At 34.2% G+C, this 72,089-nt stretch overlaps 1 protein-coding gene across 1 annotated transcript; it reads right to left on the minus strand.

The window, feature by feature from the left end:
- Positions 1-9,224: 9,224 nt before the first annotated feature.
- LOC142343913 (uncharacterized) lies at positions 9,225-46,370 on the minus strand. Its single transcript, XM_075395303.1, has 5 exons — positions 46,228-46,370; positions 45,448-45,767; positions 16,583-16,741; positions 15,178-15,358; positions 9,225-10,628 (listed from the first exon to the last, which is right to left on the minus strand). The coding sequence occupies exons 1-5, from the start codon at positions 46,259-46,261 to the stop codon at positions 9,361-9,363; spliced, it is 1,962 nt and encodes a 653-aa protein (XP_075251418.1). The 5' UTR covers positions 46,262-46,370; the 3' UTR covers positions 9,225-9,360.
- Between the last annotated feature and the right edge of the window lie 25,719 nt (positions 46,371-72,089).

Consider the following 72,089-nt stretch of genomic DNA (forward strand, 5'->3'; position numbering starts at 1 on the left):
TTAGAAAGGAGCCGTAACTTAGCGACAATAACGAAGAACCAGAATAAAGAAGATAGAGAGTTGAAAAAAAGGAGAAAGAAATGAAAATAGATAAGAACAAAAAAAATTAACAAGAAATGACGTCTACAGAAGATTATCTCTCAGCAACCAAATAGTCCTAATTTCCTTTTCAAATTCTAACGAAAAACAAAGTTAAAAAAAATCAAAGGGTCTTCATCCGAAGGAACATTTATATAATTTTATACCTATAAAATATCTAGTAATATCATATTTATATACTAATATCATATTTATATACCTGTTATCTAATATAAGAAAATTTTGTCCACGCTCCTGTTAAAAAAACAAAACAAGCTTTGCACTTTTTTAGTTTTTAGGAAGCGTGTACATTGTTTTCAACTCTGGAATAGATAGTGTTCATACACATACACACACATTAAAAGAAACAGAGGAACACTCACAATTTGTTTTTATCGTAGTTAATAATCAAGTTTCCGATTTTTGATTCAAAAAGAATGTAAAGCAAGAAAAAACACAGCAATCACAGTCAAACGCTTTCTACTTCAGAGGGCACGTTACAAAAAACTTCATATTTAGGTTGTTCGTTGCAGAAAAGATTTAAACGTCAAAGAATAACGGTCAGCATCAAAGCCTATAACAAACACATTTTGATATTATTTTTTCGTAAAAAAAATTTGATGTTCTCTGACTATCTGCAAAGTTCAACAGACCAAACAAAGTTTAGGTTAAAAAAAATCAGACCACAACATACTTCACTTCATTAAAAAAACATTGCTTTTTCACTCAAATTTCAGAACAAAGGAGTTTTGTATCGAAAAGGTAAAACACTTAATTCTGTAGCTTTCGTATAAAAGCAATCAGATCGTCCTGCGCAGAACAATAACACCTTTAACTCATTAACAGGACAACAACAAAGAAAAGCGTCTAGAGCAGTTGTTTTACCGCAACAAACAAACTGAATACTCTTACACGTGTCCATTGAAGTTGCTTTTGATAATACTTGTTCCATTCAGCAGTTACAAAACTTAACAAAAACCAAAACTGACAAACTGATAGATCAAAAAAGAACAAAGTTTAAACCAAACTGTTGCATTAAGCACCTGTTTCAAAATACCAAGCGCCAACAAAAAAAAGGCAATACAACAACAGCTGCAGAGGAGAGAAGCAGAATGGACAGTCAATGTCGACTATCTTGAGGCAATGAATCAAGAGGGAAACTTAGAGAACATCAATTTGCCCTATGAGTCTTTTTCTCAACAAAAACTACAGTTAGACAAACTCTGCGATGACCTTTTTAAATACAACCTCACACAAAATGAATTGAAGAAAATAATGCAGAGATCAGCAGAACGAAGTCTAGTTATATTGAATTTGAAAAAATATGGCAAAGAGCATTCAAGAGAAGTTACTACAGACTCCGGCAGCCATATGCGAGAGCGCCAAGGAAGAGCACAACCACAGCAAAATAACAGCCAAAATGACGAACTCTACAAAACCCATAAACCTTATTGTAATCGACAACAAAAAACACAATTTGAGAGACAGATCAAAAGCAGAGAGCAGCAAAGACAAAGATCCTACTCTCTCAGATTCAGAAAAACGACAACAAAGCAGCAGAAATTCCTAACAGGGACAGATAGATGACGATGACATAGAACCAAGCAACCAATTGATAGGGAACGCTATCAATTCAGATACAACGTCAATGGGAGGAGGGGATGCAGACAACAAAGACAGTAACGACAAGTATAACCCAAATTCCTAAATTGAGTTTCCTCTGAGACATTTTGGGTACAGTCAAAAACGGAGACGCACCGATCCAAAAACCAACGTCACACAAATCCGCGAGAGAACATTACAGCTGAATGATGAGTCAAACACAGAATGCACTTCGTCAAAGATGATAGCGAGTTTTCCAAACAATAATGGTGACCATCACATTAGAGCAAAACAGCAATGGCGATGAGGACTTGACAAAATCCCAAAAAGCAATTGAAGATAACTAAAAAGAGCAAAATATTGGACCAATTACCATAAGACGCGATGTTGATACCACTACATCAGACGACAAACCCAAATCCTATAAACGCGCTAAATGGAGACAAAAAAGACACCAATCAGAAGAAAGTACTGAATCTGATTGCTGTTCAAATCAGAAATTTAACACTAACATCCCAGACCAACGGAAAACACAAAATAAGACACAGCCACATCAGGAACAACAAAGATAACAAAACTTACATTCTTTTAACAGGAAACAATCATCAAATAATATCACGCCCCTACACAGAAGGAATCAACAGAAAACAGACTACGACAGTAATGATTTACAATTAACAGACGATGAAAGCGACAATCATCAACAAATCGACAACATCAGACTAAGAAGTAACCAAATGCATTATGAACTGCAGCCAAAAAGACAACAACCCGGAAATAGAAAAAGAAAAGTAGACAAGATCCTTGATGTGAAACTCGTCTCAACAAATACCCAATTTCAGGAGACAAAGGGTCAAGGCACTTCAAATATTCAAAAACATATTCAAAATCAAGAACAGCAATGTCTTCAGAGCATCGATTTCTATCAAGATGCAAACAATTTTGTTAGAAGTAACCAATCAAATGATTTGAGCAGAAAAACCGTCAACAAGCTAATTCCAGAAACGAACAACAATATTTGCAAATTTAATCTCAACACACAAGACCAAAGACTACCAAATTATATCAACAGAACTGATCAACAACCAGACAGACCGTTTCAACATACACAGACAACAGAAAACATTTTTTGCCACGACAAGCACAACAAAAACCTGTCACATCCAGCATTAATCTTCCAAAAACTCACCTCAAATCCTTCAGCGGAGATCCTTTGAGATGGCACGACTGGTTTAGTTTTTTCAAAGCCACAACACATGACAATGTAACACTGACAGATGCCCAAAGGATGACATATCTACAAAAAGCCCTCACAGACAGAGCCAAAGATAGCATCATCGGATACTCATACAATGGAGAGTTTTATAATGAGGCAATGCAAGAAGTACAAAAACGATTCGGGAAGCCACAGCATGTTACAGCAGCTTACCTTGATAAGTTGGAACACTGGCCCAGACCGACTTTTAATAAACCCGAAAGTTTTGTATCTTTTGCAGCGTTCCTTAGACAAATGGTTCAAACGTTCATACTTCACAATTTCACCTCCGATCTTCAATCCTCAGCCGTCCTTAAGATTGTAAAAGATAAACTTGCACCAACAATGATAATCAGATGGAACGAATACGTCCTTAGGCAAGCTATAGTTCAACCTAATTTAATACATTTTAAGGACTGAATCGATAACTACACAGAAGCTTGCGAAGATTTGTCAACATCACAAAGACCAACCAATCAAGAAAACAGTTCATTTAAAAGATCAAGCAGACTCGTCCAACAGCAGAGTAACAAAAGATGCCACCTATATTGATACAGTCACAACTTAGGAAAATGCAACCAATTCCTCAATAAAGATATTAACGAAAGACAACAAACAGTAAGACAACTGAAAATTTGCCCAAATTGCCTCTCCGAACACCCAAAAGGACAGTGTAACAGTCACTACCGATGTCGCATCGAAAACTGCAACGGATTTCATCACTCAACAATTCACAGAAACAACTTCACCAGTTCACAGTCCTTTTCACCAACTCAGCAACAGCAAAGGAGCCAACAGCAACAACATAAACAACAAACAAACGACCAGGTTCAAAACCATTCTGCAAACAATTATCACAACAATCGTGGTCGACTCAATGTCGGAAACCAAACACCGATAACCGCAAACAGATCACAGTTTCAACCACATGGTTTCAACTATGGAAGAGTGGTTGGTTACAATCATAACAACAACACACGTATTTCTTTTGGTCAAAACAATAACACTAACCGTTTCAATCAGCATTACAATCCCAACAACAAAAATGGAAGCACTTTCAACAGAAATAATAACAATCCGAACAACTCCATGCTATATACAAATTCACGACCACAGAACGCTGGACATTTTCATAATCAAACAGACACAAAAAATCAAAGCCAAAGGCAACAAATCTTTAACAGCAACAACAACAACACACGACCACAAAATCACACATGCAGCAACAACCAAATCTGTTCGTGGATACGAACTCAAGTTCAACTTCAAATCATTCCGGTTATCCTTTACACAGAAGACGTGTCAATAGAAACATATGCTCTTTTGGATAGCGGGAGCGACAACACACAAATATCAAATTCAATGGCAAAAGCACTCAGGATAAAAAACACAGATCACATTGCAGTTCCAATTTCTTTACGGAGAACATATCATAACATCAACTGAGGTCTTTCTGGGAATTGGATCACTCAACAGCACCCGACCTCTTTTCAACCTACCGCTGTACGCCAAGTCATTATCTGATTTTCAAATACGAATGTACCCGTTGAGAAGTTGAACTCTATCTGCGTCGACTACAATCATCTTAATAACATCACTTTTCCCCAAATACGAGATAACAGAATAGGAGTTTTAATCGGAGCGGATGCCTTCATAGCAACAGTACCAATCCAATTCTCAACAGGACCACCAGGAACGCGAGTATTGACACAGCTTGGATGGACCGTTACCGGACCAACACCACAGAAATACAAGCCAACCTGTAATAAACAGGAAATCAATTACAACATCACGCTTTACAACAGAATTAAAAACCCAGAACAGGAAATAGAGAACGACATGCTTCAAATGTTTGGGACAATTTCGGGAAAAATTTAGTGAGCGGAAAAAAGACACTGACAACAGATGACAGGAAAGCTCTTGAAACACTAAAAAGGACGACATGCCACAACGGTTCTTGTTTTGAGATCGGAATACCTTGGAAAGATGACACTAAGCTACCAAACAGCTAATTTCTTGCCAAAGCACAATTACAGTCACTTGAAAACCGACTTCAACAGGAACCAGACTTATTTTGTCGTTACAACCAAACCATCGAAGCCGACACTGAAAAAAGTATTGTTGAAAAGACACAACGTCAACCCAACTTCATGAATACACAACTTTGGTATCTTCCACACCACCGCGTTGAACATAAAATGAAGACAAAAGTAAGACGAGTCACAAATGCAGCTTCAATATAGAAAAGACATTCACTTAACAAAGCTCTTTGACCGGACCAGATCTACTATGCAGCTTTGTTGGACTTCTTCTGAGATTTCGGCAGTACATGATTGCAATAACCGGTGATATCGAAGCGATGTTCATGCAAGTTGCCATAAGATCAAAAGATCAAGACGCACTCAGAATTTTGTGGAACAAAGATGGAGAATAAAAATTTTCAAGTACAAGGGACTAATTTTTGGTGCAACTTGTTCCCCTTCATGTGCAATATACATACTCCACAGATGTGCCAAAGATAACAAATTAAATAATCTTGAAGCCTACTCAGCCATAAAAAACAATTTCTACATGGATGATTACCTTCAAAGTTTCAAGACAACCGAAAACGCAGCAATCACAACAATAGAAGTAAAGGATACGTTAAAAAAGGTGGCTTTAAACTTACAAAATTTTTAGTAACGACCCAAACACAGTCATGAAAATAACTGGAGAAAATGCAGACACAGCGACAGCGCAACGTATTTTAGGACAAATGTGGAATGGCAAGGAAGATATTTTCATCTTCAAAAGACCAGACTTAAAACTGGATGTAAAAAGCATGCAACAACGTCAATTGCTGTCACTCGCCGCATCAGTATTCGATCCACTTGGAATCATCACGCATTTTTTCCTTTAGAGTACGATGCATTCTTCAATCAATAGTGAAACAAGGTAACAACTGGAATAAGCAGATTCCAAGAGAGTTCCAACACGACTTACAGCAATTGGTCGACGAATATGAGCAGATGCAAGAAATTTCTATTAGCAGAAGTCTGATCCCCAACCCAGATGCTAAGCATGAAATTCACATATTTTGCGACGCATCAAGTACAGCAATAGCAACGACAATATACATCAGATCAAGCATCGCAGAAAAAATAACAACTCAATATGTTGTTAGCAAAGCAAGAGTTGCACCCATTAAAACAACAACCATCCCGAAGTTAGAACTAGAAGCAGCAGCTATGGGAGCAGAACTTGCTTCCTTTGTTCGAAGCGAAATGACAGCACACTTTGACAAAATTCAATTCTGGACTGAGAGTATGACCACATAAGGTTGGATTATATCAACAAAACACCAAAGAAGTTTTTGTAGCAAATAGAATTGCAAAAATTTTAGCAAACTGTAAGTCAGAACAATGGAATTTTGTACCCGGTAAAATCAACCCTGCAGATCACGGAACAAGAGAACTTTTTTTAACAGACTAAAGAAAAATGGCTGTCAGCGCCAAAATTTCTCCTAGAAAATCCCGTTCCAAATTTCCAAAGAGACAGGCAAGTTACAGCGACAAACGTTTTACGTACAAAAACTGCAGATACAGTTATTGACGTTAGCGATTTCTCTAGTTAGAATAAACTTATGCGACGAACCGAAACCGTAATGAAAGCAGTCAATATCTTCCGAAAACGACCAGTCACAAACAGTTTTGAAGACGCACGACATCATCTATTGAGACAATCAAAGCATAAAACCTTTTCTGAAAGCATAAGAAACCTTGAACGGGAAAATGAACTAGTCAAAAAAGACAAGTTATTACAGTTCACTCCCTTCCTGGACAAAGTTGGTTTAATACGAGCGATAGGCAGATTAAAGCACGCTAAAATACCCAAAACATCCAGTTATTCTTGACGCTAAGAATAATAATACCAACATAATAATTGAGCTAGCACACAACGACTGTAGACATCTTGGAACAGAGTTTGTCCCAGCACACCTGCAGCAAGATTTCATTATCATAGGACTAAGACGATTTTTGAAACAACTAACCAAAACAAGCTTCATTTGCCGACGATGGAGAGCACAAAATGTTACCCACCTAACGACCGACCTCCCCGGTTTCCGATTCGCAGAAGCAGGAAAACAATATCCTTTTCTAAATGTTGGGTTAGACTTCTTCGGACCCTTTTTCATCGAGCACACAAAGCGCAAATTGGAAAAACAAAATGTAAGTCTTTTCACCTGTCTTGTCACTAAAGCTGTGCATCTGGAGGTTTGTCAGACATTGGACACAGATAGTTGCCTACTAGCCATAAGAAGCTACTAGCCCGAAGGACTTCTCAACTCCAGACCAATTACATATGTCCCCTCAGACACAAGCGATGAAGAAGCACTAACCCCTAATCATTTCGTATTAAGACGCCCTTACAGCCCTTTAGCACCGTTGAAATCAACCAGCCGAACATTTAGTAAAAAGGACTTCTCTTACACACAAACATTACTTGATCATTTTTGGAAACGCTTGCAAAAGTAGTACACATCAGATCTTATCAGCCGCCCAAAGTTGAGAACAGGATCAGACGAATTGAAAGAAGGCGATTTAGTCTGGTTATTGCATGAGTTCACTCCGAGAGGTATTTGGCCAATGGGTCGAATTGCAAAAAGCCACAATGGAGTGGATGGACGAGCACGATTCTTCGAAATCAAGACATCAACGGGAGTGCTGACGAGACAAGCCGTCAATTTATCTAAAGTTTTACACAATACTTGAAACCATTAAAGTTTAAATTTCAAACGACATATTGGTTTTTATATTTCGATAATCATCGTATCCAAAGTCAGCGTTTCAAATATTCAACTCTACACAAGCTCAAACAATCGACGATACATGAAGAAGTCAACAACGCTGTGAAACTGCAAAACGAAAAGAAAATTTTAGCTTCCCTCGCCGACAACAGACATCATCAAGTTTTCGTTATTTTTGCCCTTATTTGCCAGTTTGACAAAACTAACGTCTCCGGAATCCAACCCACATAATTTTGTCAACATCCTTCAGATCGACAGAGTATACACCCTCACATCAACAGAGTTTACAGTATTTAACTACTTTCACACATCCTTGTCTTTCAACAACACAATATTCCAATTACCACGCATCAAATGAAAACGTCGACGCAAACGTATGATCACCAACTTTCAACAACATATAGCCGGTGTATATGCCGCCCCCGGAAGAGTGTACAACAAGTTTACACATACACACACAAACAGTAAAACAAAATTGCCCTCAATTGTGACAACAGATCATCTTTACAGCTTCGACATTACAAAAAAATGTTGAAATTACATATCAGCAAAAAAATCATGTAAACTTGATTGTCGAAATCTTAAATTGTAAAATACAACAAGAGTATTCAGTTTTACCTTCATGCACGCGGCCCGGAGTGTTCAAGCACAAGCTTGATTTCCTTAATTTGTTTTGATTGATTGATTACTTCTGATTTGTTTTGATTTGTAAAATTTGCGGGTTTTATGTTTTACCCACGTTTGCAACCTAGCAGTTCATTGTAATCTGGAAATCTCTTCTGAATAAGTAGTAAACACCATGCCTTAGCAGCCTGTGCAACTTTATATGAAACTGTCAAAAGCAAACAAGCTGTTACAACCAAAATTCAAAAAAAAATTAAATGTGGATGTATCTCCGTAGGCGATTATTTCCTATCCAAAATTAGGTGGCTTTTGTTCCAGGGGGGGGATGGGAGGGGGTTCCTAGAACCGCCTTGAAATTAGCTTCAACCATCATTAATTTACGTTCTGAACGTTTTTTGTTCAATTCGAGCTTTATTTGTATCTCGGGAGTCTACACAAGAAAAGATCTTGGCTGGACCTATGATAATATTCTCTCTCGACTTTAATTGAGTGCTGAACCAAATGTCGAAAATCAATTATCGCCCATAAGTTTCGGTTGTTAGCGGGTTCTAAGCAGGGGCAACTACTGTGAAAATGGACCAGTAGTGGATTCAAAACAGCATCTCTTACTTGCAAGCCTAGTATGCAAGCCATTACACCAAATGGTATTTAGCGCTCGAAGTTGGGAATTTCTTATAACCCATTCTCATGTTCTTTTTTGTTCCTCAAGGCTTCACTTCTCTAGCCAGGTATACGTTGAACAAGTAGAGCTTCTTGTCAAACTATGTCAAGCTTATCTTTTGTACAAATTACATTAGGCTGTTCTCTCTCAATTTTCTAACAGTGGTCCTTTAAAGCTGGGTTTTTTTTAAAAATTTTTGGGCGCAATCTGTGTTGTAGTATAGAAACAAAAATGTATTCAAAATAATTCATAATATGTGAATTAAACAATTTCCGATGAAAATTAAAATTTTTAGAGGAAGTTAAAGGCCTGAATTCGGGTTCGGACAGCGTAAGTAGATAAATCAGTAATTACTTAATTGATTTCTGTTTCGACTCTTAATTTTCCTGCAATCGACAATGGCGTATCGGGGTCGTCCACATTTCTCTCTTCACCCTCGGGGTAGAACCCACGTCTCTGTCCCCTCCCCGCCACTGAGTCGCGGCTACTTTCCAAGCTTTGATGACTCATACCAGCCCCAATTACTAAAGTGTCGTTTTCATCTTCTTCTACAACGTAATTCCTGTTATAGTTATGAAGAGACTGTCTCTGACGTTCAAAACCATCATTAGAAGACATTCGAGCATTATTAACGCTATGATTATGTAACGAGATGTTGGAATTACGTAATGGTAACCGATCGTTTTGCGCAAACGGTTGTGAGTTACGTAATCCTGGCAAGTTAGGCTGAGAGTGGCGAACTCCAGAATGCTCATCACGTGGTCGTAAAGAACCGTTATTACGTAATTCAGTCTGATTACTTCCGAGATCAGGCTGCGAATACCTAACTGGCGGCTGCGGTGTGTTAGAACTTGACCGCGAATTACGCAATTGTGCGTCGTGATTACGCAATCTTTCGTCAGATTCGTGCAATGATGACTGGGAGTTACGTAACAACGATGAACTTCGGCTTTCATTTCGAGGCGGCGGAAGAGGGAAACTTTGATCAAAGCTTTGATTTGATTGGTACTTAGGATGATAGGGAACTTGATGAGAATTCCTTTGATAAACTCCCCGGTCAATGTTTGACGATGAGCTCTGATATCCTTTATTTTCTCTCCCGGGTTGTTGATTAAAGTTATCCCCTGATCCTCTATAATCAGAGTTGCGTGGGTTTTGCAAAGAGTTGATTCGATTTTCAGAAGTGTTCTCACGTTGCAAGGTGTTTTCAGACGGGAACCGGCGTCTGGGTTCCTCGTCAAACTCTTTGCGAGACCACGAATCGGTTCTGCTTGGGCCCTGACTTCTTGATCGCCCATTTTGGGCATTTTCGAGCGCTTGTTGATTTGATCTTACCTTATCATCGTTTTGATAGCCTGATTTCAATCTAGGGCTCATTTCCTCGGGTTCTGAGTTGTGGCTTGCCCGACCAGATCGAGGCTCTCGTTCGTAGTATCTAACGACTGGCATGAATTCCGGAGATACGTCAGCACCTGGGTTTGTAGTTCCTTGGGAGTCTCTGGGAGTGCTATGACGATTTTGCATAGTTGGGATCTGGACCACAACTCGAGGCTCGCTTGGATCTCTGGGTGTGGCGCTGAGTCTTCGCACTTCTGGAGCCTTGAAGGATGTCTTTTCTTTTTCTAAAGAGAGGGTGATTATGGTTTTTGGTTACGCTGTTATCGTGAGGTCAAAGCATTCAAATTAAGCATATCACAGTGAGATATGCTTAATTTGATTAACTTGATGATAACATATCATATAATAACGCATCTTTATGCCAAGTAACATTGGAGTAAAGTTTAGCACAGAAGGGGGGATTCTCTACTAGGTACATGGGGGGTCAATTGTTGAAAAGACCCCAATTTACTACTTGTAAAAAAATGAGCAGCTGCAAAAACCTTACAAAAGTTACAAATTTACGTTTTACTGTAAAACATATAGGGTTAGCGGTGATTCGCTGTGAACGCGTTGAAATTATGTAAGATAATTTGTATATGGGTATGTAGGTATATAAGTATGTATAAAGATCTTTTGGCAACCGTCATTTAGGTGTAAAAATAAACAAACTCGCCACATTCATCGTAAATTAAGTAAGATTTTTGCGGTGGGAAAAAAAACAAATTTTCGCCGCTTATACCAACTTTCTGAAAACTCTTTGGACTGGGTAGACAACTTAGCTACCATAAAGTTAAAATTCTACCAGGAATTTTGGCTTTATTTTAAATAAGGAACTGAACCTCAATTGTTTTTGTCCTTACCGATTATCTTCACATGATGCCTTTAAAACTTCACATAATCTATTATGACTAACTGTTCCGACCTCTCTTGAGGGGGGAGGAGCTATATACTCAAATGGGTTTTTTTTTGTTCAGACAATTTTCGCCGATCGATATATTCATCGTAGAGAGTTGAAACCGGTATCATTAGAAAGCTCGTCCAACGTAGAGCATGGAATTAAACAGATTTTCATTATTTTCGTTTTCTCCAGGGAGTTATCGAGGTTTAAACTTCTGAGAAAAGTAGAGTGAAATCCGTTGTTTTTATTCACATTTTCCGGAATTTTTGCCTAATTTTTCGTCAATTTTGCTAAGAATTGTTAAAATTTTTAAAAAGAGCGTTGTTGATTTTTTTAAAGACAAAAAAGTATTGTTGATTATTTTGATTTAATTTTTTTTGTCAAAATATTGGGCTAAATATTTCAAAATTCAGCCTTTTTCATCAAAAACAGCACGAAATAGGCTTCTTTAGTCCACTTTGATTAAATTTGCCGGAAGTACACCCCCCGAAAACCCCCCCAAACAACACCAATACAATCTATGTAGAATCAAAAGGGGGGTCTATTTTTACTTCACTCCCGTTGAGAGTGCAATGTTTTTAATAATTTTGCCTTTTTGCTAACTTTACTCGATGGTTATCAAAAACTCAGCATTAACAATTTTATTTTTTAATTAACAACATTTCGATATCTATAACATTCAAAAAATTGAGTCTGCTTAATGGGCGCATTAGCGGGGCTAGTTTTGGAACAATGTTGAACAGTTAAAATCCAAATAGGATTCGGATTGTAATCAGTCGGTCTTTTTAAATAAAAAATTGACCATTATTATATGAATAAAAGAACAAAACATTTCAAGTCAAAGCTCAGTAGTGAAAGGTCCAATCGGCTTCCTAAGCAGCTCCAAGTTAATGCACTTATGGACTTTTGAACCAAGTTAATGAATCTTATGGACTTTTAAGATTAATTGATTTTTAAATAAGTAATGGCTTAATGAATTTTTTCTCTTTTTTTCTTAATTTGGTCAACTTGTGGCTTAGTGTCAGCAAAGACAAAATGCTTCTTTTTTTCTACTGATTTAAAATTTAATATCTATTGAGGTTTTAAGACTTAAGTTTTTATTTTCGGGCTTTGATACCATTAGATTTCAAGTTTTTCTATTTTTAGATATTCGCCAGTTTTGTCACATTATCCTATTATTAACAGTTCTCACATCACATTATTGGCGTTCAAAATAAAACAAAATTGAGCATAATAAAATATTGAAAGATATAGATTATCGTTTTAACGGCTTCGACAACCCTTTCTCGAAGAATTTAATTGAATTTTTTGTATTTGTCTTTAACTGTCGTTTTTACTTTGTCTTTTTAGTCGTATCAATTTTTCAGCATAATGAAAGTCCTCATTGGCTTTTGATGAAACTATAGATGAGCCCAAAGTCTGAAATTAGTAGATAGCTGATGGCTTTCATGACTTTGAAAACAATTGCTTTCCAAAATAAAAAAAAATTAAGTTCGCAATTTTTTTTATTGTTTTTTTGTTACCTACTCTCGTTAACTACAAGCCAAATATGACATTATTGGGTTCGAAAGAAGGTGTCAAAAGGAATTAATGTCACAAAATCTAACATATTCAAAGAATTCCTTATGACCTTACTGTTTCGAAACCGGTTTCTTACAAAAAAAATAAATTAAATTGATTGGTCATATTTGACGTTTTTTGTAGACGCAAGAAATATTCTGAATAATTGCAGTTCTCAAGGGCTTCCCTTGGACGAAAAAACGAACTTATTCAAGTAATTCGTTTTTTAAGTAATGGCTTTCTTGACTTTGGAAGTAATTTTGTTTCGAAAAAAAAACAAAACTATTACTTACTTTTGCCTTTTTTTCTTTTTTGTCTACTTGTTATCTAGTCTAATTAAAGAAAGGATGAAAGGTCACAAACTACCTTATCGGTGTTTGAAGAAGATGCATTCAAACACTTTTTGAGGGCCAATATATGGCTTTACGGCTTCGACACCGTTTTTTGCGAGTTTTAAATGAATTTTTGTTGTCTTTTTGTTGTTGTTCTTTTTAGCCGCAAAAGAAATTGAATAAGGACAGGCCTTAATAACCTTCTATAGAAGCATTGGTAATCGTAATTTTATGGGATATTTTACTTGATTTCTAACGGTTTTCATTATTTTGAAGCTAATTAATTAGAAAAAAGCGAATTTTTTTATCTTTACTGTTTTTGTTCTTTTTGTCTAACTGTTACCAAACCTTTGTATGGACTGGTTCCATATTTTTTTCTGTGAATTACAAGTAATTTTGTTTAGTTTCAGTTTCATCGGACGGTATGTTGACTTTATTATTAAGTTTTGTTTTTTAAAACGGACATAAAGTTTTTGATGTAATGAATGTTTGTTATTGTTGTTTTGTCAATGTTTGTTATTGTTGTTTGTTATTGTTGTTTTGCCAATACCTTTGTCTCATTGTAGACAGACCAATTGTATTCTGTTTATCATCGCAGAACAATGAACAGGACAATTTAGCATTAAAAATGAGAGTGAATACCATTGACGAAATTTCTCACTTACTGTCTCCCATTTTGTTTTAGGAATGGGGAGTAACTTGACCGGGGGGGGGGGGGGGGGGGGGGCAGGACTTAGGAGCAGGAGTTATTTATCTTACGGGAGATAAGTTGATGTAAGACACGTTTAGCTGTTTGATCAAAAATAAATCTTGATTTAGGAGTGAAATTGTTTTGAGAACGACGGCTTTATTCATTTCTTTAAAACAAAGATTCTTAAGACAACTAGAAATCTGGTTATTAATTTTCTGTAATTCTTTTTAAAAAAAATATCATCAAAAATGTATTGCGGCTCTCAATTTTTATTACGACAATTTTTTTCTGAGAGATTCAGAAGTCTTCATTGTTGAAAACTAAGTTTTTTAGTGATGTGAATTTACAGGTAATCTTCGAACAAAAATTTCCATGAAGTGACAATTGAGCGGAAAAGTATGCAATTTATATGCAAGATTGTTAAATTTTAGTACGAGCAGTAAAAATAAATTCGTTTTTCTCAGAACTCATTTTTATTGCCAAAATCGAATAAAATGGAAAAGAAAACATTTAGCACAACGTATTGAAAACTTTTTTAAAGGAATTCTATAGTTTCAATTAAAGAAAGAAAGAAGAATTAATTTCGTTGCTGTATAATTATAATTAAAAATAACAACAACGTGGACAAATAGCGAAATCAGCCCGATCTTCTTTTTCAATTTGCCCAAATATATTATTGACTAGATACGATGACTTGAAATACTTCTGAATTCTATTTTTATTTATAATATATCCATGTGCTTCTCCTTGTACAGATTTAAAAACAGTAATTCAAAGCAATTATTTTTGAAGTCTCTACAACCAGTGATTAAAGTCGAAAAAATTTGCATAGCAAAAAAGTTTGGCTGGCATTAAATTCCCATTATATTCCCATTAAATTCCCATTTCATAAATGATTGGATTAGTGAGCAAACATCAGGAGACATTTGTGAACTCGTTACAATTTCGGGGCGTATATAACGTAACGGGGGGGGGGGGGGGGTTGTGGGGAACGGAAAAGATCAAATTTTATTTATTATTAGCACATTTACGAGTGTCTTATGGGTACTTAAGATGATGGAAGACGAAAATTGTGAAAAGTTTTTGTGTACTTTAAACCTCAATTTTTTTCTCTAGAAATTTTTTAAAAACATTTGAAAATGTCGCGTCAACTGACAACCCAGTTTTTCGAGAGTTTTTTTTTTCATTTTTACTTCTCTCGCTGCAAAATATATATCGAATTGACTTAATAAAAAGAATTTTGTCTGGTACAGTGTTCCTAACTCCCAAAAAAATGTGGATGGTTATAGAACAAAAAATAAATGTGTTGCCTGATTGTTTCTTTCGCATCTTGTAGAATATGCAGCAAGCAATCTGAGCAGCGACCACTATTATGACCACAATGGCTGCAATCACCAGAATTATGAATAGAGCTACTGAGTCTTCATCGAAGCTGATGTTGAACGAACAAGATCCATCTATGCACTCCATGTCAGACACAGAACAGGATTCCTGAAAATATGATCACCCATGTTGAGGTGTGCGCTCCAAATCGCCCTGGTCCAGACTGTTCCAGACCGAAAGTGCCTCTGATCAGACTCAAGCGCGCTCGAATTCGTCTCTGATCAGACTCAAGTGCGCTCGAATTCGTCTCTGATCAGACTCAAGTGCGCTCGAATTCGTCTCTGATCAGACTCAAGTGCCTGGGAGAATTGACTGGGACTTGCAAGATCTTCCTATTTGACCCAAGAAACTCAATTTGATTTCCAAGATCAGTTCTACCGACACTCCTAACGAGATTTATAGCTTTAAGATCTCTCTCATTCGGATATAAAATTTGTCAAGATCAATTTTGTTCAGGGCAGAATTTGATTTGGACAAATTGTCACCGATCGATAAAATTTCTAACAAAGTTTGCGATAAGAGAGCTGAATTTTGTCTGATTTTTTAAAAAGTTTTTAAAGCTCATTGTTTTTGCTAAATTCTGCGCTTATCAGCGGTATATAGCGCCTCGCAGCGTTTTTCAGCTGCCTTCCACAAGCTTAAAAATGAAAGCAGGCTGTAAGTTCAATTCGGTTGAGCAACATAAAATCGTTTTAACCATAAGAATTTTAACATTATGAAAACTTGTAAACATTGTGTGTTTGGAAAACAAAATTTGCGAAACGCATATTTCTAGGGATGCTATGCCATCATAAATAGCTGCCAAAAGTTTTTTTTTTTTGCAGTTAAAATAATCCTCTTGGTACTTTTTATGACAATTGCAGCTGAAATACAGATTTTGGATCTTTTCCTTTTGGCCTCACTCATCTTAGTGGTTGCATATTATTTGCACCCCACAGACGCACGTGCCATATTTTTACAAACTGATTTACTATGTAATGGCACGTGCTCTATAACTGGGGGAGGCACAAGCGGGAAAAATCCCAGATTTTTTACTCAGTCTACTATTAATTGTGATGCAATTCAAAATTTATTGTTCGTCGAGACCTGTGTAGTACTTCGAGATGAGAGCGAAAAGTGATTTTTGCAAGCGGCTCAAAACAAGAACTTTTCCAGTCTGAAATCTGGCACTGTATAGAGAAAAATCTGGCATTGTAGAACCTGGAACTGACGAGATCTGCCATTTTCAAACTTGAATGTGCGTGTGTTACATACTTAAATGGCCCATGCATTATGGTCCGTTTCACGCTTAGTAAATTTGGCCAATCTGAGAATCATCATAATATTACAAACCTGGGAAGTGCATTGCTGTGCGTGGTGTATCTCCTGCTCGGGAGTGCAGCAGACCCCATCACCCACCGTGCCCTGATTGGGACAACACCTCAGTCGGGTGAACTTGGATGAGTCACACAGATTGTTTGACCTGTCACATTTGTCCAACAGGGAACGGAACTAGAAATGAACAAGGCTGCTCGTTACTGTGCGTTCGCACATGATGTTCCGACCCGAGCTCATCAACATTTTTGACTTAATTGTCAACCAAATGAAGAAATAACAAAAACAGATGTTTGAGTTTAAAACAATCATAACACAACCTATCTACTAATTGAATTACATAATGTCATGCCTTATTACAACGCCAATGAGATCTGACCTCAAGGAGACTAAGAGACAAAAAACAACCAAAAAAATTAACAAAAACAAAAACTTCACGGCAAAAACTGAACATCTAAATTTAAAAGCACATAGTAACAACATCAAAATGCAGTCAGATAAAACTTTAACTACTCAAATTTAATTTCTTCTAACTACACAGCGGACGGAAAGTTTTCTTAATGAGTCTATGTTACAAGTCAACAGAGAGAGCGATTAATGACGCGTAATTCGTCGGGAATTATACTGAGAAATTAAATAAGTTTATTCGGGCTCCATTTGTAAACCATTCGGATCTGTTACTACGCGATTGTTCCGAAAGAAGAGAAAAAGAAGCGGAAAAAATGACCACTCAAAAAACGTTTATAAAAACGCACATTGTCCAACAAACAAAGCATACGTGACAAAAATATCAGTAGATGTTATTTTTTTTGGAATACCAGACTTTGGATGTGACCTCTCATTGATGAAAATAAGTTAGAATTTGACGAAACAAACAACAAAAACTGAAAAGTTTGAAAAATGTTTTAAAATGTATGTCATAAACTTTAATACATACTAAGGGCTGTAAACTGACTAATTGATTCGGGTAACATCATTAATTCAATCATCAATTACAAGCCTAAGAGACTTGTCAGATTTTATGGCTACCTAAAGAACAAAAACAGGCAAAAACAGCAATTTCAGGAAGAAAATTGAGCAACAAAATTGTCGAAGGCATTAAAAAATGAACTTTTCACTAGAAACTGTTCTGTGTTCAAATAGTTTGTTAAGAGCAATGGAGTCTTTTTTAAATCAACATAGTTTTAAAAAATCAAATGTGAACAATTATATCAGAACCACGAAATTTTTGAGAGAACTCGTAGTATCAACGCCATTAATTTAATTAGCTTTGAACGGAATCCACTAAATACGCTAAATTTTTCCTCCATGGGACAAAAAGTTTATGGGCCAATAATATTTGGTCAATAAGACCTTAAAACAAGTTATTGAAGATGGAAACAACAACAAAGACTGGCAACAACCAAAAATTCAGTAGAAAAGTGCCTGAAAAAAGTGTCGAAGCAATTTAAATCATAAGTTCTTCTCTGAAAACTTTGATACGATACGTTGAACGTCTTCTCTAAACTAGAAAAAGAAACAAATACACCACTTACATAATTTTAAATGAAAACGCACATTGTCTTCAAACAAAACAACAGTTGCGTCACAAAACCAGTAAACTTGTTAAATTTTAAAAACAAGAAATTGGATGTGACCTCTCATTGACGAAAATAAAATACAAGTTGAAGAAAAGAACAACAAAAACTAAAAAGTTTGATATGACTATAAGACTATAATTCGCTATAAACTGAGTGCTTCGGTTAACATCATTCATTCAATCTTCAGTTGCAAGCTTATGCAACCGGTCAGCCATTTATGGCTACCTAAAGAGCAAAAACAGGCAAAAACACCAATTTCAAGGGAAAAAAATTGAGCGAGAGAAGTGGCAAAGGCATTAAAAAATGACTTTTCAATAAACATTTTTCTATGTTCAATTAATTTTTAACCAGCAATGAGATTCCTCTTCTTTTAACAATATAGTTTCAAAAAATCAAATATGAAGAAATACATTAGAAGCACGAAGTTTTTGAGAAAACTCGTAATATCAACGCCATTAATTTCATTAGCTTTCAACGAAATCCATTAAATACAATATATAGTGCCTGCATGGGACAACAATTTTTTTGGTCATTTATATTTTGTCAATAAGGCCTTACAACAAGTTATTGAAGATGAAAACAACAAGAAAGACAGGCAACAACCAAAAATTCAGCAGAAAAGTGCCAGAAGAAAGTGTCGAAGCAATTTAAATCATAAGTTCTTCTCTGAAAAGTTCATATGTGATCCATTGAAAGTCTTCCCTAAACTAATGGGAACTATCAGTGTTAGGACAATGTGATAAGATTTCAAAAGGATCCAAAAATAAGAAAAAACCCAAAAATTTGAAAAAAAATGAAAACTAATGGTATTGAAGTTTTAAAACTAATAGGTAACAGATAAAACCGCTAACCCGATTTTTTTTGGCTGCATTGAAAAAACGGATCCTGTAAGTACTAAGACTGATTAATAGTCCACGAAAAAGAGTTTAGGATCGGTTAATGTTCAACAAAATTTTCGAAGAACTTTTTTTAAATTCTTAACAGCCATTAAAATAAAAAGCTTTTAACGGAGGTCAATAACTACGCTCAGAAATAACACGATGGCAGGAAAAAAATCTTTGTCATGCATTGATAATCAAAAAGAGATCAGAATAATTATTAAGACGATAAAAACAACAACAAAAATATAAGAAAACCAAAATTCAGTAGAAAAGTTTGTGAAAAAAATTTCGAAGCCATTTAAACCATTAACTTTTCTCTGAAGACTTTATCTGTGATCCACTGAATGTCTTTTCCTAGCCAATAGGATTAGAATAAAATTTGTGTATAAAAGTTGGATAATGCGATAAGAGTTCAAAACTTCATTTCAAGAGTTCAATTTTTTTTTAAAAAATTTTGAATTCTTGTGTTATTGAAGTCATATAATCAATAGTTAGAAGATAAAACCGCCAACGAAATTTATTTTAGTTGCAGTAGAAACCAAGTGGGTTCTGTCAGTACTGAGACTGACTAACAGTTAACGAAAATTTTAAGATTGATAAGAGTTCAGAGAAAATTTCGAAAAATTAATTTTTAAATTCTTAACAGCCATTAAATTCAATAAATTTCATTGCAAGTCAATAGATACGCTCGATTAGGCTACACCAGAAGTATGGGGATGTTTATCATGCACAAGTGATCAATAAGACATCAGAACAAGTCTTATGACTATAAAAACAACAGAAAAACTCAGGCAAAAAGCAAAAAAATTCGGTAGAGAAGTGCGAGAAGAAAAGGTCGAAGCCATTTAAAATCATAAGTTTTTCTCTGAAAAATTATCTGTGATCCACTGAACGTCTTCTCGAAGCCAATGGGAGATGTCATTTTTAGGATAATGCGATAAGATTTCAAAAGTGACTAATAATAAGGAAATAACCAAAAATATTTTAAAACTTTTTGAAATCTTGTGTCATTGAAGTCATATTACTAAACGCTAGAAGAAAAAACAACCAGCTAGATCAAATTTGATTACAGTAGGACGGAAGAGGGTGTTGTCATCACAGAGAGTGACTTACAGTTCACGATAATAAGTTTATGATTGGTTAATGTTCGAAAAAATTTTCGAAAAATTATTTTTAAAGTCTTAACAGCCATTAGTTGTCCACTTACAGCACTAGATATGCTCAATGAAATCTCACTAGGGAACATATTGCACCGTTAGTCAATGAGTCCATGCCATAAGACTCTAAAAAATTAGTGACACCTCAAAAAGAAATTCAAAATTTCATTTAAAACTACGAAAACTCAGAGTCGAATTTAAAAAAAACATGAGCAATTCCTTGAAAACGATTGTTTTTTGTTCATTGAGCTTCATTTGACTTTAAAGGAAGTTTGTCATTAACAGAACCTCGATATGAAAAGTGACTTGTCTCTAGGTGACTTAAAAAGCAAAAAAAAATTGATTGATATTGAAGCTCCCTATGAGACCAAAACTAGACTAGTCTTTTTTATCACCTTTAGTCTATTAGAAGCACGAAATTGGTTCGTTTTTTGGCAAGAAATTTAAGTTTGAAATACTATTTTTATAGAAAATATCTTAATTTGAAGAAAAATCATACTAAAAGTGAACAAATATTCCGTGTTCACACAAAACTTCAATCCTCGATAACTCTTCGAAAAAAAAAACAAAAATCAAAAAAATCTTTTTAATTTTGAATTCTACGCTGGACCAGCTTCTTAATGATACCACTCACATTTCTCGGACTTCGTGACTAGTTAATTCAATCCTTATTACTGAATTCAGCCTGGGTTTTTCGAAGAGTAGATTCTGTGCATTTGAATACATCTGACTTGTAATTTCCTTTATCTTCCCAATTGATAACAAAATAAGATAAAATACGATAATTCCTTCTTTCTTCTTTTAATAATGGTATTTTGTATACTGGAATCAATGCGCACATAATGAAAAAATGTACTAACTATTTAAAATTAAAGAATATAAAAAAGCACCATGCAGTCGCTTATTGAAAATAGGAAAACTTTTATTGGTCAGTCGATGTTGGCTTTGTTGAAGTGGAAACAAAAAAGGTAAATTGATCTTGAACGTACCTTGAAAAACATTTTTTCACTTTAAATCCTTTGTGTGGATTTAAGGGTTTTTTTTAAAAAAAAAACTAAATTATTCAAGATTGTGCATCTTTGATGATAAAACTCACTTCAAGAAATTCGGGAGCTTTTGTTGAGTTTCAATAAAAACACCTTCATTCTTATAAGAGGTTGTATTCATATCTTGACACCCAGTCCCGTGTTAAAACTAAGATCGATTTGCTTAAAAATTCCAAATTTCAGTAATCTGATAGCTGAATACTAATGAAAAAATGATTTTGTTTGATAGTTTTGGGAAATTTATGGCAAGAATGATCCTCTTCGTTGCAGTAAAATAGTTTTCCCTCGTTTATACGGATTTTATAGAACTACAGTTCAACTGTCAATCCAGCAAAGTTGTGTTAACGTTCGGTAGATCGAAATATTTCTTACCTTCAAACAAATTTTTGTTTTTTTTTAAGTTTTGCAGAGGTTTCGTTGTGCGCATGGATTTCATTTTCTGCTTTTTATTTCCGCTCAAAAGATTTTTCTCTGGTAATGGTTCAATGTCAAGTCTCCTCAGCTCCATCGATACCTTTTCAATTTCCATACATTTTCAATCCTGTCCCAGGTTGAGGTCCTCGCTCAAAATGATCTATGAAAATACCCATCCAGACTATTTTTGCTTATGAAAATACCCAGGCAGACCAAAAATGCCTATGATCCAGACTTTGCCTGTTCAAAACTTTGGTGCGTTTATGTGCTCGTTCAAAAACGCTTATGAAAAGACGTGTACAGACAAAAATGCGATATGATACAGACTTTGGCTCGTTCTATTTATGAAAAGACTCAGAAAGACCGAAAAAGTTTATGATCCAGACTTTGGATCGTTCAATTTATGAAAAGACTGGAGCTAGGAAATACCGACAAAAATGGCGTACGAAACGTCGGTATTTGTCGGTTTTTGTCGGTTTCATCGGTTTTGCATGTATGAAGCGTTGGTTTTTGTCGGTATTGTAGAAATAATCCCAAGTTGAGGAGTCCGCTCAAATTCCGCTCAAAAAATGCAAGAGATGACCGGAATGAGCTGAAATTGACTGGAATGAGCGGAATCGATAAAAAAATACTCCATACCCAGTATACTCCATACCCAGTTTGGATCGCATTGGACAACTCGTCAATCTAACGAAATAGACCTAATTTTGAAATTAAATATTCGAAATATTTGAAAATTTCCGTATGAAAAGCCAACTTTTTCCTAGTCAAGCTATAGCAAAAATTCTTTTTGTTTTACACTCTAGCTACCCGTGGTATACTCCATACCCAGTTTGGTTCGATTTGGTCAACTCCTTGACCCGATGAAAAAGATCTTTTTTTTAAATTTAGGTATTGGAAATATTGTTTTATAGTAATTTATCATTTATCTTTTATCATTTATAGTCCTTTAGCGATTTATTATGCTTTGTTTCGTTTGGAAGTAGAGTTTAAGCTTGGTTTTTTACCTAAAGCTCTACTCAAAATCTCCTATAGTTGTTTGTTTGTAACTCCGCCTTAGCCGGTCCCCAGCCCGGTTGAGAGAAGGAGGAGGGGAACACACCAAAAACATACTGGAAAATCTCAAAAAATTGTTCGTTAGTCCAAACACTGCCTACATTGAGGTTTTGGCCAGAGAAAGACATAGAGTCAAACTAATAGGAATCAGCAACAAAGCAATTCATATTCCTACTATTTATTTTTAAGAAAAGCAAAATTTAAGCTCCGCTGGTCAGCCGGCATAGGTCGGCATGGACTTTTGTTATTGTTTGGCATGTAAGTTGAGCCAATTGGACCTAATGAACTCAATTAAAACAGTCATATATAAAATAATGCAAAAATGTCACTTTTCATAATGTTATCAAAGCTGTAAGTAGATAGAAAACCTCTTAAAAGCTGATAGAGAAATTTCAATTGTCAAGAAAAAAATTTTCGACCCCTGTTTTTTGCCCCTAGCTATGGGTTCACTTCAGTACTAAGGCAGTTCTGCTATAGGAGGTCCCTAAAAAGTTTGGAACCTTCATAAAAGTGCCACTTAACAATTTTTGCGGTGACATATTTACACATATAAAAACGTTTAATATCACATCATAAATGTTACCATTGCAGTATATACATGATGTTAACGTGTGACTGGTCTCCAAATACTACTTACATTGAGGTTGTGGCCAGAGAAAGACATAGAGTCAAACTAATAGGAATCAGCAACAAAGCAATTCATATTCCTATTATTTATTTTTAAGAAAAGCAACATTTAGGCTCCGCTGGCCAGCCGGTAAAGGTCGGCATGGAGTTTTATTATTGTCGTGCATGTAAATTGAGCCAATCGGACCTATTGAATTCAAATAAAACAGTCATATATAACATAATGCAAAAATGTCACCTTTCATAATGTTATCAGGGCTGTAAGTAGATAGAAAACCTCTTAAAAGCTGGTAGAGAAATTCCAATTGTCGAGAAAATTTCGACCCCAGTTTTTTGACGCCAGCTATAAGTTCACTTCAGTTCTAAGGCCGTTTTACTATAGGAGCTCCCTAAAAAAGATTGGTACCTTCATAAAAGTGCCACTTAACAATTTTTGCGGTGACATATTTACACATTTAAAAACGCTTAATATCACATCAAATAGGTTACCATTGCGGTATATACATGATGTTAACGTGTGACTGGCCTCAAAATACTACCTACATTGAGGTTGTGGCCAGAGAAAGACATAGAGTCAAACAAATAGGTATCAGCAACAAAGCAATTCATATTCCTATTATTTATTTTTAAGAAAAGCAACATTTAGGCTCCGCTGGCCAGCCGGTAAAGGTCGGCATGGACTTTTATTATTGTCTGGCATGTAAGTTGAGCCATTTGGACATAATGAACTCACATAAAACAATCATATATAATATAATGCAAAAATGTCACTTTTCATAATGTTATCAGAGCTGTAAGTAGATAGAAAACCTCTTAAAAGCTGGTAGAGAAATTTCAATTGTCGGGAAAAAAAATTTCGACCCCAGTTTTATGCCCCTATCTATAAGTTCACTTCAGTTCTAGGGCCGTTCTGCTATAGGAGGTCCCTAAAAAATTGGAAGCTTCATAAAAGTGCCACTTAACAATTTTTGCGGTGACATATTTACAAATATAAAAACGTTTAATATCACATCATAAATGTTACCATTGCAGTATATACTTGATGTTAACGTGTGGCTGGCCTCCAAATAGTACCTACATTGAGGTTTTGGCCAGAAAAAGACAGAGTCAAACTAATAGGAATCAGCAACAAAGCAATTCATATTCCTACTATTTATTTTTAAGAAAAGCAAAATTTAGGTTCCGCTGGTCAGCCGGCAAAGGTTGGCATGAACTTTTATTATTGTCTGGCATGTAAGTTGAGCCAATCGGACCTATTGAACTCAAATAAAACAGTCATATATAACATAATGCAAAAATGTCACCTTTCATAATGTTATCAGAGCTGTAAGTAGATAGAAAACCTCTTAAAAGCTGGTAGAGAAATTCCAATTGTCGAGAAAATTTCGACCCCAGTTTTATGACCCCAGCTATAGGTTCACTTCAGTTCTAAGGCCGTTTTTCTATAGGAGCTCCCTAAAAAAGATTGGTACCTTCATAAAAGTGCCACTTAACAATTTTTGCGGTGACATATTTACACATTTAAAAACGTTTAATATCACATCAAATAGGTTACCATTGCGGTATATACATGATGTTAACGTGTGACTGGCCTCAAAATACTACCTACATTGAGCTTGTGGCCAGAGAAAGACATAGAGTCAAACAAATAGGTATCAGCAACAAAGCAATTCATATACCTACTATTTATTTTTAAGAAAAGCAACATTTAGGTTTCGCGGGCCAGCCGGTAAAGGTCGGCATGGACTTTTACTATTGTCTGGCATGTAAGTTGAGCCACTTGGACCTAATGAACTCACATAAAACAATCATATATAATATAATGCAAAAATGTCACTTTTCATAATGTTATCAGAGCTGTAAGTAGATAGAAAACCTCTTAAAAGCTGGTAGAGAAATTTCAATTGTCAGGAAAAAAATTTCGACCCCAGTTTTATGCCCCTATCTATAAGTTCACTTCAGTTCTAGGGCCGTTCTGCTATAGGAGGTCCCTAAAAAATTGGAAGCTTCATAAAAGTGTCACTTAACAATTTTTGCGGTGACATATTTACAAATATAAAAACGTTTAATATCACATCATAAATGTTACCATTGCAGTATATACTTGATGTTAACGTGTGGCTGGCCTCCAAGAAGTACCTACATTGAGGTTTTGGCCAGAAAAAGACATAGAGTCAAACTAATAGGAATCAGCAACAAAGCAATTCATATTCCTACTATTTATTTTTAAGAAAAGCAAAATTTAGGCTCCGCTGGTCAGCCGGCAAAGGTTGGCATGAACTATTATTATTGTCTGGCATGTAAGTTGAGCCAATCGGACCTATTGAACTCAAATAAAACAGTCATATATAACATAATGCAAAAATGTCACCTTTCATAATGTTATCAGAGCTGTAAGTAGATAGAAAACCTCTTAAAAGCTGGTAGAGAAATTCCAATTGTCGAGAAAAAAAATTCGACCCCAGTTTTATGACTCTAGATATAAGTTCACTTCAGTTCTAAGGCCGTTTTTCTATAGGAGCTCCCTAAAAAAGATTGGTACCTTCATAAAAGTGCCACTTAACAATTTTTGCGGTGACATTATTTACACATTTAAAAACGTTTAATATCACATCAAATAGGTTACCATTGCGGTATATTTATGATGTTAACGTGAGACTGGCCTCAAAATACTACCTACATTGAGATTGTGGCGAGAGAAAGACATAGAGTCAAACAAATAGGTATCAGCAACAAAGCAATTCATATACCTACTATTTATTTTTAAGAAAAGCAACATTTAGGTTTCGCGGGCCAGCCGGTAAAGGTCGGCATGGACTTTTACTATTGTCTGGCATGTAAGTTGAGCCACTTGGACCTAATGAACTCACATAAAACAATCATATATAATATAATGCAAAAATGTCACTTTTCATAATGTTATCAGAGCTGTAAGTAGATAGAAAACCTCTTAAAAGCTGGTAGAGAAATTTCAATTGTCATGAAAAAAATTTCGACCCCAGTTTTATGCCCCTATGTATAAGTTCACTTCAGTTCTAGGGCCTTTCTGCTATAGGAGGTCCCTAAAAAATTGGAAGCTTCATAAAAGTGCCACTTAACAATTTTTGCGGTGACATATTTACAAATATAAAAACATTTAATATCACATCATTAATGTTACCATTGCAGTATATACTTGATGTTAACGTGTGGCTGGCCTCCAAATACTACCTACATTGAGGTTTTGGCCAGAAAAAGACATAGAGTCAAACTAATAGGAATCAGCAAAAAAGCAATTCATATTCCTACTATTTATTTTTAAGAAAAGCAACATTTAGGCTCCGCTGGCCAGCCGGTAAAGGTTGGCATGAACTTTTGTTATTGTTTGACATGTAAGTTGAGCCAATTGGACCTAATGAACTCAATTAAAACAGTCATATCTAATATAATGCAAAAATGTCACTTTTCATAATGTTATCAAAGCTGTAAGTAGATAGAAAACCTCTTAAAAGCTGGTAAGGAAAATTCAATTGTCAAGAAAAAAAAATTTTCGACCCCTGTTTTATGCCCCTAGCTATGGGTACACTTCAGTACTAAGGCCGTTCTGCTATTGGAGGTCCCTAAAAAGTTTGGAACCTTCTTAAAAGTGCCACTTAACAATTTTTGCGGTGACATATTTACACATATAAAAACGTTTAATATCACATCATAAATGTTACCATTGCAGTATATACTTGATGTTAACGTGTGGCTGGCCTCCAAATACTACCTACATTGAGGTTTTGGCAAGAAAAAGACATAGAGTCAAACTAATAGGAATCAGCAACAAAGCAATTCACATTCCTATTATTTATTTTTAAGAAAAGCAACATTTAGGCTCCGCTGGCCAGCCGGTAAAGGTCGGCATGGACTTTTACTATTGTCTGGCATGTAAGTTGAGCCAATTGGACCTAATGAACTCACATACAACAATCATATATAATATAATGCAAAAATGTCACTTTTCATAATGTTATCAGAGCTGTAAGTAGATAGAAAACCTCTTAAAAGCTGGTAGAGAAATTTCAATTGTCGGGAAAAAAAATTTCGACCCCAGTTTTATGCCCCTAGCTATAAGTTGACTTCAGTACTAAGGCCGTTCTGATATAGGAGGTCCCTAAAAAATTGGAACCTTCATAAAAGTGCCACTTAACAATTTTTGCGGTGACATATTTACAAATATAAAAACGTTTAATATCACATCATAAATGTTACCATTGCAGTATATACTTGATGTTAACGTGTGAGCGGTCTTGAAAAACTACCTACATTGGGGTTGTGGCCAGAGAAAGACATAGAGTCAAACTAATAGGAATCAGCAACAAAGCAATTCATATTCCTACTATTGATTTTTAAGAAAAGCAACATTTAGGCTCCGCTGGCCAGCCGGTAAAGGTCGGCATGGACTTTTACTATTGTCTGGCATGTAGGTTGAGCCAATTGGGCCTAATGAACTCACATAAAACAATCATATATAATATAATGCAAAAATGTCACTTTTCATAATGTTATCAGAGCTGTAAGTAGATAGAAAACCTCTTAAAAGCTGGTAGAGAAATTTCAATTGTCGGGAAAAAAAATTCGACCCCAGTTTCATGCCCCTAGCTATAAGTTCACTTCAGTACTAAGGCCGTTTTGCTATAGGAGGTCCCTAAAAAGTTTGGAACCTTCATAAAAGTGCCACTCAACAATTTTTGCGGTGACATTATTTACACATTTAAAAACGTTTAATATCACATCAAAAATGTTACCATTGCAGTATATACATGATGTTAACGTGTGACTGCCCTACAAATACTACCTACATTGAGGTTGTGGTCAGAGAAAGACATTGAGTCAAACTAATAGGAATCAGCAACAAAGCAATTCATATTCCTACTATTTATTTTCAAGAAAAGCAACATTTAGGCTCCGCTGGCCAGCCGGTAGAAGTCGGCATGGTTTTTTATTATTGTCTGGCACGTAAGTTGAACCAATTGGACCTAAAAAACTCAAATAAAACAGTTATATGTAATATAATGCAAAAATGTCACCTTTCCTAATGTTATCAGAGCTGTAAGTAGATAGAAAACCTCTTAAAAGCTAATAGAGAAATTCCAATTGTCGAGAATAAAATTTTCGACCCCAGTTGTATGACCCTATCTATAAGTACACTTCAGTTCTAAGGCCGTTCTTCTATAGGAGGTCCCTAAAAAAGTTTGGAACCTTCATAAATGTGCCACTTAACAATTTTTGCGGTGACATTATTTACACATTTAAAAACGTTTAATATCACATCAAAAAAGTTACCATTGCGGTATATACATGATGTTAACGTGTGACTGGCCTCAAAATACTACCTACATTGAAATTGTGGCAAGAGAAAGACATAGAGTCAAACAAATAGGTATCAGCAACAAAGCAATTCATATACCTACTATTTATTTTTAAGAAAAGCAACATTTAGGTTTCGCGGGCCAGCCGGTAAAGGTCGGCATGGACTTTTATTATTGTCTGGCATGTAGGTTGAGCCAATCGGACCTATTGAACTCAAATAAAACAGTCATATATAACATAATGCAAAAATGTCACCTTTCATAATGTTATCAGAGCTGTAAGTAGATAGAAAACCTCTTAAAAGCTGGTAGAGAAATTCCAATTCTCGAGAAAAAAATTTCGACCTCAGTTTTATGACCCTAGCTATAAGTTAATTTCAGTTCTAAGGCCGTTCTTCTATAGGAGGTCCCTAAAAAAGATTGGTACCTTCATAAAAGTGCCACTTAACAATTTTTGCGGTGACATTATTTACACATTTAAAAACGTTTAATGTCACATCAAAAATGTCACCTTTGCAGTATATACATGATGTTAACATGTGTCTGGCCTCCAAATACTACCTACATTGAGGTTTTGGCCAGAGAAAGACTTAGAGTCAAACTAATAGGAATCAGCAACAAAGCAATTCATATTCCTACTATTTATTTTTAAGAAAAGCAACATTTAGGCTCCGCTGGCCAGCCGGTAAAGGTCGGTATGGACTTTTATTACTGTCTGGCATGTAAGTTGAGCCAATTGGACTTAATGAACTCAAATAAAACAGTCATATTTAACATAATGCAAAAATGTCACCTCTCATAATGTTATCAGAGCTGTAAGTAGATAGAAAACCTCTTAAAAGCTGGTAGAGAAATTTCAATTGTCGGGAAAAAAATTTTCGACCCCAGTTATATGCCCCTAGCTATAAGTTCACTTCAGTTCTAGGGCTGTTCTGCTATAGGAGGTCCCTAATAAAGTTTGGAACCTCCATAAAAGTGCCACTTAACAATTTTTGCGGTGATATTATTTACACATTTAAAAACGTTTAATATCACATTCAAAAACGTTTAATGTCACATCAAAAATGTTACCATTGCAGTATATACATGATGTTAACATGTTCTGGCCTCCAAATACTACCTACATTGAGGTTTTGGCCAGAGAAAGACATAGAGTCAAACTAATAGAATCAGCAACAAAGCATTTCATATTCCTACTATTTATTTTTAAGAAAAGCAACATTTAGGCTCCGCTGGTCAGCCGGCAAATGTCGGCATGAACCTTTGTTATTGTTTGGCATGTAATTTGAGCCAATTGGACCTAATGAACTCAATTAAAACAGTCATATATAACATAATGCAAAAATGTCACTTTTCATAATGTTATCAAAGCTGTAAGTAGATAGAAAACCTCTTAAAAGCTGGTAGAGAAATTTCAATTGTCGGAAAAAAAACACTCGACCCCAGTTTTATGCCCCTAGCTATAAGTTCACTTCAGTTTTAGGGCTGTTCTGCTATAGGAGGTCCCTAAAAAAGTTTGGAACCTCCATAAAAGTGCCACTTAACAATTTTTGCGGTGACATTATTTACACAATTAAAAACGTTTAATATCACATCAAAAACGTTATCATTGCGGTATATACATGATTTTAACGTGTGGCTGGCCTCCAAATACTACCTACATTGAGGTTTTGGCCAGAGAAAGACAAAGAGTCAAACTAATAGGAATCAGCAACAAAGCAATTCATATTCCTACTACTTATTTTTAAGAAAAGCAACATTTAGGCTCCGCTGGCCAGCCGGTAAAAGTCGGCATCAACTTTTTTTTTGTCTGGCATGTAATTTGAGCCAATTGGACCTAATGGACTCAAATGAAACAGTCAAATTTAATATAATGCAAAAATGTCACCTCTAATAATGTTATCAGAGCTGTAAGTAGATAGAAAACCTCTTAAAAGCTGGTAGAGAAATTTCAATTGTCGGGAAAAAAATTTTCGACCCCAGTTTTATGCCCCTAGCTACAGGTTCACTTCAGAACTAAGGCCCTTTTGCTATAGGAGGTCCCTAAAAAAGTTTGGAACCTTCATAAAAGTGCCACATAACAATTTTTGCGGCGCTATTATTTACACATTTAAAAAAGTTTAATGTCACATCAAAAGGTAACCCTTGCAGTATATACATGATATTAACGTGTGGATCGCATCCAAAAACTATCTACATTGACGTTTTGGCCAGAGAAAGACATAGAGTCAAACTAATAGGAATCAGCAACAAAGCAATTCAAATTCCTACTATTTATTTTAAAGAAAAGCATTATCTAGGCTCCGCTGGCCAGCCGGTAAAGGTCGGCATGGACTTTTATTATTGTCTTGCATGTAAGTTGAGCCAATTGGAACTAATGAACTCAAATAAAACAGTCATTAATATGATATAATGCAAAAACGTAACCTTTCATATTGTTATCAGAGTTGTAAGTAGATAGAAAACCTCTTAAAAGCTGGTAGAGAAAATTCAATTGTCGGGTAAAAAATTTCCGACCCCAGTTTTATGCCCCTAGCTATAAGTTCACTTCAGTACTAAGGCTGTTTTGCTATAGGAGGTCCCTAAAAAAGGTTTGGAACCTCCATAAAAGTGCCACTTAACAATTTTTGCGGTGACATTATTTACACATTTAAAAACGTTTAATATCACATCAAAATGTTACCCTTGCAGTATATACATGAGGTTAACGTGTGGCTGGCATCCAAATACTACCTACATTGACGTTACGGCCAGAGAAAGACATAGAGTCAAATTAATAGAAATCAGCAACAAAGCAATTCAAATTCCTACTATTTATATTAAAGAAAAGCATTATTTAGGTTTCGCAGGCCAGCCGGTAAAGGTCGGCATGGACTTTTATTATTGTCTGGCATGTAAGTTGATCCAATTGGACCTAATGAACTCAAATAAAACAGTCATATATAATATAATGCAAAAATGTCACCTTTCATATTGTTATCAGAGCTGTAAGTAGATAGAAAACCTCTTAAAAGGTGATAAATTTCAGTTGTCGGGAAAAAAATTTCGAACCCAGTTTTATGCCACTAGCTATAAGTTCACTTCAGTACTAAGGCTGTTCTGCTATAGGAGGTCCCTAAAAAAGTTTGGAACCTTCATAAAAGTGCCAATTAACAATTTTTGCGGCCCCATTATTTACACATTTTAAAACGTTTAATATCACATCAAAAATGTTACCATTGCAGTATATACATGATGTTAACGTGTGACTGGCCTCCAAATACTACCTACATTGAGGTTGTGGCCAGAGAAAGACATAGAGTCAAACAAATAGGTATCAGCAACAAAGCAGTTCATATACCTTCTATTTATTTTTAAGAAAAGCAACATTTAGGCTCCGCTGGCCAGCCGGCAAAGGTCGGCATGGACTTTATTATTGTCTGGCATGTAAGTTGAGCCAATTGCACCTAATGAACTCTATTAAAAACAGTAATATATAATATATGCAAAAATGTCACCTTTCATAATGTTATCAGAGCTGTAAGTAGGTAGAAAACCTCTTAAAAGCTGGTAGAGAAATTCCAATTCTCGAGAAAAAATTTTCGACCCCAGTTTTATGCCCCTAGCTATAAGTTCACTTCAGTACTAAGGCTGTTTTGCTATAGGAGGTCCCTAAAAAAGTTTGAAACCTTCATAAAAAGGCCACTTAACATTTTTTGCGGCGCCATTATTTACACATTTAAAAACGTTTAATATCTCATCAAAAATTTTACCATTGCCGTATATCCATAATGTTAACGTGTGAATGGCCTCCAAATACTACCTATATTGAGCTTTTGGCCAGAGAAAGACATAGAGTCAAACTAATAGGGATCAGCAACAAAGCAGTTCATATTCCTACTATTTATTTTTAAGAAAAGCAAAATTTAGGCTCCGCTGGCCAGCCGGTAAAGGTCGGCATGGACTTTTATTATTGTCTGGCATGTAAGATGAGCCCATTGGACTAACTGAGTTCAAATAAAACAGTCGTATATAATATAATGCAAAAATGACTCCTTTCATAAGGTTATCAGAGCTGTAAGTAGGTAGAAAACCTCTTAAAAGCTGGTAGAGAAATTCAATTGTCGGAAAAAAAAATTTTCGACCCCAGTTTTATGCCCCTAGCTATAAGTTCACTTCAGTACTAAGGCTGTTTTGCTATAGGAGGTCCCTAAAAAAGTTTGAAACTTTCATAAAAAGGCCACTTAACATTTTTTGCGGCGCCATTATTAACACATTTAAAAACGTTTAATATCTCATCAAAAATTTTACCATTGCCGTATATCCATAATGTTAACGTGTGAATGGCCTCCAAATACTACCTATATTGAGCTTTTGGCCAGAGAAAGACATAGAGTCAAACTAATAGGGATCAGCAACAAAGCAATTCATATTCCTACTATTTATTTTTAAGAAAAGCAAAATTTAGGCTCCGCTGGCCAGCCGGTAAAGGTCGGCATGGACTTTTATTATTGTCTGGCATGTAGGATGAGCCCATTGGACTAACTGAGTTCAAATAAAACAGTCGTATATAATATAATGCAAAAATGACTCCTTTCATAAGGTTATCAGAGCTGTAAGTAGGTAGAAAACCTCTTAAAAGCTGGTAGAGAAATTCAATTGTCGGAAAAAAAAATTTTCGACCCCAGTTTTATACCCCTAGCTATAAGTTCACTTCAGTACTAAGGCTGTTTTGCTATAGGAGGTCCCTAAAAAAGTTTGAAACCTTCATAAAAAGGCCACTTAACATTTTTTGCGGCGCCATTATTTACACATTTAAAAACGTTTAATATCTCATCAAAAATTTTACCATTGCCGTATATCCATAATGTTAACGTGTGAATGGCCTCCAAATACTACCTATATTGAGCTTTTGGCCAGAGAAAGACATAGAGTCAAACTAATAGGGATCAGCAACAAAGCAATTCATATTCCTACTATTTATTTTTAAGAAAAGCAAAAGTTAGGCTCCGCTGGCCAGCCGGTAAAGGTCGGCATGGACTTTTATTATTGTCTGGCATGTAGGATGAGCCCATTGGACTAACTGAGTTCAAATAAAACAGTCGTATATAATATAATGCAAAAATGACTCCTTTCATAAGGTTATCAGAGCTGTAAGTAGGTAGAAAACCTCTTAAAAGCTGGTAGAGAAATTCAATTGTCGGAAAAAAAAATTTTCGACCCCAGTTTTATACCCCTAGCTATAAGTTCACTTCAGTACTAAGGCTGTTTTGCTATAGGAGGTCCCTAAAAAAAGTTTGAAACCTTCATAAAAAGGCCACTTAACATTTTTTGCGGCGCCATTATTTACACATTTAAAAACGTTTAAAATCTCATCAAAAAATTTACCATTGCCGTATATTCATAATGTTAACGTGTGAATGGCCTCCAAATACTACCTATATTGAGGTTTTGGCCAGAGAAAGACATAGAGTCAAACTAATAGGAATCAGCAACAAAGCAATTCATATTCCTACTATTTATTTTTAAGAAAAGCAAAATTTAGGCTCCGCTGGCCAGGCGGTAAAGGTCGGCATGGACTTTTATTATTGTCTGGCATGTAAGATGAGCCCATTGGACTAACTGAGTTCGAATAAAACAGTCGTATATAATATAATGCAAAAATGACTCCTTTCATAAGGTTATCAGAGCTAAAAGTAGATAGAAAACCTCTTAAAAGGTGGTAGAGAAATGTCAGTTGACGGGAAAATACTTATCGACCCCAGTTTTACGCTCCTAGCTACAGGTTCACATCACTTCTAAGGCCATTCTGCTATAGGAAGTCCCTGAAAAAAATTTGGAACTTTCATAAGAGTGCCATTTAACAAATTTCGCGGCGCCGTTTTTTACACATTTAAAAACGTTTAATATCACATCAAAAATGTTACCATTGCAGTATATACATGATGTTAATCTGTGCCTGGCCTCCAATTACTACCTGCATTGAGGTTTAGGCCAGAGAAAGACATAGAGTCAAACTAATAGGAATCAGCAACAAAGCAATTCATATTCCTACTATTTATGTTTAAGAAAAGCATATCGGTACAGCTGCAAAACTAAAATGCAAAAAAGTTTTTGTATAATAACAATTGCAAGAGGTAACCATGTTATTATGAAAGCACGAAGTGTATAATTTATTGTCTTTCAAACGTTTTCGACGCATTTTTTAAGATAATATCTACTAAAAACTGAGTTTTTTGGAAAAAATTTGAGCATGTCCAATGATGTTTATTTTAGTTACTCATCAACTACTGATTTAAATTGGCTCAAAATAGTCTGAATAGCTTGATATTCAGTGCTTCTTTATTGTAGAAAGTTATGTTAATGGTAAATATTGAGTAGATTGTAACAATTTGGCTTGAAACTGGAAGAAAATTTAACCTTACATATTACCTCATTAAGCAGATTTATTGATATCTTCACGATTACCGTATCAATTTGTATGTTCGTAGGCTTGTTATCTTTCTCAATTCATGTACTTTCTGGTAATAATTAAATAGCAGTCTTAAACAAAAAAAGTTTTGTGTTCAAAAACGCAAACACTCGGACTTTTTTACTGCTTTTTCTGTGCATTTCGGTACAACCTGCAAAAATGATTGTTTTGGAGTTATGGAAACTGAAATTTCGTATTACAAAACTTTCTGAATGTCAGCCATGATATGCTCAAAGCAAGAGGTCTGTTATTTTTTGCTCAACCAGCCGTTTGAGACATGCATTTTGATATAATTTCAACTGAGATGGGATAATTTTGAAAAAAAATTACTACGTTTAAAGTTGTTTCCATTAATTTCTCAATAACTACAGAACCAAATTTGCTCAACATAAGCGCAATCGCTTGGTATTAAGCACCTCGTTACTGCTGATAAATGTTCTCATGACAATTGGCCAGTGGTTTGTAGTATTTTGGGGGTAAACTAGAGAATTACTGCAAAACCTCGAAATTCATGATGGTCGAAATTTCTGTGTTGTAAAACAGCTGTACTGGATGTTTTTATTGGTTAACTAAGTGACAGTAACATGCCCTGAGTGCACCCATATCATTTTTCAGTGCGTTCATCGGCAGGAAAACACCAAATTTCGTCTCTGTAGCTCTGTAACTGCCCAAATTGAGGTGTTTGGTACCAAAGGTGCATTTTGAAATTTTTCGGGCTAGAATGGTCCAAAAATTATGTTCTATAGCTCATTTTACTCCTTGTTATACGTAGAAACTAGATATTAGGTGCTCCATATAGGTTTTTAGTGGTCTTGGTGGTGAATTTTGCCTCTGCATGTGGTGCACCCCCCTTGAGGTCTTGGGGGGTACCAAACGTGCATTTTGAAATTTTTCGTGCATGGATGGTCCAAAAGTGATGTACTATGGCTTGTTTTACTCCTTGTTATATGTAGAAACTAATAACTAGGTGCTGCATATGGGTTTTCAGCGGTCTTGGTGGTGAATTTTGCCTCTGCATGTGGTGCACCCCCCTTGAGGTCTTGGGGGGTACCAAACGTGCATTTTGAAATTTTTCGTGCATGGATGGTCCAAAAGTGATGTACTATAGCTTGTTTTACTACTTGTTTTATGTAGAAAGTAATAACTAGGTACTGCATATAGGTTTAGATTGGTTAGTATTTTAGAAGTTATTAACGATTTTCGATCTCGAACCTCCGAAAATGACCACATGCTCACTGCTCGATCTTTAAGTTTTCTGTAATCAGAGTGTTTATGTTGATAACCGGTTAATATGAGTTGCGATATCATCGCACAAAACTTTTAAGACTATGTTGAATGCTTTTGATGCGCCCTTCGGGAAACTATAAACGAACTAGCGTTTGGTGCCAATTAAAAACAGGGCATAGCGACTGAATGCTCGGTTACTTCTCATCGGTTCAAGGAGTTGTCCAAATCGAACCCAACTTGGTATGTAGTATTGCCTGTGTAGTTAGAGCATAGAAAAAAGGAATTTTTTGTATAGCTTAATTAGGACAAAAGTTAGTTTTTCAAACGGGAATTTGCGTATTTCTCGAATAACGAATTTTAAAAATAGGTCTTTTTCATCGGGTCAAGGAGTTGTTCAAATCAAACCAAACTTTGTATGGAGTCATCCCAGGGTATGTAGAGTGTAAAAGAAAAGAAATTTTTGGTATAGCTTGCCTAGGAAGGAAGTTAGTTTTTCGTACGTTAATTTCCGATTAATTCGAATAATTAATTTTAAATAATTTTAAAAAATAGTTAAATTTTATCGGGTCAAAGAGTTGTTCAAATCAAACCAAACTTGGTATGGAGTATCCCCAGAGTAGGTAGACTATGAGACAAAAATAATTTTTGGTATAGCTTGCCTAGAAAAAAAGTGAGTATATCAAACGGAACTTTTTGAATTTCTCGAAAAAGGAATTGTAAAAATAAGTCTTGTTTATCGGATCAAAAAATTGTTCAACTCAAACCAAACTTGGCATGGAGAATCTCCAAAGTAAGTAAACTCTGAGACAAAAAAATATTTTGGTGTAGCTTGCCTAGGAAGCAAGTTAGTTTTTCGTACGTTAATTTCCGATTAATTCGAAAAATTAATTTTAAATAATTTTAAAAAATAGTTAAATTTTATTGGGTCAAAGAGTTGTTCAAATCAAACCAAACCTGGTATGGAGTATCACCAGTGTAGGTAGACTCTGAGAGAAAAAGAATTTTTGGTATAGCTATCCTAGAAAAAATTTAATATTTCATACGGAAATTTTTGAATTTCTCGAAAAAGGAATTTTAAAAATAGGTCTTTTTTATCGGATCAAAAAGTTGTTCAAATCAAACCAAATTTGGTATGGAGTATCCCCAGGGTAAGTAGACTCTGAGACAAAAAAAATATTTTAGTGTAGCTTGCCTAGGAAGGAAGTTAGTTTTTCGTACGTTAATTTCCGGTTAATTCGAATAATTAATTTTAAATAATTTTAAAAAATAGTTAAATTTTAATGGGTCAAGGAGTTGTTCAAATCAAATTAAACTCGGCATGGAGTATCACTAGTGTAATTAGAATGTAAGACAAAAAGATTTTTTGGTATAGTTTGCCTAGGAAAAAAGGTAGTATTTCATACGGAACTTTTTGAGTTTCTCGAAAAAGGAATTTTAAAAATAGGTCTTTTTCATCGGGTCAAGGAGTTGTTCAAATCAAACCAAACTTGGTATGGAGTATTCCCTGTGTAGTTAGGGCATAGGAAAAAAAGAATTGTCGTTATAGCTTGCCTAGGAAAAAAGTTAGGTTTTCATACGGAAATTTGCGATTATTTCGAATAGTTAATTTTTAATAATTTTGAAAATAGGTCTTTTTGATTAGGTCATACAGTTGTCCAAATTGAACCAACTTGGTATGGAGTATCTCCTGTATAAGTATAGTGTTGAACAAAAAGAATTTTTCGTATAGCTTGTCTAGCAAAAAAGTTAATTTTTCATACGGAAATTTGCGAATTTCGCGAATAGCGAATTTTAAAAAAAGTTCTTTTTTATCGGGTCACGAAGTTGTTCAAATCAATCCAAATTTGGTACGGAGTATCCCTTGTGTAGGTAGAATACAGGACGAAAGGAATTTTTTCTATAGCTTGTCTAGCAAAAAAGTTTTTCATACAGAAATTTGCTATTATTTCAAATAAATAATTTTAAAAATAGGTCTATTTTATTGGGTCAAGGAGATGTCCAAATCGAACCAAACTCGGTATGGAGTATCAAAAGTGTAGTTAGAGTCTAGCAGGAAAAGAATTTTTGCTATAGCCTGCCTAGGAAAAAAGTTAGTTCTTCATACGGAAAGTTGCAATTATTTCGAATAGATTGCAATTATTGAATTTTAAAAATAGGTTTTTTTGGTTAGGCCATAGAGTTGTTTAAATTGAATCAAACTTGGTATGGAGTTTCACCAGTGTAGTTAGAGTCTAGAACAAAAAGAATTTTTGCTAAAGCTTGTCTAGCAAAAAAGTTAGTTTTTCATACGGAAGTTTGCGAATTTCGCGAATAGCGAATTTTAAAAATAGTTATTTTTTATCGGGTCAAGAAGTTGTTCAAATCAATCCAAATTTGGTATGGAGTATCCGTTGTGTAGGTAAAATATAGGACGAAAGAAATTTTTTCTATAGCTTGTCTAGCAAAAAAGTTACTTTTTCATACGGAAATTTGCGATTATTTCAAATAAATAATTTTAAAAAAAGGTCTTTTTGATTAGGTCAAGGAATTGTTCAAATCGAACCAAACTCGGTATGGAGTATCCCCTGTGTAGGTAGAGCATAGGAAAAAAAGACTTTTTGGTATAGCATGCCTTAGAAAAAAGTTAGTTTTTCATACGGAAATTTGCGAATTTCGCGATTAGCGAATTTTAAAAATAGGTCTTTTTTATCGGATCAAGGAGTTGTTCAAAATGAACCAAATTAATATCCCAGACTACCCTTACTAATTAGGTTGTAATGCTAAAAGAATGGTCCGCCTAACTTTCCTAGAAAAAATTTTCGTATTTCAGTCGGAAATATCGACTTATTCGCTTATTAAAAAATGATTTTTCAAATAGGAAAAAAAATCGGTTTGTCTTAGGTGCCGCTTTCCCTGTGCCCTTAGAGGGACTTTCCCATTATGTTGTCTGTCTTCCTTGCCTTTATATGTTATGGTGCTACATTTGGTTGTTTTGGTGCTATATTTTGTTTTTTTTTAGGTTCTGGCTTATCCGGAACCTGTTTGCGTCTTTTTAGCTATCAGAGCCTCTGTTTTCTCTTGGGCTGCAAAGGAAAACTCGCCTAAAGTGCGGACAGTTTTTCTTGCAGTTCGAGATAGTAAGAGGTATCACGAAAAAACCTGGACACATTCATCATATTTCTTAAATAAGGTTTATAAAAAAGATGTAAAAAAGTGTATGGTGCAGACTTTAGCTCGCCTATGATAAAGTTTCTAGCTCGTCTGTGTTGCAGAAGTGGTGCGTCTATGGGACAGTTTTTGGCTCGTCTATGCTGCAGAATTGGTGCGTCTATGGGGCAGTTTTTGGCTCGTCTATGGGGCAGACTTTGGCTTGACCGTAAGTACTTGGTGCGTTTGTGTTGCTCGTTCAAAAAAATTCCTCGTCTGTGTATGTTTGAACGCACCATACCCCCTGTGTGCGTTCAAAAACGGTCTGCGTCATAAACGAGCGCAAACGATAACCTCAACCTGGGGTGAGATATGTCACAGAATTTGAGGTCAGTTAACCAAACCGTTTGAAGTCCGAGAAACAGTGTTTCAAATGTAGTTTAAATGTTCTTCACTTCGAACGGTTTTAGAGCAAACAAGGAGGCTCGGTAATGTGTGTTCGCACATCAAGTTCCGACCCCGCTCAACCACATTTTTGGCATAAATGTCTACCAAATAAGAACAGATAGAAAACCCCAAAAATTCAAATATTTTTCAAAAGAAATGTGTGTGAACAAAGATCGTCTCAAATGCAAATAACTCAGTGGAGCAAAAATGCCGCATTACATTGATGAGATCAGCCATTATTGAGAAAGCAAGTCAAGACGAACAACAAAATCAATCAACAAAAACAACAAACATTAATTACATCCAAAACTTTATTTTCATTTAAAAACTTACACAAGCTCAAAATAGCGTTGGATAAAACTGAAACTAAACAAAATAACTTGTACTTTACTAGAAATGATATGTTACCACATAAAAAGGCTCGGTAACCTTCAAAAAAAAAGAACAAAAAAACAGCATAAAAAAAATTGCTTCATTTTTAAAAACAATTAATTTCAAGGCTAGGAAAACCATTAGATGGCAATTGGAAACAGCCAATATGTTTATGATCACATACGCTTCTATAGCAGGGCCTTAAGACCTGAAAAGAACAACAAACAGAGACAACAAAAAAAATTCAATTGAAACTTGCAAGAAAACGTTATCGAAGATTTAAAGACATATTTTGCCCCAAAAAAATGTTCCATCGAGCCTTCCGCAAACGCCAAAATGTGGTATAGTGGGATCTCATAAGTGAAAATAGGTAACAAGTAGAACAAAAAAAAAGAAAAAGGGCAGAACTAATTAACACTTTCGTTTTTTTTTCGAAAACAATTATTTTCAAATTCAAGGAAGCCATTAGCTACGAAATGGAATAATGAAATAGGTTCGTCTATTTACCCAAGAGAAGCGCTTGAGACGTGTATTTTTTCAGAATATGTTTTAAGTCTAGAAAAATAACCTTAAATAGAGACCAAAATCAAAAATTAGTTCACTTTTTGTGCAAAAAATCCCTGTCGAAGCCAGTAAAATCTTGAAAGAAAATAGATTTTGTTCACTTGCACCTATTCTTGACAATGTAATATTTGACTTGTATTGAACGAGACTAGGTATTGCTTAGACAAAAGGAACAAAAAAAACAACAACGATTTAAAAAAAATGGCTTATATTTATTAAAGACATTTAATTCAAAAGAAAACCAATCGATGGCATTTGAAAACATCCATTATGTTTACGATCACATGCGTTTTTATAGGAGTGCCTTAAGAGCTGTCATTAATGATTTTTTGCTCACAAAAATGACAACAAATAGAGACAACAAAAAATTCAATTGAACCTTGCGAGAAAACGCTGTCGCAGGCGTAAAATCATTTTTGGCCCTGAAAATATATTCAATTGAGCCTTCCTCAATTGACAAGACTCTGTTATAGGCCTTCTCAAAAATGAGAAGAGGTAAAAAGTAGACCAAAAAGAAAAAAAGGGGCAAAATTTATTGAAATATTTTTTCGAAAACAATTATTTTCAAAGTCATGAAAGCCAATAGCTACAGATTAAAAAAATAAATGGTTTCGTTTATTCATCCAAAAGAAGCACCTGAGACCTGTAGGAACTCAAAATATGGCCCTCGTCTACAAAAGAACCTTAAATACAGAGAGAAAAGAAAAATTATTCTTTGTGCGAAAATTATTCTTTGTTTATTTTTTGTGCAAAAAACCCGTGCCGAAGCCAGTAAATTGATAACGAATTCTTTTAAAAAAAGATTAGATTTTGTAACTTACACCTTCCCTCGGCCACAATTATGTTATATGTGACCTGTATTTAACGAGACTAGGAACCAAATAGACATAAAATGCGAAGTTAAACAACGTCAAAAGGAGTTTTTTCTATTTTTGAAAACAATTGTTTTCATAGTCATGAAAGCCATCAGCTATCAACTCAAATCAGAATACAAGCTCATTTTTTCCATCATAAAGTGCCAAGGAGTACTGTCAATATCCAGCTAATTTCATACTTTTACAAAGACAAAGTAAAAAAGACAGTTAAAGACACTCGTAACAGAAATCAATTAAATTCTTCGAGAAATGGATGTCCAAGCCGTTGAAACCATAATCTATGCCTATCAAGACTTTTACGTGCTCATTTGTGCCTTCTTTGAGCGCCAATAATTTAATTTGTGAACTGTCAATAATGTGGTAATGTGACAAAACGAGGAAAAAACGTGAAAAACTGGCCAGTACCTAAAAACCAAAAAAAATGTGAAATCTAGTAGTGTCAGAGCCAAAAAACCATAACCTAACTTATAATACAGCAAAAAAAATTGAATTTAATTCAACAGGGGAAGAGGAAGAAGAAGCATTTTTTCTTTGCTGACACTAAGCCAAAAGCTGACCAAATTAAGAGAAAAACAGTGGCAAATTCAGAAATCCACTGTTTAGTCAAAATAAAAGATTTTTACAAGTCAAAACGACCAAAAACTTTTGAGTACGGAAATAAGATACAATAAATTGGAATTGCTTAGGAAGCCATTTAGAACTATCAACAGTGGGCTGTGAAATGAATTGTTCTGTTCTTTAATTATCATAAAAAAACTCGATTTTATTTTTAAAAAAAGACCAACTGATTACAAACCGAATTATTTTTCGATCGTAAGAGTCCAAGATTGGGCCAAAACCAGCCCCGCTATTGTTGTTCGTCCATTTAGAACACTCAATTGTTTCGAATGCTTTAGATCTTTATAATTTTTTAGTTAAAAGATTAAAAATAAATGCTGCGTTTTTGATCATCATAGAGTAAAGTTAGCGAAAAACGGCAAATTTTTGTTTCTAGACTACTCTCAACGGAATTTGAACTTAGTCTAGCTCCCTTTGTAGTTTACAAAGATTGTGTTTGTGGTTTTCGGGGTATGCACTCCCGGCAAATTAAATCAAAATGGACTAATGAAGCCTTTTTCGGACAATTTTTGATTAAAAAGGCTGAATTTTGAAATACGTAGACAAAATTTTAGCCAGAACAATTAAATAAAAAAAGTCAACAATACTTTTTTGTCTCTAAAAACAAAATAAACAGTACAATTGTTAACATTTTTTACAATTCTTAGCAAAATTGACGAAATTTTAGGCAAAATTCCGGAAAATGTGATTAAAAACAACGGAAATTCTTCTATTTTTCACAAAACTTCAAACCTCGATAAATCCCTGTAAAATTCGAAATCCAAAATCATCTTTTAAATTTAATATGCTACGCTGGAGGGGTTTTTTAATGATACCACTCACAACTCTGTATGATGAATATATCGATCGGTCAAAATTGACTGAACAAAAAAACCCATTTGAGTACAAAAAAACCCATTTGAGTATATAGTTCCTCCCCCTCAAGAGGGTCGGAACAATAAATTGTTTCAATTCAAAGAAGGGTGGTTTTCGTAATAAGACGGAAGTCAATATAATTTATTCAGCTTTTAAAATTCCGTATCACGTTTCTTCCCTGTTTCTCATATAAATCGGGAAGCGTTTTGTCACATGTTACAAGCCATTTTCCACAAGCAATGCAATTTTTAGGACAATAAGACAAAACATTTCATTTATCATTTTCGCTATTGTTTCAGATAACTTTTCCAATATGTTATTCTTTTGCTGCACAAAAAAAAGTAAAGCTTAAAATGGAACCAGCCAAAATTAAAAACGTCTCTATGGTTTTTGCGCAACAATATAAACGGTCAATTTGTTTACCCTAACAAATCTTAGTTTGTCTTAAAATAGTTTAAAACCTTCTTTTTGTCATATGAGATCTAATCAGTATTCTAAAACTGTAACAATCCACAAAATTGATATGTTAGAACTCTTTTCAGTTGCAGTTAACACCCTGCGGGGCAAGAATCAGGCAAACTACAGTAAGAACTGGGAAAAATTTCGAATAAAACACTATTTTGCAACACACCATTTTGCAAAACCCACTAAATTGCAAATAGTTTTCTTGTAGGTTTTGTTATCATAACGTAATTATAATAAAAAATGGCAAATCTATTGACCATTTGGGCAACACCTTTTTGCTGTTAAAATAAATCTTCCTTCAATTTTTGTAGAAACGTTCTTGCGTCACTATTTTCTTTGAGTTCATTAACTTAGAAAAAAATCCAGTGATTTTTGTTTTTAGAAACTTGAGACTTCAGCTATATAGCAAACTTACTGGAGAAATGATATCTGAAGGAGCCAATTTGGTCATTTTAATCGGCGATTAAGGAAAATTTAAAAATTTTATAACATGTTGATACCTGTCCTTAGTTTTTTTTACAAAAAAATCACAAATGCTCTGTCCTTATTTTTAAATCAAATTTGATTGGTTTCAAAGCCCCAGTGCTAAGATGAAATAAATCAAACTCTAAGTTTATTTTTGTTCAGCCTGTTAAAATTTCAATCTTCATAAATTTTCTCTGCTATGAGAATGAGTTTATGAAGTTTATGGTAAATACACTATTCCCCGGGTCACTGATCATACAATATTTTTTGACTTCATACAGGGTCATATTTGATTTTATGTAGTCATACTAGGTCGTAATAGATTTGTTAGTACTAAAAGAAGGATCACACAAAAAATTATTTGATGCAAAGGATTATAAAGGTAAATAGTGATGTTCAGGAGCAACACATTAAGCCGTAATTAGCACTACGGTCGGTAATGAAGCAGAAAAATCCAATTTTTTGTAATCATACGAGGTCATATGTGATTTTTATGAATTTTTGATAGTCGTGCCATGTGCTTAAAAGGCTTGACAACCAATAGAAACTGCCAATTATGTAAAACTTTTGGTAATACGTGAAAACATAGGCAATCACAATTCAAACAAATCAACACCAGCAAGAACTCCTTTTAAGAAATTAGGTTTCAACAAAAACTACGACGCTTTTTATTACAGGTTTTTCTTTTTCGTTTTTGGTGATAGAATACGCTACGATTTTCCAACAGGGCTTTTTCATTGTCTTCCTTCAAAACCAGTATGCTTTCTTTGGTTTCATATTCGGATCATTTATGATTTCTTTGGTTTCGTTTTAGGATCAATTCGGATATTTATTTTTTCATACTAGGCTCATTTACGATTTCTTTGGTTTCATTATTGGATCATTTATGATTTTTTTGGTTTTAGTTAAGATCATATATGCGGCTTTGATAAGGTCTATACATATTTTTAACCGTTGATTCTTGCATTTGATGAATGGTTCATCAGTTATTTTATGAATTCATACAGGTTTCATATAAGACTTGGATTTCAGTCAGGGATCACCGGAGATCAAGGTATTGAGTATATTCAGTATGCAATCATTCGCGATTCTTGTGTGAAATAAAAGAAACTTCAAACCGGATCTTAAGAATTGAATAAAATCAATATTTCCTCTCTGTCATCTGCGATTGATGTAAGCCTTGTTCATTGCAAAAAACTGTATGTAACGTAAATTGAAATACAGCGACAAAATATTGTGCGTCTCACTTGCGTCCCAAAAAGACCAAAAGTCCCCCAAAACAGAAATTTTCTCCGCAGGGAAAAAATATTTCACATTCACTAACCTCTAGTGCAGTGCAGCAGTACCCATCACAACACTCTAGGCTCCCCGGGCACTCCCCACCCACGCACTCCTGCCCCAACTGCAATATCTGCTCCAGGGTGCAACAGGTGTAATCTGGACAACAATGAACATCATCATTGTTGTTGTCAACAGCTTGTGACTCACACTCAACTGAGGTCGAGGGTTGGGCAGTGTTAAGGGGTGACGGGTCCGAGCATTCTTGGGAAGAGGCAAGAGGGAATAGAGATGATATCGATAACAGCAATAAGAACAGCAATGAGGTCAATTTTGAACTCCAACCCAACTTTCGGAATTCTCTACCTGAAATTTAAGACATTGTTGTTACAGACAATAAATCTATGACCTGTTTCCTGTTCCCCGTGAACAACTTTTAGTTTTTGTAACCCTGCGTGGACAAAAGATAGTATAGCATGTCCCATAAAGTTGAGATAAAAGAATGTTCGAAAACCTCAAAAACCCAATTGAGCATCAATGTGGTCATTTGAATGTCAACGTTTTTTCCATTAAGCTTGTATTCGTCAATTTTTTTCTACAAGTATTAAATTTGAACTTTGACCTTTGAACTCTGCCCTGTGGCTTTTGCAATGTTCGCTTAGACCAACTTTATAGGACACGCTATACTTATAGCTCTCTTATAGTTGTATAAGTATGGTTATATTTTATAAGTAAATGTTTGCAGTATTTGAAATATGAGTCATACAAAAAACGCGCAATGGAAAATGGTATTACCCTTGAAAAAAAGTCTGGAAATAATACTTACAGCTTTTGTTGGCGAACAGTATATTTTTTACCATATTCTAAACTAAACGCACACAATTAAAATTTGTTTGTATAGCTCCAAACGTTTGAGCGCGATTTGGTTAAACACAAAAGAAACACGACGTACGTTTTAGTTTTTTTATCAAATACCAAAACCATCACTATACATACTGTACGCGCGGTGATGAATAAATATGCGTTTGAGCATTATGAGTGTTTTAATACGTGTATATTATATTTATCTATACAGTGATGTATAAGTAATACCTTTTATTTATTGGTTTTTTACTTTAGAATATAATTAACTGGACTATCGTTTGATTATATTTTCTACGCCAAGAGATTAGATCTGAATTGACAATCTGAAACTTGTACACGCCACTGTTTTACCAACAATCGTAGAAATTATATAAAATGAAGGTCATGCGTGATAATATTAAGATCGATGCCTAGTTTTCTAAACAGTAATTTTTGGCCACTTCAATTATATTAATAGAACGGGTTCGAATTTTTTGAAAGAAAAACCCAAAACTGCAAGTCAAAAACTAAAAATTCTCCTCGCCTGAAAAATTTGCTCTCAATTTGCTCGAGAGCTAATGATCATAATGTAAGCTAATGAGCTTGTCTCAATGATAACTTTTTCAGTAGTCATTTAAAATTTTCATAATAGTTTTTTTTCGAAAAAAATCAAATTCAAATTACTCGACTTGAGTATCTTCAAAATTTGGAACTTCATTATTATTTTCTCGACAGCTTTTTCTCAACAGCATTTTACCCTCTCCAATTAATCTCTAATTTTTTTATCGTGAAAAGGACTGTGTAATAGGATTATAGACAATTTGATTTTTAGGAACGATTTTACAAGTGCACTCTGTGTATAATATGCAAGATTATAGTGAATTTTTATAGCTCACAGCAAAAAGATAGAGACGAATTGTTTTTGACTTCGAATTGTTTTTTATGCGTGCTCAGTCTTAGCTGAGTTGTATTTGAACTCATGGATCTCACTGATATTTTTTAAGTATTCAGTTAAAGGTTTCATGATATTTTGTTCGAAAACAAAATTCAAATTCAAATTACTCTTCTTCAGTATTCTTAAAATCTGGAACTTCATTAGTATTTTCTTGACAGCATTTAGATCTTTACACCCTCACACTTAAAGTTCAATCTGATATGAGCAATATTAGATCCAGAATCCATATGCGTGTAATTTTATCCTTCCCAATCAATCTCTAAATTTTTGATCTTGAAATGGACCGTGTAATAGAATTATAGAAAATTTGATTTTCCGGATCGATTTTACAAGTAAACTTTGTGTATAATATGCAACATTATAGTGAATTTTTATAGCTCATAGCAAAAAGATAGAGACGAAATTCCTTGGCCAGCTAAACTCATATATCAACAAAATTTTAGTACCACACTAGAAAAAACGGAAAATTTCAGTAAATTACTGTAAAGCTGACCGTAAAACTTAATTGGTATGCATTTACTAAATTGTTGTACTGTTATGATGCTCATAGAATTTCACCAATTAAGAATCATTGCACTAAGATGAGAGGAGTTGTTTTTGTAAGTTTCAAATTTTTATTAATAGCATATCATTTTTTCTACAGGATCAAATGTAAAATAATAAAAACCTGGATCAAAATTACCCATTGGTTTTTTATTAGCTTTTATCAGTTCAGATTGAATCCATTCATGTCACTATTGCTAACGTGGTGAATAAACTTTAATGTAATTATTTATTTCCACTGATTTTGCTTAAAAATTTTTACCGGCACCGATTTACGGACCATGTTTAGTTGCTATCCAAGTAAAATTATACGAGCTGTTGATAGTATATTATTATGTCTCATAGCAGTAAAATTTCCGGGACAACGAGATGCACCATCCAAACAACTTTTGGTAATAGACAGAACCATCCAGACGATAATAAGCAATTGCCAGACTTAAGTTCGTTTTCCGCTTGTTCTTTTTTATCGTTCTCTTGAAGTGGCCGTGATCAGATCTATTACGACAATAATTCGCGAAAACAGATTTTTCTTGCTTTGACTTAGAATTGCTTTTATGTGTGCTCAATGCTAGCTCAGTTATATTTAAAGCTTGAGATCTCACTAACATCTTTTTTCAGTGGGCAGTTAAAAGTTCAATAATCTTAATTTCCAAAAAAAGTTAAGTTTAATTTACTCGTCTTGAATATTTTGAATATTTGGAACTTCATTATTAATTTCTGGGAAACATTTTGATCTTTGCTTCCTCACACTTAAAGTTGAATCTGATATGATAAATATAGGATCCAGAATTTATATGCGTGTAAGTTGAACCTCACCACTCAATCTCTAAATGCTCAATCTTGAAATGGACTGAGTAATAAAAATAAGACAATTTGATTTTCTAGAACAATTTAACAAGTACACTGTTATAGAAATAAGACAATTTGATTTTATAGAACATTTTCACAAGTACACTGTTATAATATGCGAGATCATAGTGAATTGTTATAGCTCATTGCAAAAATATTTTAAAAAACAACTTTCGCAAAAAAGGCGTCAGTTTAAATTTTATTTTGCGTTTCATTTTTACCTGTAGACGTCATTTCACTACTGTACCATATGAAATCATATATCATCAAATGTTTAGAAACATACTGGCAAAAAACTGAAATTTTCAATGACCTACTGTAAACCTGACCGTAAAACTAATATGGAATCCATTTATTAAAATTTTGTACTATTATGATGCGGATAAACTTCATCAATTATGACTCATTGCACTAAAGTGAGATGAGCTGCTTTTGTTAGTCTCATAGTTTTAGCACTAGGATAGAAAATTTTCTGCAGGATCAAATGTAAAACAAGCACATCCTGGATCAACATTGCCCATTGTTTTTGTTATCAGCTTTTATCAGTTCAGATTGAATCCATTGGTATCACTATTGCTAACGTGGTGAAGAAACTTTTTATGTATTTATTTGTTTCTCCTGCTTTTGCTTACAAACTTTACCGTCACTGATTCACCGACCAAGTTTAGTTGCCATCTAAGTGAAATCATTTGAGCTGTTGAAAACTTAATAATATGTCTCATAGCTTCAAGATTTCCAGGCCATTGAGTTCCACCATGAAAACAACTTCTGATAATATTCAGAGCCATCCGGACGATAATCAGCAATTGCCAGACTTAAGTCCGTTTTCCTATCGTTCTTTTGTATCTTTTTTTTGAAGTGGCCGTGATCAGATCTATTACAACAATAATCGGCGAAGACAGATTTTTCATGCTTTGACTTCGAATTGTTTTTTCTGTGTGCTCAATGCTAGCTCAGTTATATTCAAAACTTGAGATCTCACTAACAACTTTTATCAGTGGGTAGTTAAAAGTTAATAATTCTTTTTCCAAATAAAATTAAGCATACTTTAATCGTCTTGAATATTTTGAATATTTGGAACTTCATTATTAATATCTGGGAAACATTTTGATCTTTACACCCTCACGCTTAAAGTTGAATCTGATATGATAAATATAGGATCCAGAAATTATATGCGTGTAAGTTAAACCTCGCCAACCAATCTCTAAATGCTAAATCTTGAAATGGACTGTGTAATAGAAATAAGACAATTTGATTTTCTAGAACAATTTCACGAGTACACTGTTATAGAAAAAATACAATTTGATTTTCTAGAACATTTTCACAAGTACACTGTTATAATATGCGAGATCATAGTGAATTGTTATAGCTCATTGCAAAAATATTTTAAAAAACAACTTTCGCAAAAAAGGCGTCAGTTTAAATTTTATATTGCGTTTCATTTTTACCTGTAGACATCATTTCACTACTGTACCATATGAACTCATATATCATCAAATGTTTAGAAACATACTGGCAAAAAACTGAAATTTTCAATGACCTACTGTAAACTTGACCGTAAAACTAATATGGAATCCATTTATTAAAATGTTGTACTATTATGATGCGGATAAACTTCATCAATTATGACTCATCGCACTAAAGTGAGATGAGCTGCTTTTGTTAGTCTCATAGTTTTAGCACTAGGATAGAAAATTTTCTGCAGGATCAAATGTAAAACAAGCACATCCTGGATCAACATTGCCCATTGTTTTTGTTATCAGCTTTTATCAGTTCAGATTGAATCCATTGGTATCACTATTGCTAACGTGGTGAAGAAACTTTTTATGTATTTATTTGTTTCTCCTGCTTTTCCTTACAAACTTTACCGTCACTGATTCATCGACCAAGTTTAGTTGCCATCTAAGAAATCATTTGAGCTGTTGAAAACTTAATAATATGTCTCATAGCTTCAAGATTTCCAGGCCATTGAGTTCCACCATGAAAACAACTTCTGATAATAACCAGAGCCATCCGGACGATAATCAGCAGTTGCCAGACTTAAGCCCGTTTTCCTATCGTTCTTTTGTATCTTTTTTTTGAAGTGGCCGTGATCAGATCTATTACAACAATAATCGGCGAAGACAGATTTTTCATGTTTTGACTTCGAATTGTTTTTTCTGTGTGCTCAATGCTAGCTCAGTTATATTCAAAACGTGAGATCTCACTAACAACTTTTTTCAGTGGGTAGTTAAAAGTTAATAATTCTTTTTCCAAATAAAATTAAGCATACTTTAATCGTCTTGAATATTTTGAATATTTGGAACTTCATTATTAATATCTGGGAAACATTTTGATCTTTACACCCTCACGCTTAAAGTTGAATCTGATATGATAAATATAGGATCCAGAAATTATATGCGTGGAAGTTAAACCTCGCCAATCAATCTCTAAATGATTATACTTCAAATTAACTGTGTAAAAGAATTAAGACAATTTGATTTTCAAGAACATTTTCAGAAGTACACTCTGTGTATAATGTTCAAGATCATAGTGAACTTTTATAGCTCATTTCAAAAATATTATAGAATTCTTTTTTTGCAAAAAAAATCTAATTTTCAACTTTATGTTTTGTTTCATTTTTGCCTGTCGACGTCATTTCTCTACTGTACCATCTAAAATCATATATCATCAAATGTTTAGAAACATACTGGCAAAAAACTGAAATTTTCAGTAAATTACTGAAAACCTAACAGTAAAACTAAATTGGAATCCATTTGCTAAATTGTTGTACTAATATGATGCGAATAAACTTCATCATTCAAGACTCGTTGCACTAAAGTGAGATGGGTTGTTTGTCTTAGTTTCATAGTTATAGCACTAGGATATCATTTTTTTCTACAGGATCAAATCTAAAATAAGCAAATCCTCGATCAACATTGCCCATTGTTTTGTTATCAGCTTTTATCAGTTCAGATTGAATCCATTGGAATCACTATTGATAACGTGCTGAAGACAATTTTTATTTATTTATTTGTTTCTCCTGCTTTTGCTTACAATCTTTACCGTCAGTGATTCACGGACCATGTTTAGTTGCCATCTAAGTGAAATCAAATGAGCTGTTGAAAATATAATAATATGTCTCAGAGCTTCAAGTTTTCCAAGCTATTGAGTTCCAGCATGAAAATAACTTTTGATAATAATCAAAGCCATCCAGACGTTAATCAGCAATTGCAAGACTTAAGATCGTTTACCGCTCGTTCCTTTGTATCTTTCTTTTGAAGTGGCCGTGATCAGATCTATTACGACAATAACCGGCGAAGACAGATTTTTCATGCTTTGACTTCTAATTGTTTTTTCTGTATGCTCAATGCAAGCTCAGTTATATTTAAAACTTGATATCTCACTAACAACTCTTTTCAGTGGGTAGTTAAAAGTTTAATAATTTTTTTTCCAAATAAAATAAGGTTTACTTTACTCGTCTTGAATATTTTGAATATTTGGATTTTCATTAGTAATTTCTGGGAAACATTTTGATCTGTACACCCTCCCGCTTAAAGTTGAATCTGATATGATAAATATAGGATCCAGAAATTATATGCGTGTAAGTTGAACCTCACCACTCAATCTCTAAATGCTCAATCTTGAAATGGACTGAGTAATAAAAATAAGACAATTTGATTTTCTAGAACAATTTAACAAGTACACTGTTATAGAAATAAGACAATTTGATTTTATAGAACATTTTCACAAGTACACTCTGTGTATAATGTTCAAGATCATAGTGAACTTTTATAGCTCAAGGCAAAAATATTATAAAATATAGGATTTGATAAATATAGGATCCAGAAATTATATGCGTGTAAGTAGAACCTCACCAATCAATCTCTAAATGTTTAATCTTCAAATGAACTGTGTAATAGAATTAAGACAATTTGATTTTCTAGAACAATTTCACAAGTACACTCTGTGTATAATGTTCAAGATCATAGTGAACTTTTATAGCTCAAGGCAAAAATATTATAAAATATAGGATATGATAAATATAGGATCCAGAAATTATATGCGTGTAAGTAGAACCTCACCAATCAATCTCTAAATGTTTAATCTTCAAATGAACTGTGTAATAGAATTAAGACAATTTGATTTTCTAGAACAATTTCACAAGCACACTCTGTGTATAATGTTCAAGATCATAGTGAACTTTTATAGCTCAAGGCGAAAATATTATAAATTTTTTTTCGCAAAAAAATTGTAAGTTTAAACTTTATTTTTCGCTTCATTTTTGCCTGTAGACGTCATTTAACTAATGTACCATCTTAACTCATATATCATCAAATGTTTAGAAACATACTGGTAAAAAATTGAAATTTTCAATGACCTACTGTAAACCTGACCGTAAAACTAATTTGGAATCCATTTATTAAACTGTTGTACTATTATGATGCGGATAAATTTCATCAATTATGACTCATCGCACTAAAGTGAGATGAGCTGCTTTTGTTAGTCTCAAGGTTTTAACACTAGGATATAAAATTTTCTGCAGGATCAAATGTAAAACAAGCACATCCTGAAACAACATTGCCCATTGTTTTTGTTATCAGCTTTTATCAGTTCAGATTGAATCCATTGGTATCACTATTGCTAACGTGGTGAAGACACTTTTTATATATTTATTTGTTTCTCCTGCTTTTGCTTACAATCTTTACCGTCACTGATTCACGGACCATGTTTGGTTGCCATTTAAGTGAAATCAAATGAGCTGTTATAAATATAATAATATGTCTCATAGCTTCAAGATTTCCAGGCCACTGAGTTACACCATGAGAACAACTTTTGATAACAATTAGAGCCATCCAGACTTTAATCAGCAATTGCTAGACTTAAGCTCGTTTTCCGCTCGTTCTTTTGTATTTTTTTTGAAGTGGGCGTGATCAGATCTATTACGACAATAATCGGCAAAGACAGATTTTTCATGCTTTGACTTCGAATTGTTTTTTCTGAGTGCTCAATGCTAGCTCAGTTATATTCAAAACTTGAGATCTCACTAACAACTTTTTTCAGTGGGTAGTTAAAAGCTTAATAATTTTTTTCCGAATAAAAATAAGTTTACTTTACTCGTCTAAAACATTTTGAATATTTAGAACTTCATTAGTAATTTCTCGGAAAATTTTGATCTTTACACCCTCAAACTTAAAGTTGAATCTGATATGATAAATATAGGATCCAGAAATTATATGCGTGTAAGCAGAACCTCGCCAATCAGTCTCTAATTGTTTAATATTCAAATGAACTGTGTAAAAGAATTAAGACAATTTGATTTTTCCAGAACAATTTCACAAGTACACTCTGTGTATATTGTTCAAGATCAAAGTGAATTTTTATAGCTCCTATGCTATAAAATTTTTATTGCTATTCCAACTACGATTAAAATTTTTATTGCAAACAAATTGTAAGTTTATTAGTAAAAATTACAACTTTATTTTTCGTTTCATTTTTGCCTGTAGACGTCATTTCACTACTGTACCATCTAAACTCATATATCATCAAATGTTTAGAAACATACTGGCAAAAAACTGAAATTTTCAGTAAATTACTGAAAACCTAACAGTAAAACTAAATTGCAATCCATTTGCTAAATTGTTGTACTATTATGATGCGGATAAACCTCATCAATTAAGACTCATTGCACTAAAGTGATATGGGTTGTTTTTGTTAGTTTCAAATTTATAGCACTAGGATATCAATTTTTTCTACAGGATCAAATCTAAAATAAGCAAATCCTGGATCAACATTGCCCATTGTTTTTGTTATCAGCTTCTATCAGTTCATATTGAATCCATTGGAATCACTATTGCTAACGTGGTGAAGACACTTTTTATATATTTATTAGTTTCTCCTGCTTTTGCTTACAATCTTTACCGTCACTGATTCACGGACCATGTTTAGTTGCCATCTAAGTGAAATCAAATGAGCTGTCAAAAATATAATAATATGTCTCATAGCTTCAAGATTTCCAGGCTATTGAGTTCCAGCTTGAAAACAACTTTTGATAATATTCAGAGCCCTCCAGACAATAATCAGCAATTGCCAGACTTAAATACGATAATAATTCGACAATAATTCGCGAAAATAGATTTTTCTTGCTTTTACTTAGAATTGTTTTTTATGTGTGCTCAATGCTAGCTCAGTTATATTTAAAACTTGAGATCTCACTAACAACTTTTTTCAGTGGGCAGTTAAAAGTTTAATAATTTTTTTCCAAAGAAAATTAAGTTTATCTTACTCGTCTTGAATATTTTGAATATTCGGAACTTCATTAGTAATTTCTCGGAAACATTTTGATCTTTACACCCTCACACTTAAAATTGAATCTGATATGATAAATTTAGGATCCAGAAATTATATGCGTGTAAGTAGAACCTCACCAATCAATCTCTAATTGTTCAATCTTCAAATGAACTGTGTAATAGAATTAAGACAATTTGATTTTCTAGAACAATTTCACAATTACACTCTGTGTATTATGTTCAAGATCATAGTAAACATTCATAGCTCATTGCAAAAATATTATAAAATTTTTTTTATTTTAAACTTTAATTTAAACTTTTTTATTTTAAAATTTATTTTGAAAAGTTTAAACTTTCTAATAAAAATTTTTTTGCAAAGAAAATTGTAAGTTTAAACTTTATTTTTCGTTTCATTTTTGCCTGTAGACGTGATTTCACTCCTGTAACATCTAAAACTCATATAACAACAAATGTTTAGAAAAAAGCTGGCGAAAAACTAAAATTTCCAGTAAATTTTTGTAAACCTGACCGTAAAACTAAATTCGTATCCATTTACTAAATTGATGTACTATTATGATGCGGATAAACTTCATCAAATACGACTCATTGCACTAAAGTGAGATGAGCTGCTTTTGTTAGTTTCAAAGCTTTAGCACTAGGATTACATTTTTCCTACAGGATCAAATGTAAAATAGGCAAATCCTGGATCAACATTGCCCATTGTTTTTTGTTATCAGGTTTCATCAGTTCAATTTGAATCCATTGGTATCACTATTGCTAATGTGGTGAATGAACTTTAATGTAATTATTTAATTCTACTGGTTTTGCTTACAAATTTTTACTGGCACCGATTTACGGACCATTGTTAGTTGCTATCTTAGTAAAATTATATGAACTGTTGAGAGTATATTATGTCTCATAGCTTCAAAATTTCCAAGACATCAAGGTGCACCATACAAACAACTTTTGGTAATAATCAGACCCATCCAGACAATAAGCAATTGCCTAAATTATGTTAGTTTTCTGTTCGTTCTTTTTTATCGTTCTTTTGAAGTGGCCGTGATCTGATCTATTACAAAAATATAAGTTAAGATAGGATTTTTATGCTTTGACATCGAATTGAATTTTTGACGTGCTCAATCTTAACTCAGTTGTATCTAAACTTAGAGATCTCACTGATAATTTTTCAGTAGTCATTTAACAGTTTCATCAAATTTTTTTTCAAAGTTTTTTTCTCGCCTTTTTCTCGAATTTTTTTTCTCCTCTTGAATAATTTGAGATTTTGAAACTTCATTAGTATTTTACCAACAGCTTTTAAATCTTACAGTTTACAATCTGATATGAGAAATAGTAGATCCAGAATGCATGTGCGTGTAATTCGACCGTCCCCAATCAATGTGTAAGTGTTCGATCTTGAAACGGACTGCGTTATAGAATTAGACCCCATCTTTTTCCCATAACGGTTTTACAGGTACACTTTGTGCATAATATGCTAGATTATAGTGAATTTTTATAGCTTAGTGCAAAAATATAGAAAAAAAAACATTGCAAAGAAGCTCGTAAATTTAAACTTTATTTTTCATTTCTTTCTTGCATGTAGGTGCGATTTTACTCCTGTACCAGCTGAACCCATGTTTCGACAAAATTGTAGATTCAAAAATAAACTGGTATCCATTTACTAAATTATTGCACTATTATGATGCGGAAAAATAGGACTCACCAAATAGGACTCATTGTACTAAAACGAGATGAGTTGTTTTTGTGATTTTCGAAGTTTTAGTAACAGCATATCACTTTTTCTTCAGGATCAAATAGAAAAATCAAATCCTGAATAAAAATGGCCATTTGTTCCTATGACCCATTGGTTTTATTATTAGCTTTTGTCAGTTCAATTTGAATCCAACGTTATCACTATTGCTAACGTGATGCAGAAACCTTTAATCTATTTGTTTTTTTCTACTGCTTTTGCTTACAAATTCTAGCGTCACTGATTTACGGACCATGTTTATTTGCCCTCTAAGTGAAGTTATATGAGCTGTTGGAAGTATAGTATTGTGTCTCATAGCTTCAAGATCTCCAAGTCATTGAGGTGCACCATCAAAACAACTTTTGATATTAATCAGAGCCATCCAGACGTTAATCAGCAATTGGCAGACTTAAGACCGTTTTCCGCGCGTTCTTTTGGTGTTTTTCTTTTGAAGTGACCGTGATCAGATCTATTACGAGAATAATCGGCGAAGACAGATTTTTCATGCTTTGACTTCGAATTGTTTTTTCTGTGTGCTCAATGCTAGCTCAGTTATATTTAAAACTTGAGATCTCACTAACAAGTTTTTTTCAGTGGGCAGTTAAAAGATTAATAACTTTTTCCCAAATAAAATTAAGTTTACTTTACTCGTCTTGAATATTTTGATTTTTTGGAACCTCATTAGTAATTTCTCGGAAACATTTTGATCTTTACACCCTCACACTTAAAGTTTGAATCTGATATGATAAATATAGGATCCAGAAATTATATGCGTGTAAGTAGAACCTCACCAATCAATCTCTAAATGTTTAGTCTTCAAATGAACTGTGTAATAGAATTAAGACAATTTGATTTTCTAGAACAATTTCACAAGTACACTCTGTGTATAATGTTCAAGATCATAGTGAACTTTTATAGCTCAAGGCAAAAATATTATAAAATATAGGATATGATAAATATAGGATCCAGAAATTATATGCGTGTAAGTAGAACCTCACCAATCAATCTCTAAATGTTTAATCTTCAAATGAACTGTGTAATAGAATTAAGACAATTTGATTTTCTAGAACAATTTCACAAGTACACTCTGTGTATAATGTTCAAGATCATAGTGAACTTTTATAGCTCAAGGCAAAAATATTATAAAATATAGGATATGATAAATATAGGATCCAGAAATTATATGCGTGTAAGTAGAACCTCACCAATCAATCTCTAAATGTTTAATCTTCAAATGAACTGTGTAATAGAATTAAGACAATTTGATTTTCTAGAACAATTTCACAAGTACACTCTGTGTATAATGTTCAAGATCATAGTGAACTTTTATAGCTCAAGGCGAAAATATTATAAATTTTTTTTTGCAAAAAAAATTGTAAGTTTAAACTTTATTTTTCGCTTCATTTTTGCCTGTCGACGTCATTTCACTACTGTACCATCTAAACTCATATATCAACAAATGTTTAGAAAGATACTGGTGAAAAATCGAAATTTTCAGTAAATTACTGTAAACCTGAACGTAAACCTGGAAATCATTTATTAAATTTTTGTACTATTATGATGCGGATAAACTTCATCAATTAAGACTCATTGCATTAACGTGAGGGGAGTTGCTTTCGTTAGTTTCAATACTTTAGCACTAGGATATCAATTTTTCTACAGGGTCAAATGTAAAATAATCAAATCCTGGATCAAAATTGCCCATTGTTTTTTAACAGCTTTTATCTGTTCAGATTGAATCCACTGGTTTCACTATTGCTAACGTGGTGAAGAAACGTTTTATATAATTATTTATTTCTACCACTTTTCCTTAGAAACTTTACCGTCACTGATTTACGGACCACGTTTAGTTGCCATCTAAGTGAAATCATATATAAGGCTTTTCCTTAGAAATACTTTTCCTTAGAAACTTTACCGTCACTGATTTACGGACCACGTTTAGTTGCCATCTAAGTGAAATCATACATAAGTGAAATCATATATGGTAAAGATAGGATTTTTATGCTTTGACATCTAATTGTATTTTTTTACCAATCTTAGCTCAGTTGCATCCAAACTTGGGAATCAAAACTTAGAAATCTAAACTTAGGTATAAAAGTTCGAATTACTCGTCTTGAACAATTTGAAATTTTTAGAAATTCACTGGTATTTTTTCGGCAGCATTTTGTTTTTTACACCCTCAATCTTAAAGTTGAATCTGATATGATAAATATTGGATCCAGGAATTATATGCGTAAGTTGAACCTCCCCAATCAATCTCTAAATGTTTGATCTCGAAATGGACTGGGTAATAGGATTAATTATAGACAACTTTATTTTCTAGTATAAATTCACATGTACACTCTGTGTATATTATGTGAGATCCTATTGAATTTTTACAGCTCATTGCAAAAATTTTTTAATTCTATTGAAAAAAAACTCGTAAATTTAAACTTTATTTTTCGTTTCATTTTTTCCTGTAGACTTGACTACACTCCTGTACAATCTAAACTCATACATCAACAAATGTTTAGAAGCATACTGGCAAAAAACTGAGATTTTCAGTAAATTACTCTAACTCGACTCTGAAACTAAACCGTATCCATTTACTATATTGCTGTACTATTATGATGCGGATAAAATTTCACCAATTAGGACTCATTGCACTAAAATAATATGAGTTGCTTTTGTGTTTTTCAAAATTTGAAAATATAGTATTGTCTCATAGTATCTAGTTTTCCCGGCCATCGATGTGCACCATCAAAACAAATTTCGAAAACAATTAGACCCATCCAGACGATAATCAGCAATTGCCACATTTATGTTCGTTTTCTGTTCGATCTTTTTATCGTTCTTTTGAAGTGACCGTGATCTGATCTATTACGACGATAATAGGTAAAAGTAGGATTTTTATGCCTTGACTTCGAATAGTTTTTAATGCGTGCTCAATCTTAGCTCAGTTGTATTTAAACTTAGAGACCTCACTGATAACTTCAGTTAAAAGTTTCATAGGTTTTTTGTCAAAAAAAAACTAAAGTCAAAATACTCGTCCCGAATTATTTGAAAATTTGGAACTCCATTAGTATTTTATCGCCAGCATTTAGATTTTTACATCTTTACAATTAAAGGTGAATCTGATATGAGAAATATTGGATCCAAAATTGATATGCATGTAATTTTACCCTCCCCGAAAAAGCTCAAGCTCTAAATATTTGATCTTATAATGTACTACAGACTATTTTAATTATAGACATGAAATGATCTTAAAATGGATTATAGACAACTTTATTTTCCAGAATGATTTTACAAGTACATTCTGTGTATAATATGCGAGATCATAGGGAATTGTTATAGTTCAATGCAAAAATATAGGAAAAAACTCCATTGCCCAAAAGCTCGTAAATTTAAACTTTTTTCATTTGCATTTCCCAGCATGTAGATGTGAATTCACTCCTGTGCCAGCTAAACTCATATTTCAACAAAAGTGTGGAACCATGCTGGAAGTTACAGTAGAAGACTGAAAAACTGACTGTAAAATTAAAGTGGTATCCATTTACTATAATTTTGTACTATTATGATGCGGAAGTTTCACCAATTAAGACTCGTTGCAATAAAATGAGAATTTTGTTAGTTTCAAAGTTTTAGTAAAAGCATATCATTTTTTCTACAGGAACAAATGTAAAACAATCAAATCCTGAATCAAAATTGCTCATTGGTTTTATTATCAGCTTTTATCTGTTTGGTTCGAATACATTGGTACCACTATTGCTAACGTGGTGGAGAAACCTTTAAAGAATTTATTTATTTCTACTGATTTTGCATACAAATTTTCACCGTCACTGATTTACGGACCAAGTTTATTTGCCATCCAAGTAAAATTATCTGGTGAAAATATAACAATATCTCATAGTTTCAAGAATTCCAGGCCATTGAAGTGCACCATCAAAAGCAGCTTTCGATAACAATCAGAACCATCCAGACGATAGTCAGCAATTGCCACACTTAAGTTCGTTTTCTGTTCGTTCTTTTCTATCGTTCGTTTGAAGTGACCGCGATCTGATCTATTACCACGATAATAGGTAAAGGTAGGATTTTTATGCTGTGACTTCTAAATGTTTTTTATGCGTGCTCAATCTTAGCTCAGTTGTATTTAAACTTAGAGATCTCACTGATAACCTAAGTTAAAAGTTTCATAGTTTTCTTTGTCAAAAAAGCTATATTCAAAATACCCGTCTTGAATTGTTTGAAATTTTGGATCTTCATTAGTATTTTCTCGATAGCATTTAGATTTTTACATCTTTTCAATTAAAGGTGAATCTGATATGAGAAAAATTGGATCCAGAATTGATATGCGTGTAATTGTACCCTCCCCGATCAAGCTCTAAAAATTTTATCTTGAAATCGACTGCGTTATAGTATTATAGACAATTTTATTTTCCAGAACGATTTTACAAGTACACTCTGTGTATAATACGCAAGATCAAAGGGAAATGTTTTAGCGCAATGCAAAAATATAGAAAAAACCACCATTGCACAAAAGCTCGCAAATTTAAACATTTTTCATTTCTCAGCATGTAGATGTGAATTCAGTCCTGTACCAGGTAAGCCCATATTTCAACAAAAGTATGGAAACATGCTGGATGTTACAGTAAAGTATTGTAAAACTGACTCTAAAAATAAATTGTATCCATTTACTATAATTTTGTACTATTATGATGCGGAAGTTTCACCAATTAAGACTCGTTGCACTAAAATGAGAAGAGTTATCTTATTATTTTCAAAGTTTTAGTAAAAGCATATCATTTTTTCTACAGGAACAAATGTAAAACAACCAAATCCTGAATCAAAATTGCTCATTGATTTTATTATCAGCTTTTATCTGGTTGGTTCGAATACATTGGTATCACTATTGCTAACGTGGTGGAGAAACCTTTAAAGTATTTATTTATTTCTACTGATTTTGCATACAAATTTTTACCGTCACCGATTTAGGGACCAAGTTTATTTGCCATCCAAGTAAAATTATCTGGTGAAAATATAACAGTATCTCATAGCTTCAAGATTTCCAGGCCATTAAAGTGCACCATCAAAAGCAACTTTCGATAATCATCAGAACCATCAAAACAATAGTTAGCAATTGTCACACTTAAGTTCGTTTTCTGTTCGTTCTTTTCTATCGTTCGTTTGAAGTGACCGCGATCTGATCTATTACCACGATAATAGGTAAAGGTAGGATTTTTATGCTGTGACTTCTAATTGTTTTTTATGCGTGCTCAATTTTAGCTCAGTTGTATTTAAATTTAGAGATCTCACTGATAACTTTAGTTAAAATTTCATAGTTTTCTTTGTCAAAAAAGCTAAATTTAGAATACTCGTCTTGAATTATTTGAAATTTTGGAACTTCATTAGTATTTTCTCGCCAGCATTTAGATTTTTACATCCTTTCAATTCAATGTGAATCTGATATGAGAAATATTGGATCCAAAATTGATATGCGTGTAATTTTACCCTCCCCGATCAGGCTCAAGCTCTAAATATTTGATCTTGAAATGTACTACAGACTATTTTATTTAAAGACATGAAATGATCTTGAATTGGATTATAGACAATTTTACTTTCTAGAACGATTTTACAAGTACACTCTGTGTATAATATGCGAGATCATAGGGAATTGTTATAGTTCAATAGGAAAAAACTCCACTGCACAAAAGCTCGTAAATTTAAACTATTTTCATTTTCATTTCTCAGCATATAGAAGTGAATTCACTCCTTTACCAGCTAAACTCATATTTCAACAAAACTGTGGAACCATGCTGGAAGTTACAGCAAAAGATTGTAAAACTGACTGTAAAATTAAAGGAGTATCCACTTTAATTAACTATAATTTTGTACTATTATGATGCGGACGTTTCACCAATTAAGACTCTTTGCACTAAAATGAGATGAGTGGCTTTTGTTAGTTTCAAAATTTTACTCAAGCCCTAAATGTTTGACCTTGAAATGGACTGCATTATAGGATTATAGACCATTTTATTTTCCAGAACAATTTTACAAGTACACTCTGTGTATAATACGCAAGATCATAGGTAAATGTTTTAGCGCAATGCAAAAATATAAAAAAAACCACCATTGCACAAAAGCTCGCAAATTTAAACATTTTTCATTTCTCAGCATGTAGATGTGAATTCAGTCCTGTACCAGCTAAGCCCATATTTCAACAAAAGTATGGAAACATGCTGGATGTTACAGTAAAGTACTGTAAAATTGACTGTAAAATTAAATTGTATCCATTTACTATAATTTTGTACTATTATGATGCGGAAGTTTCACCAATTAAGACTCGTTGCACTAAAATCAGAAGAGTTATCTTGTTATTTTCAAAGTTTTAGTAAAAGCATATCATTTTTTCTACAGGAACAAATGTAAAACAACCAAATCCTGAATCAAAATCGTTCTTTTTATCGTTCTTTTGAGGTGACCGTGATCTGATCTTTTACGACGATAATAGGTAAAAGTAGGATTTTTATGCCGTGACTTCGAATAGTTTTTTATGCGTGCTCAATCTTAGCTCAGTTGTATTTAAACTTAGAGACCTCAATGATAACTTCAGTTAAAAGTTTCATAGTTTTTTTGTCAAGAAAAAAACTAAATTCAAAATACTCGTGTCGAATTATTTGAAAATTTGGAACTTAATTAGCATTTTATCGCCAGCATTTAGATTTTTACATCTTTACAATTAAAGGTGAATCTGATATGAGAAATATTGGATCCAAAATTGATATGCGTGTAATTTTACCCTCCCCGAAAAAGCCCAAGCTCTAAATATTTGATCTTATAATGTACTACAGACTATTTTATTTATAGACATGAAATGATCTTGAAATGGATTATAGACAATTTTATTTTCCAGAATGATTTTACAAGTACACTCTGTGTATAATATGCGAAATCATAGGGATTTGTTATAGCTCAATGCAAAATATAGAAAATAAACTTCATTGCACAAATGCCCGAAAATTTAAACTTTTTTCATATCTCAGCATGTAGATGTGAATTCACTCCTGTACCTGCTAAACTCATATTTAACAAAAGAGTGGAACCATGCTGGAAATTACAGTAAAGGACAGTAAAACTTATTATAAAATTAAATTGGTACCCATTTACTTTAATTTTGTACTATTATGATGCGGAAGTTTCACCATTGGTTTTGTAATCAGCTTTTATCAGTTCAGATTGAATCCATTGGTATCATTATTGCTTACGTGGTGAAGAAACTTTATGTATTTATTTATTTCTACTGCTTTTGCTTACAACTTTACCGTCACTCATTTGCGGACCATGTTTAGTTGCCATCTAGGTGAAATCATTTGAGCTGTTAAAAATATAATAATATATCTCATAGCTTCAAGATTTCCAGGCCATTGAGGTCCACCATGAAAACAACTTTCAACTTTCGATAATAATCAGAGCCGTCCAGACGATAATCAGCAATTGCCAGACTTAAGTTCGTTTTCTGCCCGTTCTTTTTCATTGTTCTTCTGAAGTGGCCGTGATCAGATCTATTACGACAATAATCGGCGAAGATAGATTTTTTATGCTTTGACTTAGTATTGTTTTTTATGTGTGCTCGATGCGAGCTCAGTTATATTTAAAGCTTGAGATCTCACTAACAACTTTTTTCAGTAGGCCGTTAAAAGTTTAATAACTTCTTTCTCTCCAAAAAAGTTCACTTTACTCGTCTTGAATACTTTGAATATTTGGAACTTCAGTATTATTTTCTCGGAAACATTTACATCTTTACACTCTCATACTTACGGTTGAATCTGATATGAGAAAAAGTAGTCCAGAATCCATATGCGGGTAGTTTCACCCTCCCCTATCAATCTCTAAATGTTTGATCATGAAATGAATTGCCATCTAGGATTATAGACAAATTGATCTTCCACGAACATTTCACAAGTACACGCTGGGTATAATATGAAAGATTATATGGAATTTTTACAGCTCATTTGAAGAAGAGAAAGAAACTCTATTGCAGAAAGAGCCCATCAACTTAGACTCTGTTTTAAATCCATGTCTGCCTGTAGACGTGACTTCACTCCTGCACCAGTTAAACTCATATATCAAAAAATGTTAAGAACCATACTGGCAAAGAAGTGACAATTACAGTAATTTCGATTAGTTTCAAAGTTTTTTTATCAGCCTATAATCTTTTCTTCAGATACGAATGTAAAATAACCAAACCTTGGTTCAAAATTAATCATTGGTATTTCTTATGAGTTGAGTTCGAATCCTTTCGTATTGCTATTGCAAAAGTGTTGGAGAGGCTTTTAATTAATTTACCTCTCAGGCTTTTGCTTACAAATTTTTACCATCAACGATTTACGGCCAATATGACAGAAAACACATTTTTGAAGTCACCACTTGTTGGGAAAAAATTCAAAAACACATCAATTTTGATGAACTTCTCTTACTGAACAAGATCAAGATTCGAAAGGTTTGATCGCATTTCATATATGCCTATAAGAGCCGCCAAGACCCGCAAAGAGCAGTAGCAGAAGAAAAATGAGATGGCTGCCTGAAAACCGGTAGTGGTTTTGTAGGCATCAACTAGCGATTCATTAGAGTGTTTGATTAAGTGTTTCTGCAAGTTCCCCAAACAACTCGAAAGCCAAAGGAAACATTTGAGTTCTAATTTCGCTACAATTATGCGCGTGCTTTTTGTAATTCATGTCATCATCAGCTGACAGAACAAAACCAAATTTCTTTGCCGCATTTCTGATGTCTTGGTTGCAAACGGGAAATGACTGTATCATCCAAAGCTGCTGGTTGAACAGCATTCAGTGGACGTAAGTACATTTCGCCCGGCTTGAAGTTATTGTCGGGTAATAAAACTTTCTGCTCACCGATTGGCGACAAAACGACGCTGAAGCAAGTTGATATGATTGATTCCCCTATACACTCATGACAAGCAATGAACAAAACATGTTACGCAACGATGTCCCATTACATCTAAAGTTCCAGATTTATTTTTTTTTGCTTTTGTAGAAATTGTTATCCAATCGATATTTCCTAATGGTAAGTATCTCCCTCCAAGATTAAATCAGTGCAAGAGGTGGGTTCGCGACTTCAGACAGCAGTCTGGTTGCAGAACAGAGGCAAACAAAGAGAAGTAAAGGTAGCAAACGAGGTTTTCCTCAATTGTAATTTATTTGCCTAACTATTGGTCATAAGCAGAATCTGAGTTATCAAGTTTTTCCTGAGTTACTTTTCAGAGGTCTGGCTGTTTGCAATTTCAATAGATTGCGTTCATGTAATTTAGCAAAATTACACAGAAAACAAATTTATTTTTGAACTCACTGGCCATACTTTGTCAACGTAACTTACATCATTTTTGACTTAACCTCACTTCAACTGTTGCATTTAGTCAACCCTTAAGTCCCCATTTCTTATATCACATTTATATACAAACTGTGATCAATTTCAATGTGATCAATTTCAATGCACTAATTTTTAATAAACAGTTTCGAACACCAATTAATATTAAATAGTATATTTTTTTCAAAAATATCAGTTAACAGGAGAGCAAAGTCTCTTCACAATAGGAGCTCTTGAGCTTGAACCGAGATTGGAATCATGGTCAATATTTCCTTGATCATTCAGGTCACTTTTGGTCCGAAAATCACGTATCGCATTGACTATGAATTCTAGAAGAAAACATGTTTCAAGGCAAAATTAATTTTGATGAAAAAATGGGCTACAGTTGCAACGTTATTACTAAGAGCTCTTCGCACAACTGGATGTAGCCACATAAATTTTCATCAAATTTTTGCTCGAAAAACACATCTCTTCGCCAATTTTTGGAAAAAGGTTTTCTTCGACCTTCTATTAGACTTTTTTTTAAGAAAAATGCATGTCATGTTCTCACTTTTGGTCCGAAAATCACGTATCGCATTAACTATGAACTCTAGAAGAAAACATTTTTCAAGGCAGGGTTAATTTTGATGAAAAAACGGGCTACAGTTGCAACGTTATTACTAAGAGCTCTTCGCATAACTGGATGTAGCCACATAAACTTTCATCAAATTTTTGCTCGAAAAACACATCTCTTCGCCAATTTTTGGAAAAAGGTTTTCTTCAACCTTCTATTAGACTTTATTTTAAAAAAAATGCATGTCATGTTCTCATGTAATTGTTATTATCAACAAATGTTCATTCTCCTCAATAAAAAAGACAGCAAAGTTTTTTGCTGATACGTCATCTGGTTCTTTCAACTTGAGAACACACACACTGTTTCTCAAGCACTATTCAGTGCTTCATTCACTGCTCTACAGAAGAAAAAATTGGAGCGTAGCCAGTCGCAGTTAGTGGAGGAATGAGACGGCTCATATTAAAATGTTCAGTGAAGGAAGCCAAATGAAAACACCTGAGTCGCTCGAAACACTTCGATTGAGAGCTGGTGTAAGTGGAGGAGCAGCAGCAATGTTGTATTTCTTGTCAGCTGTCAATAATAATTTTTCTGACATAGGAGTTTTCACCACCTTTTGGCACTGCCAACATATACATTGTGCCATTATTGTGTTCATTGCTTTTCTCTCAGGTTTTGTGGCCAATGAGCTCAAAATTTAGAGAGCAGGTCCCTAATATTTCACAATGCATCGGAGGATCACCGTCTCTTTTCTGTGTAACAATTAGCCAACAATTGAAATGGATGAGCTCATGAACATTTTTGACACGTGCCAAAGAGATTTTGGATCAAATTTTTTGAAGAAGTTACTTTCGGCACGGCGTGGCAGCAGTGCTTCTCTCCTTTTTAGGGGTCTCGCAAATTCAAGATCAATTGAAAACTGCTTAGATTGCGTCCTGCATTCCAGCAGCAAATTTTCGAAAATCTAGGATGCATGAGCAAAAATGTTTGCAGATGGGTAATACATTCGTGCCATTGGCAGTGGAAGTGGTCTGCAATTTGTCTTCGTTTTTCAAAAAATCCTTGAATCGAATAGCCACACTTTCAGATAGCAGAGGCTATCAATCAGAAGTATTTTATTGCTTTCGACAGGATGGCAAATTCACTTTCAATAGTTGCAATTCACCGGTCTGCGGTAATGTTTCTGTTCCATACGCAATGTAAAATTCTTCTCTGATTGTGAGAGAAGGTTCAAGCTCAGCAAACGAAAGTAAAAAATTTCGAAAACATCTAATTGACAGTAATTGTGGTCATCATTTGGTTTTTACCCGATGAAGTGGGAGAGCTTCAGTGGTTGAATCTGCCCAGAAGAAAAAACATTTGGGATATGACAAACCAAGTTTTTATTCTTACCCGACTCAAATGAGAATACAAACAAATAGTTTACATGACAAAAAAAGAAAGACTGTAAATGTGATTCATTAAACTGTTGATCTATTAACCATAGTTCTGTTAACCAATTGTCAGTTTAAATTTTCTCAGTTGAAAGTGATATGAGCAGAGTTGAGCTGCATTGGGAGGACCAATAAAAATCAGAAAACTATAACTGCCAAAGAAACCAATACAGCCCCACTGTTACAATTTTGGGCTAAAAAATTCCGACCTGTGCATTTCAACCATGGGGATGTAAAAGATAATGGACAATGACAACCCCTCCCCCCTCGCATGTCACCCAAAAAGATTTAAATTTCAACAAAGTCCTTCCATTGCAGCGCCACCTGCATCGCGTGAATTAATTTACAAATTTTTTTCAAGCTCTCCGTAACAAGATTCTTGGTACATATCATTTTAATGGTTGGTGATCGATCTCAATTGTTTAGGCAGAGAAAAAAGCTGCAAAGATGGCCCAAAGCAGAAAGGTGATTTTGACCAGTCAGTTGAAAACCTGGCGTTCAATTTTATTGTTATTCCATAGCATTCAATGCTTGATTGCATGTTTTGAAATTTTCTGCCCAAAAATATGTAAGTGGAGCCAACGTTAAGTGTGTTTCAATAGTCAGCAAAATTGGAAACCCTCTTTTGATATTGCTGATCATTTTAACAGCTATGAGTGCATGCTTGAGACAATGGTTGGCAATTCTCCAAAAAAGCAGAACCATAAGGGGTTTATCTCGTCAGATAAAGCTGCAACAATTCAGGGGATCAATATCAAAATTCATTGCTCAATTGTTCATCAATACAAATTGTTCCTCTTAAAAACGCCCCTTAATTGTGCCTTTGTGCATGTGATGCAGTGATCAATATTCACAATTCACGAGATTTTAGACATGATTATAAAAAGTATTGCGCCCTGAAGATTACATTGTGGCTCTTTAAGAATGCTCTTAAGAATTGTTGCTCGAATTTATTTTATATCTGCTATGTTAAGATCCTGACTATCATTTCGCCCTTTTCTGCATCAAAAATGATACATTTGTTTGACAAAATACGCTCTCTGAAAGTTTGATAGCCTTGAATCTAATTAAACTTTCTAAATTTATGCTGAATTAAATTTGTACTGCGCCCTTTGTGTTGTTTAACATCGGAAAAATATTTGTTTGCCTGCCAAAAAATTAGCGACACTCTCTCCAACTTAAATACTTTTTTCTCGATGACCGCTTGATAGAGGTTGCAACCATGAAATTGTCAGGTTTATTAACAAAGATCAATTGTACTGTGTGTTACACAAAATGGCCTTCAATTAATTATACCTAGCAGGCCCGTACACTCTATCTGAACATATCTCAACACAAATAAGTACAAAGTTGAAATAACTCACAGCCCCGTGGTAACTGCTCTTGACTAACAGCCTTTTGGACCAAATTAGATATCCATCCTCCACTTTCTTTGCTTTTTAAATTTTTAAGTCACTGAACACTATCCAATTGGAATTGTAAATATGCGTTTCGAGACAATTACAGACTATTGGCCAGCATACAATTCCCAACAACCTACTTTTTTGCTCTTGACATTACAGATCATTGAGCTCTATCGACGTGTCCCATTAACAACGCCACTAACTTCTGCTAATAAACACGCTAATTGAGGTTCCCTTGAAAATGCAAAAACGTTGTCCCATCTTATAGTTCGCGCGTCTAATATAAGATTGCCTGCCACAAAAATTGGCAAAATAGGTAAAGGCCACTGACCAGATACGACAATGAGCACCCATTAACTCATTTGTTCTTCCGAGTGAAAAAAAAACGTTATCTTGAAATCGAAATTTGATTACATCCTTCCTCTATTGTTTAAAACAAATGTAAAACCAAAACTATGGGTACCAAAAAGATGAGACCGGGTACCAAAGAGATCTTTGGGTACCAAAGAGATCACACGGGTTCAAACGGACGACCCTCAGATTAGCAGTCTACTTTAAAACACCGTATATCACGACCACTTTTATTTTACAAATCTTATTTCGGATTGAGAGCAAACAAGATCAATGAAATCAAGAAGTCAAGATTGAAAAGCCACTTAAAAGCAAAGATTGTTCATGCAGTCAAAAGCGCTCAGATTAGCAGTCCACTTTAAAACACCGTATATCACAATCACTTACATTTTACAAATCTTATTTCGGATTGAGATTAAATAAGATCAATAACAAGGTTGAAAGGCCACTTGAAAGCAAAGATTGTTCATGCACAAAAGCGGTCAGATTAGCAGTCCACTTTAAAACACCGTATATCGCAATCATTTTCATTTTACAAATCTTATTTCGGATTGATATTAAATAAGATCAATAACAAGGTTGAAAGGCCACTTGAAAGCGAAGATTGTTCATGCACAAAAGCGGTCAGATTATCAGTCCACTTTAAAACACCGTATATCAAAATCACTTTCATTTTACAAATCTTATTACGGATTGGGGGTAAATAAAATCAATAACAAGGTTTAGAGGCCACCTGGAAGCGAAGAATGTTCATCCACAAAAGTGGTCAGGCAAAAATTATGCATAAAAAGAAACTCACGTTTACACTAATTGCTTAAAATTTCTTTCGAGAGCGACTAGACAACACAGTACCAGGACAGTGACTCCCTCCTTTGGTCAAAAACATTTTCAAGGCCAGAGAGAGAGAGAGAGAGAGAGAGAGAGAGAGAGAGAGAGAGAGAGAGAGAGAGAGGCGTTAGCTATCCCTAATTAGCAGTTTTCTGGCATGGGTTCGAGTCCCACCCATCTTTTTTGCTTTTGCTTATGTAGACCATTGAGCTCTCTCGAAATGTTCGCTTAACCATGCTGCTCAATGCAGCTCTGAAACATGCGCTGGAAGAGGCTCCTCAGCAAGCAAAATTACGCCGTTTAAGACCTCATTCGCTTAATATAATCTCCACAACTCTTGTACTCTGTTGCACAACTAACAATGACATATTCTAGACATTGTCCAACGAAAACCACAAGAATAAACATTATTGGAGTGCATGTATAGTACAACTCATGTATGTAGAAATCGTTAAAACAAAAACCAAAATCTCCGGTCGAGATCTCAATCGCGAGGAACACCGAAGACGAAGAACTCTATTGGCCCAAAGTGAATAAACGGCGATGCTATTTGAAAATGTACCATTTTTGAGCAATTGCGTTACCAAGAACATTCGAAGGAAAGTCTCACGGAATGCGGTTATGTGTAAAGATCCTGCTAAAAAATGCTATAAACTTCTCTGTGGTGAGGATGGACAAAAGTCAATAATATCCCATGTCTCACTTTCAAATGAACTTAATTCAAGACAATGAACGAAAACTTATTTGTGCTGAGATGAAAACAAAATTAAAATTTGCTGATTACATGACACCGACAGGCAAACATGATTGTAGAAATTTCAAATTGTGCATATTCAACATAGTCAAACACAATCAATTAAGAACCTCATCGAAAATTACATTCCTTGTTTAGAAAGTCTCAGGCAACTCACCATCAAGCAGCACATAGAACTTGATGCTGTTCGGGTCGTTGACACGGGATGCAACTGTGTAGAGCTGACCGTGGGAAAAGACAGGTACTTCAAGCCAAACAGCCACTCGTGAGAGAGTTTGACCCTGAACTTTATTAAGAGTCAGAGAGAAAGCAGCGGAAATTGTCTTCGTTTCCATTTAAGTGGAACACTTGCAGTCTCGTCTACCACAAGGCTGATTCTTGGTATTAGCATTGTCTCCGAATTTTCTCCATTAGCAAACTGAACAGCTACAATTCGTTTATTTTGAACTGATTTGACATTCAGGCGAACACCGTTACAGAGACATGATTTGAGAAACAAGTTGCGCAATAAAATAACAGGCATGCCGGTCGTCAAAACCAGAACATGATTCGGAACGCCAGGAACGCAAAGGCTGTTAGAAAACTCCACAGGATATCTGCAATCATCTTGGGGATCAAAAACGAGTTCGCACTGTAGCAAACACAAGTCTCACCAGAAAACAAATTTGTACACATGCTGTTGATTTCATTTGTAATGCTAGGGCATTTGTCGCCACAAGAATACAACTGTCGTTGGGCACTCTTCCAAGCTAAAGAAAAAAAACGTTTCCAAAGAAATTTATAAATTACGAAGGAAAATTAAGACA

Source organism: Convolutriloba macropyga, chromosome 8 (genome assembly GCF_964194025.1).
Source record: "Convolutriloba macropyga chromosome 8, txConMacr16.3, whole genome shotgun sequence".
Lineage (NCBI taxonomy): Eukaryota > Metazoa > Xenacoelomorpha > Acoela > Convolutidae > Convolutriloba > Convolutriloba macropyga.

Bases quoted from the DNA above. Each gene is read 5' to 3' on its own strand.
- LOC142343913 (XM_075395303.1), bottom strand. From the start codon at position 46,261: ATGGTAAAAAATATACTGTTCGCCAACAAAAGCT. The intron at 16,742-45,447 runs GTTAGTGAATGT...GTTCATTTCTAG, and splicing joins ACTGCTGCACTGCACTAGAG to TTCCGTTCCCTGTTGGACAA. The intron at 10,629-15,177 runs GCAACACATTTA...CCCTCTCTTTAG, and splicing joins GATGCGAAAGAAACAATCAG to AAAAAGAAAAGACATCCTTC.